Here is a 72,089-nt window from a genome sequence, read left to right as displayed (position 1 = left end):
TTTTGGGGTTTTTGGGCCAGAGTTCCCGTTTTGAGTTTATAGTTCCCGTTTCAAAGTTTACATTGTTTTCTATGGTAGACCATTGGAGCATTTCACTATGGTATATTATTGTTTATAGAGGAGTAGACAAGTTGTTCATACAAAAGCCTTCCTAAAGATGAGAAGGCTTATACTTCCAATTTCTGCATAAGAGCGGAAACTTATATGATAATATTCCTATATTCTATCATAAGGTGTGTAGTTAAAATCTCCATAGTATTCATGGGATGCATAGCTATAACAATCATCAGATCAGAATGTTTGGAAGAGATCAGGAGACCCATATCTACAATTAAGTTTATGTATCAAAGACATTACATAAGAGAGACTCCAATACTTGCTAATATTGCTTGTCATAGTATGAAAAAGCTGGCTTACCTCTGTACTATATCTGTAAAGATCTTAGAATGAGATCCAGACATATTAATGTGAAAATTTCTGTGCATATTAGATATAAAAGATTTGAGTTTGTGGTTATCAAAGCTATAGATTGAGAACTACATGGATTTCTTGATAGGATGGTTGGTTCGATTTGTATATCAGCATTGCTAGGTTCTTTGTGGTGGTAGTGTGAGATAAATTGGGAATTGCTACTCGTTTCATACTTCAAGAGGGAAATGAATTTCCCAATGATGGTGGTGATGAAGGAACACAACAAAAGCACAGAGAATAACATAGCTGATTGAATAAAAAAATCAATTGTGTAAATACAAATAGCACACCCTACAAAGTGATGTCTTCTTGAATATTGATCAATATGTATGATTTTCCTTTCATAGTTCTTGTGTTTTGATTCTTTATGAATAGGAATTGATTCATTCAACTAAAATTGGTATTGTTGATTTTGATGGTACTTCTGTCCTCTAGCTTGATGATTGGGCGTTGTGCCGAATTTACAAGAAAAATGGTCATTCTCAGAGAGTACAAGGGGTAGAACGAGATGAATCACCAAGTGCAGATGAAGTGATGGCTTCTTTCCCTGATATTGATCAGCGAAACAAACTGCAACTGCCCAAAATTGCCTCTTTTAGTGGGTTGTTGGAGAGTGACGATCCTTTCATAGATGGTTTTTTAAACGATGAAGCCATGCATGGCAATGGAAACAGCAATAGACTACCTCAAGTCCAGTCCTCCATCCTCTCTCACAACAATTTCAGCAATAACAATGACAACAATAGCGATTTCCGATATGAAGTTGCCCCAAAACAAGAAGAGTTAGCAGTGGAGAATGACAACAAATTCAATTCTCTCAAGAGGACCCTCTCCTTAGCATATGGGGATGATGAAACCAACCCTGCAAAGAGATTCAACAACATGCAGAACAACTACAACTACAACGTCAACAATAATGTTTCAGCCTTGCTTAATTCAATGCAGCCCAATCAAACTTTCCAACAACAGAACTTCCTAAGCGCATTGAATGACAGTCAACAGAATTTCAGACTTCCCTACATTCAGAACATGCATTGGACCACCTAAGCAACTGCTCATCACAGAGATTTTGAATTCTTTTCAACATAACTAAGATTGGTATACGTCAAAATTTTCTTGATACTAACTCAAAATAGATTGTTCTTTCTACAACTGATTTGTATAATAGTTTCTATGGTATACATGAAAATTGTCATAATTTTTGCATGGAATGAACAGTAGCAGCTTGCTATATTCTGTGTATAGCAATAGGTATATACAATCAGTGTATCAGGTGCAAAGAAACTGTCTATGGCTTCAGGCCTTTATTCGTCAGACTATTGTATAGTATTTGGTTCTCATTGGTTGGCCACAGGAATCCACAATATGGTACAACAAGTTTTATTGGACGTATACTAATATAAACAGTGTACCTTTTTATGTTTTTGGCGACGATAATCCTTGACTGTTCATGGTTCCAATTGGATTTATGGTTTAGCCAAGGTTACACCATTTTGGGTTTCGTAATATACTCGCTAATCCTAGAATGTTCATGGTTCCACTTGGATTATGGTTTAGCCAAGGTTTCACCACAATCCAAGAGATTTTGGCTTTTGTAATATAGTCAACATTAGAGAAAATACAAACGACCCGGAATATCAGAGAAAATACAAATGACCCAAATCCATCAAAACCTTGAAAGTTTGTTCATGAACTCTCCGAATCTGGTATAAAACGTGTACTGTATTTGAAACTTCAATTTGCCATTAAATTAATGGGACATGAATTCCCACAAAGGAGTTCAAAAAGGTGAAATTAAGTTGAGCTTTCAACTTGTCATTCAATTGATGGACACTGAATATTAAATATAAGATAAATATATAGGAGTAGCATATGAGTGTCAGTTTTATAAAGAAGATTCTTTTTATTATTAATAAAAATATAGATAGTTTCATTTTAAAGGGCTATAAATATGAGTTATAAATACAAGACAAAACCTGATAAATAGCAATTTAGCAATTTCTTTTTAATTGAGTGACTCAAATTCATGTTTCTTTAGGTTGAAGGTAAAGCCACTAAAGTGGAAAAATTTGTGATGCAGGGATTGTGATAAGAAATTTAATATTCCAAGAAGAGGAGGTAGTAGTAGATTCTAAATAAATTAGCAATGCAACAACATAAATGTTTGCAACAAATTTAGAGAGATCCACCTTAATGCACACACTACATGGATAATGGATTTCTGGGCTTTATGCCTTACGGCGTTTCCTTTGCAACATCTAGTGCAAATGCTAGTTTATAATTCTTTTAAACATTTGTAATATCTTAAATTCACTTTTAATAATTTACTTTTCATTCCATATATGATATTAAATTTTTAGAAATGTAACATTAACATAATTTTATTTCTCAATATTTATTTCAAGATTTAAAATCTAGAAGGTGACATGTGAACAATTTATAATCATATGTGAAAATAGATACTGAAATAGAAAACCCTTGACTACTTGTGTTTCCATCATTAATAAATACCAAGCTTATTTAATAAAAAGGACCTGCTTACATTAAATAATTATCAATACTATTATATATACGCATGATGAAAGGATACATATATTTAAACTGATGGACCGTTCCGATCGAAATTGGTCCAGCGAGTTACCTTTAATGGAAAGCTATAAATATTTGATTCATTCTCATGGAAATTGCTTGAAACACTTAAATAGCGTTATAAATATTCAATGAAATGACAAAGCGTAAATAAAGAGAAAATCGATGAAAACGATTTCTTGAGAGTCGAAGCTTTTATACCGCTGATCTTTAGAAACGTTAGAGCTTGAGATCAGTTAAGGAACATCTATTCTAAGAAACTGTTACTCATAATGGCTTCTGGAAACAGATCAAGATTGAGACCATCCTCCAACGTAAAGAAATGCCAACTAAATCCACAAAATGCGATCTTATGTAGCCAGTCTGGATTATGTACCCAGTCTGGATATAAACGTGATGACTCACATGTTTCTGGATCAGGAAGGGGCATTTCATGCAGTATATTGTCAGTGTGAAGAATGGCCTGCAAATGTTTCAATGCAAGAAGATAATCAGTTTTATGTTTCTTGATCGCGTTAAAACTATCGCACAATATGATAATCTTGTTCAAATTGCCACTCGTCCAGTTTGATAACAACACGTTGTCAACGACAGCAGTTTGGCAGTGAGGAATGAAAAATAAGGTGGGCCTCTCCACTGTCCGTTTCCCATATTCATTAACGGAAAGAAAAGTGCAGTTGAAGGCATTGCTAGCGTTTTGCTGCACAGGAGACACCCAGGGATCGTACACCACGATATCACTCACCCATTGGAATCTGTCTCTTAATAAAATAGCATCAATAACGTAGACATTGTCTACGGAATTAACAACTGGTATAGAAAATTTGTGTCATCCTTCCGCAATATCTTCCTTGATTACACCTATTTTCTTACCATGGGGACCGGCCCTAAACCGCACTATATGAGAAACCAGAGGAGGCTGATCTCCTTTCCGCCTTAGTCTGAATTTTTACACCAGATATCCCGCTCGTCCTTTTCCTAACCAGGAATGCTCTACATTGTAGAGCCCATCATACCTATACCCACAAGGCAATTCCTCGCAAGATCGGATTAATCTAAGGGGTTGTTTTTTCCTCCAGCTATTCCGTAGGGCTGCATTAGCAGGAGTGAGAAGCTGATGATAAACCTATTTCTGTTTCTTTCTCTGGCTATCATTCCTCCCACCATGGCCTGCGTATGTTATTACATCTCCATTGTCAATATTGTCCTCATAACCACCGGAAGCAACAACGCTGGTAGCAGCACCGCGTGACCTCTTACTTCCGGTGGTTATGAGGACAATATTGACAATGGAGATGTAATAACATACGCAGGCCATGGTGGGAGGAATGATAACCAGAGAAAGAAACAGAAATAGGTTTATCATCAACTTCTCACTCTTGCTAATGCAGCCCTACGGAATAGCTGGAGGAAAAAACAACCCCTTAGATTAATCCGATCTTGCGAGGAATTGCCTTGTGGGTATAGGTATGATGGGCTCTACAATGTAGAGCATTCCTGGTTAGGAAAAGGACGAGCGGGATATCTGGTGTAAAAATTCAGACTAAGGCGGAAAGGAGATCAGCCTCATCTGGTTTCTCATATAGTGCGGTTTAGGGCCGGTCCCCATGGTAAGAAAATAGGTGTAATCAACGAAGATATTGCGGAAGGATGACACAAATTTTCTATACCAGTTGTTAATTCCGTAGACAATGTCTACGTTATTGATGATTTCGAATAGCGTGACATATTTCCATTTCTGGGTCCAGCTGTCCCACACCATAGAAAACGAGTTGTAATTGCGGACGCTGTGGGTCTGTGCCTATCACCCTTTCTATTTGTGTAACCAGTTCTGGGTGTCGCATCTGTTGCATAAAATCTCGAAAGAACGAAGAGTTCTCTAACTTTTCCATAGCCCATTGTACCTTATCGACTATTTTTTGAACTCTTTTATTATCTTCTCCATTAGACGCAGAGGGATTCTCCATAATTACTAATCCAATCTTAGACACTAACCAGTGAAACCATGAGATAATTGAATAAAACACAAGACTTACAAGTCTCGAACATAATAGAATAATTTGATAAATCTGGTGATACATTCTATTTACAGAATATACATATTAATACAATTGTATCCATGGCTCTTATACAATTTTATACAATCTCGTATGACAAGACGTCTCTTAGACTTCTATAACGGTTAGCCTTCCTTGAAACGTTTAGCTTTCTGACTCCCAAAAAAACTTCAAATTTATTTTAATCAATTTTTAATTTATTTTAATCGAACTCTTACATATTTTTGTCTATGTATTACTTAATTTTTTATTTTTTTTAAATATTATGGCTTATTTTTTTTTTTTCAATATTTAGATGAATGACTCTCAAAGTCTGTCTAATTATTTATAAATAATCATCTTCAAAAGTAAGATAATATTTTACTGTAATTTTTAGGCATACATAAATAATGAAGAGGAGATGTGAAAGATAATTGTGTGATGCATTATTGATCCGAAGTCAGTTTCATCTAAAGAGAGTGTGTCACATCACTCTTACTAACTCGACATAAATTTTATTGATCCCATATCATTGTCACAAGAGAGTCTCTCAAACCACTCATACTGATCCTAGATTAGTTTCATTGATCCCAAATCAATGTCACAAGAGAGTGTCTCAAACCACTCATACTAATCCTAGATCAGTTACATTGATCCCAGATCAATGTCACAAGAGAGTGTCTGAGACCACTCATACTGATCCCAGATTAGTTTCATTGATCCCAGATCAATGGAGGTCATCCTAGCATAGGAATTACGGTAGATACAATGATGTGTCCATCAATAGTACTACTATAGTCCCTATCCTCATTTCCCTGCTCATCGATCAGATGAGAGGTACTTCCCATGAGTCCTAGACTAGATGGTAGGATGCCTCTATAGGAGAACTAATCATCTTGTCCACAGGAGAACAAATCATCCTGTCAGTGGATACCATAGAGAACTAATCATCCTGGCCCACAGGATAACTAATAATCCTTTTCCACAATCACCACGGAGAAAAAATCATCCCGGCCCACAGGAGAACTAATCATCCTATTCCATAGTTTCCATGAAGAACAAATCATCCTAGCCCACACGAGAACTAATCCTCCTGTTCCACAGTTGCCACAGGAGAACTAATCATCCTAGCCCACAGAAGAACTAATCATCTTGTTCATAGTGCACCACCAGGGGAGGGTAAGTCGCCCTGTGGTCGTACGTTACAAAGTCACAGATTTGACATTTCCCAGGGCTTTAACAAAATGTCTGCAACCTGTACATCAGTATCAATGTGATGGAGTCCCCTTGCTCATCGACTTACCATATCACAGGTAAGGCAGTATCTGATGTCTATCTACTGGAGCAATCATCGAATATGGGATTCCTTAATAATCGAATCCCCCCTCTAGTTTTCATAGAGAGTGACAGTCATATTCGTCATGTGTACAAACATCTCACATAAGAGCTTCTGCAACCATGTAGCTTCACACGAGATCATACTCGTAGCTATGTATTCTGTCTCAGCAATGCTTATATAAACCGACTTCTCATTCCTGCTCATCCATGATATCAAAGCAGAATCCAAAGAGAGCCAACACTGAGAAGTTCTCTAGTGATCCTCCACATTGCATGCCTAGTTAGCATTCGAATAATCATGCGGTTTCATATCTCTAGTAGTGTATCTCAATCCATGAGAGATTGTGCCTTGAAGATATATCAGAAGATTCTTGGCACCAATCTGGTGAGGCTCAACCAAATATGAGCTCACCATGTTGACTGCAAAACATATGTTCCGACAGAAGTTCACCAAGAACATCAACGTGAATGAGTTTATGAAAGTCAGAAGCATTTCCTAAATCTATTCCGACATCACTACCATATAACTTCTGAAAGTTAAGATTCTCGAGGTAGTCACAGGCTTGTAGTTTATCATTGCACATCCGGAATCCAACTCCCTTTTACTTTTGCAAATGAGAGGGTCTACACCTGTCAGAAATATGTCGTCCTCATAAGGTGTCGATATGAGAGTTCTATCATCCACAACCTTTTGGTAGTGGTTTGGATCGGTTTCACTCCTATTGAATCTCAGCTTCATCAGACAGCTATTAATCCTCTCATACTACACCTAGGCTATTTTTCTTCAAGCCATAGAGGGCTTTCTTCCACCTGTCTACACGAGATTCCCGATCATGAATCTCAAAATCCGTGAGTTGTTCTAAGCCTGTGGACCTGCTGCATGAGGGGAATGGTCCCCTTATAAGATTTCCTTTAGTACATCTTAGACATGTACCTTCATGCTCTACTTGCATTCAAACATCCATATCACCATTTGAATCACATCAGATAGGGACCCATAGGTAGACCTCCGGTGTTATAGATGTGATATGTCAATTGACATGATCCCCAATGGACCATCCTGCAACTTGATACAAATTGCCAACCCTAAACCAATGAGGAAAAGAATCTTTGAAAATTATATTTTTTAACACCTACCTTTCCATCGATGAATGCCACCTTGAAACCTCTGACTTCCTCTTCCGAGATGGACACAAGGTTCTTCTTACGATCAGGTACATAAAAGATATTCTGTAAATGAATCGATTTGCCCTTATTCAATTGAGAGTTAACATTCCCTACACCCTTTCCAAGATAGCTGGCACCGGCTCCAAGTATAATCCCATGATTGTTTCCATCTCTACCAAATTAGAGAGTGCACTCATCTCTCTGATGAAGTGCCTTGAAGCACTACAATCTATAAGCTAGATTCCCAAAGAATCTGAAGGAGAGGGCCAATACAAGATAACTCTTCTTTATCTTATCAAAAACAACATTTGATTCTTCATACCCGGGGTTCCTTGATTTCTATGAAGAGTCGGCCATTTCCTTGATGACCTAGATTACATGTCATTCCTTTGATCATTGAATATGTCCCTGGAATGATTATTATCATCATCAAGTGACGTTTCCCTGCCATTCAGACACTCCTTCGCATAATGGCTAAACTATTTATCTGCCTTTCCTTCCATCCTAAGATCTAGTCTTCCAATGAAGTGATCTTTAGGTAGGCCATACTCTATTATGCCATTCTGATAATATTCTCTGCTTCAACTTCACACTTGGTGAATTTGAAGAGGGATGAGGAATCCACTGATCCTTTCATCCTTTCCCAACTTTCTTCGGTGATTTCTCTTTTACTCTTGCTTGGGCATTGTCTTCACCTCAGCTCTGATACCATGTTAATTTTAAGTATGTTCTATGCTTAGAGAAAATTATTTCAATTTTCACAATCAGCTCCATGCCTTTTCTAGAGTAGCAATCACATCAACATTAAAGTAAACTGCAAATAGAACCTAAACATAAATTGCAGAAAACAATCCAAGACAAGAGGGCACAAGATGTGGTGCTAGCGAAGGACAAACCCCAATGTGGGGAAACCCTTGATCAATCCTTCTTAATAGTTCAGCACAGAGAAAGAGAGATAGTACATTTACAACATAAGCCAACACTTTGACTTATCTAGATAAGAGCATAGATCATCTCCAAGATGATGATACATGAGACCAATTGAAAACATGTTGCTTCAATAATTCTCTAAGGTGACTCCACCTATCATTGTGTTACATTTCGTCATCATGTTGCACCTCACCACACTGCACCATGTTGCACCCATCATCACTATGTTGCATCTCATCATGCTTCATTAGTCATGACTATACCCATTACTGTACTACATTATGTGCCATTGTTGCACCATGTTGCCATCCTGACCTATGTGTTCACTGCACCTTGCTTGCTTGTTGTCCCTAGCAAGCTTGTTGTCCTTAGCATGCTTGCTGTTGCATGCTAGTTTTCCCTTGCATGCTAGCTGTAACATTGCATGCTTGGTGTATTTTTTGCTAAGACGATACAGATATCCCAATGTTAGTTAGTTGTCCCTTGCATGTTGCTCTCCTTTGGAGATAGATGCTTCTACTGTTTTGGCATTTCTTAGTAGTTTTGGCAATTCCAATGGTTCGCGACAGTTTCGGTTGTTCCCCACACTCCCAGTAGTCCCAACAGTTCCAGCAGTCCCAACAGTGCCAACATTTCTGGCTTTTCCAGCTTTTCTGGCATTTCTAGCTTTTCTGGCTTTTCTGGTAGTTTTGGCTTTACTGGCTTTTCCAGCAATTCAGTCTTTTCCAGCAGTTCTGGCTTTTGCAGCAGTTTCAACTTTTGCGACTTTCCTAGCATTTCTGGCCTTTCTATCAGTTTTGGCTTTTCTATTTTTTCAAGCTTTTCCAGCTTTTCCGGCAATTCTGGCTTTTCTGACTTTTCGAGATTTTCTAGCTTTTCCAACTGTTCTAGACTTTCTAGATTTTCCAGTAGTTCCGACTTTTCTAGATTTTCCAGTAGTTCCGACTTTTTTGGCTTTTCCATCTTTTCCAGCTTTTCCAGTAGTTCCGACATTTCCAGCTTTTCCGGCAGTTCTGGCTTTTCTGGTAGTTCTGGCTTTTTCAGCAATTCTGAATCTTCCAGAAGTTCCAACTTTTCTGGATTTTCCTCCTTTTCGAACAATTCTAGCAGTTCTGGCTTTTCTGGCAGTTTCAGTAGTTCTGGATTTTCGGGTAGTTCCGGCTTTTCTGGCAGTTCCAACTTTCTATCCTCTAGATCAGGGCAATATTAATCCGTAGGATCTCTCCTCCTACTAAAACCCAAAGACAAGTTGAGAGAGGAAGAGATCCCAAGTGTGTTGAAATTACTTGAAGGCCACCTCTATTTATACTAAAACGTTGAGCACATGTGGGTTTTATTTGGTTGCTAGCCTACCTTGATGAATTGTTTTATAATCCAAGTAAATTCATAACTCCATGAATACTTATCAGAATCGGATGATTTGCAGATCAATCTTACACCTCTCAATGATAGGGATCCAAGAAAAATATCATATGCCATAAATAAGATGACCCACATGGAATTTGGCCTTAGTTGCCAATTTTAACATATAATCTTTGTCACAATGAGACATTGGACCGCAACTAGCAATAATTAAACATTTTTTATCATGGTTAGCTTTGATAGTGGGAAAATATGTGTTACAATGTGACATTGGACCATGGGTCACCTTGATTGACCATGATTGACCATGGTTGAACATGATTTTAAACCCAAGGGGTTTATATTAAATCCTAAGATTACTATTATAAACACTATGAATAATATTATACCCTAGGAATATGAACCCTTAGATTAATGAACCAAAGGGAGTAATATTAAACCAAAGGGATTATTATTATAAACCCAAGGTATAAAAACCTTATGATAAATATTATAAACCCTAAAATAAACATTGTTGACCATGGCTAATTTTCATATTGATAGAATCTTTTTCAGAATGCAACATTGGAATATAGTTGACAATGGTTGGCTATGGTTGATTTTCGTATTGGCACAACCTTTGTCACAATGTGACATTGGACCATGCTTCGCCATGATTGAATTTCATATTGACACAATAGTCACAATGCTACGTTGGACCAAGGTTGACCATGGTTAATTTTCATATTGAGACAATCTATCAAAATGCAATGTTGGACCGTGGTTGACAATGGATGGCCATGGTTGTCACAATGTGATGATGAACAAGAGAAAATAATTACCACGATCTAACCATTGTTAATAACCATGCTTGACAATGGTTTTCCATGATTATCCATGGTTAACATTGGTTGATTTTCATACCTAGACAATCTCTGTCACAAAGCAACATTGGACCATGGTTCACCATGGTTGATTTTCATATTGAGAAAATTGTTGTCACAATGTGATGTTGGGCCATTGTTGATAATGGTTAACCATGATTGGCGATAATTGACCATGGTTCACCATGTTTGACCAATGTTAACCATCATTGTTCCATGCTTTGTTATGGTTGACTATAGTTGACCATGCTTGAACATGCTTGACAACGGTTGATTTTTTCTTTTTGTAAGCTTGGCATGAATACATCTTCATATGTCCAATATATCACCCCGATTATTGTGGCAAAATATTGCACTTGCAACATAAGTGCAGTAGGAGGCAAGGAGAGCTCCCTAGAGACAGCCTATTGGTTGATTGTAGACCAGTCCCTAGGACATCTTAAATAGAGGAGTTCTTGTAAGGTTATATGTGAGTGGTTTGTGGCACTCCAATTATTATGTAAAAGGTAATAGGAGGGGCTTGGTTCAATTATCTTTTAAAGTGGTAGATTCAAACCAACTCATGGGTCCAAATGTTTGGGGTATATGGGGCAATCTCAAAGACAAATGGTTTCTTCTTCTCGTGGTTGACACATAGAAATGAGAAATCCTAAAAATGAAGTTGTAAGAATGATGGATAGGAGGAAAGGAAGGAGGAAAATAGATGCAATGGGATATTACAAACATAATCCTAAACAACATTATTTTAGTAGAAGTGGAATCCGATGGATAGGGCTATAAACAACACAGGATCCTAAATCATGGTTTTCCAATAGAAATATGAAAGAGGGAGGAGATGGAGTGATAGAAACAACGAAGAACTTATTGAGGTTTCAAGCCTATGAAGTGGGTACCTCTATCCCCAAGTAGTGTGAGAAAGGATGTGGTTATACATGTACTACAGGCTATTATAAAACCATGTAAATTTGTAATATACACAGGCACTATTCTCTATTTAGTAAACAGAGTAAATCCATGAACCAAGGAGAAATCAACAATCTCATTACACTATTTTAGTGAAGGAAAAATAACTTATGAAATGAGGTTATAGAAGGGAAAACTTACTGCACATTAGTCATGTTAAGAATCAATATGAAAATAACATTTAACTCAAAGGGTCCAATAACTATTCCATATGCTTACCAATGATATTAGTGAAGCCCCCATGAATAAGAAAATTAGAACCAAAATGGCATCATAGAGTTCAACACTTGCATGTGAGAAATTATGGGACGTTTGTTATAGATTACGTCCCCCTATTTATATGAAGAGGGGGGAGAGCAGTAGTTACAATCAAAATATCTCAAAGAATAGGGCTCCAGCAACCATACTAGACCAGTTGTGTCATCGTATGTGAGGCTCTACTACAACCTACCTAAAGATTACAATAGGGATCAAATCCCTTTCTTGGCAAAATATAGAAATAAATGCATATAGAAAGAAAATCAAGAGAGGAAAGAGGAGGTGTCCCCTTGCTGCTTCAATGGAGGCCTTGAATTAAGCCATGTCCCTACTCTCATCAGGCTTCTTTTAGCTATTTGAGGTGCTTTACTTCCTCCTTGCCTGACTTCTATCAATTCCTTTTAAACTCTTTTAGCGTGGGCTTATGGAGGTGTATTGCAGGATGAGTCCTTCCATGAATTCACACATACCTTCATTAACCATCGCAGTTGTTGACCCATCCATCTTTAAAGCTCTGCACAGTCCTTTCAATGCTTTGGTTGCCTTATTATGTAGAGAAAAATTTTGTGGTTATAGGCCTTTCATGTTTAAAACAAATGAACAGGCAAGCACTTTTGATTTGCTCCTAGGCCCCCTTTATTTATAGCTCCTTTTATGAATTTCCTTATATGACCGAGGGCTGGAACCAAAGACCCATGTGCTTGGCACTATAGCTCTCAATAGCTCAATGGGGGGGACTTTTTCTTTATATCATAGAAGGCCATCATTGGAAGATTTCCCAGACCCAAAATATTTATAGATTGCAGCTCATAATATATTGCATCTGGGGCCTTTCCATGTCGCAGTAACAATCGCTGATAAGCCTGGAATCAGGAACCGCCAATCGCTGATTGCCGATAAACATTCTGACATCATCATTGCAACATCACTGCTGATGTCATACTGCCATGTCATTCTATGAGTGGTGACATGTGGCACTCGGAAAGTGCTCGAAAGGACCCCTAAAAACACTAAAAATGAGTGACAGGTGTCCACCTACCATGTCATCATTTGTACGTGCCAAGTCAATGTCGACGATGACTACCATGTCAGTTTGGTGGACCAATTAGAGGTCACCACGTGGCCCCATGGAGGAGAGAGAAGAAAGTTGGTCGAGCCTTGGTTTTGTAGGGGACTCATTTGTATTTGGTTTTCTCAACCCCCCGATGATGCACAACTTTATCGCACTATCGACGATTTTGCATGTCTTTTTAAGTTGAAACCCCGTCGATCACCGATCGTTGATTCCACATGGAGGAGAGAGAAGGAAGGCGGTCCGCCTTGGTTTTGCAGGAATTTCCTTCGTTAAATTTTTTTAGCCCTACCCCAATGACATAGTGTTATATCGCAGAACAACCTGTGCAAAAATATTGTAAACCATGGATAATCCTTAAGCATGTGCCCTGGGACGCTACTAATCGCCGATAGAAGTTGTGCCTAGACCTGCCAACTACCGATATGCGATATCAGCAATCAGCAGATCACTGATTTTCATTTCGCCACTGATCCTTACCCACCAGCAAGCAGAATTTATGATTTCGATAAGCCTCTCAGTTCCCGATTGCAATTTACCTAGACACTTAGTAATTTTCTTGGTTTGGTGTGCTTTTCCAAGGTAGAATTCAAAATGCCTTAACTTTTTATCCAGGATTCCATTTTTGGTCTTCCATATACCCTTGGAAATCTCTTTCCAAGCACTACATAATGGATAGAGACCAATTAAGATCTAATAGCATTTGTGGCTTAAAACATAGCATCAAACTTCACTTCTTTTATGTATTTGAGGTAATTGAAGATTGATAAAGGAGTGAGTGACAACATTGGCTCCTACTGGGGACAGTGCCATGCTAGAAAGGTGTTGAGAGCCTGTAGACTAGCATGCTTCACTATTGGGCATGGAGTCAGTAATAAATGAATCATTTTAATCAATAAAATCTCCATGGGACTTTCCTCCTCAATCTAAAATGGAGAAATACAAAATCTAACAACTGGAAAGTAAATGCTAGGTGGTGAGATTATTTACATACTCTCCTATTTATGCACATGGCTCAATTCACCTAAGTGATTTCAACCCTCTAATGGATTCAGGCCAGCATTAGATTATTGGGCCTTATGCCTTCACATTGCTAAAAAATAAATATTAAAATAGGCATGCACCATAAAAAATCTTCAAACAGGGAACCTCATAAATGCTTTTGAAATAACCTTTGTTGATGACTTAAGAATGGGCTCACGTACATAGCCGCAGGGTCATGGAGTAGATAATGAACGATTGCAACAACCTCTTATTCACATAGGGTCTGCTGGATGATGCCTTTTGGTCATGGCAGCCACAAACATTATCGAGCTCTTCAACATTGGCCTTTTCAAGAAAAGCATGGTGCTGGGAGATTTTTCTCCCCTTGCTCGCAAGAAGATCCTTCTAAAATTTCACGACCATCTCGTCCTCTTTTGAATAATTTGAATAAGAAATTAGAGGAGGGTATTGGTCTTTCTCTCCATGTGAAGGGTGTGCATTGTGAATTGGATCCTCTTTTTTGACCTCTTGGTCAACCTCCTCATCCTACACAGCTTCCCCTAACTAGAAGCATTGTGGATGAACATCACTTGACTCTCCAGCCATGTCATATTCATCACAATAAGGAGAAACATCCAGTTCGATCGAATCAGATAGCTGAGCGTTTGTTGGCACCATATTGATAATTATTTCTTCACTTTCTAGCTTAGTGGGTGATGCTTCTTGATGCAAGTAGATGTTTTCTTGGAGTGGATCTTCACAAATATCTTCAGCAAGGTCTTCAACCTTGTAAATATAATCATCATTAAAATGTGTGCATCAAACTTCAAAAAGAAAATTTGGTGGATATAGACTCTATGGTAGTGGTTGAATGCTATAAGAAAACTTTTTAGGGAAGGTGTGCTGCCATGAGGCATTGTTCCATACCAAACTCTAGCACCACCCTCTAAATAATACATGAATAACTTCATTTGTACATCTTCAAGGAAGATTCCTTGTTGTATCATGCATTCATGAAACTCTTCAAGGTGTTGATCAAGCCTTCTCTTTGTATGCCCACTCAAGCTAGGAAAATAACTATCCCACTCATGAAATAAAGGGACATGATCGGGAGAAACATTAATAGAATAAATATCGAGTGGGGAAAATTTGTTGATGAGGAATACACGAAGGCTCATCTTGAAAACCTTCCTTTATAAGTGATTTCGGTTTCAAAAGAAGGGATAATTTTGGGTTGTTGTAGCATCTAAGTGGGTATGACGCTGCTTGAAAGCCACGATGATCAAATAGAGATATGGACAGTGGAGTCTCTAGGATGTTTACAATAAAATTGACAGTGGAGTCACCAAGATGAGAGATATTCAACCCAATCTTACCTTTCTCTCTTAATAGAGGAAATGCGAAACCGTGTTATACTCAGGGAAAAATATTCTAATCAGTTCCTTAGCAACAACACTAGAAAGACGTTGTGGCTAAATCTCGCACCTGTAGCACAAGTGCAACAAGTGGTAAGGAAAGCTCCCTAGAGACAACCTATGGGTTGACTGTAGACCATTGCCTAGGATAGCTTAAATAAAGGAGTTCTTGGAAGGTTATATGTGAGGGGTTTGCGACCCTCCAATTGTCACATAAAAGATAATAGGAGGGGCTTGCTTCTCTTAGCTCTCAAAGAGGTAGATTCAAATGAACTCATGGATCCAAATGTTAGGGGTATATGGGTAAATATCAAAGAGATATGGTTTCTTCTTCTGGCGGCTGACACATAAATAATTTATCTTAAATATGCAGTCGTAGGAACAATGGAGAGGAGGAGAGGATAGAGGGAAATAGATACGTAGGACTGTAACAAACAAAATCCTAAATAACAGTGTTCCAGCAAAAGTGGAATCTGATGGATAGGGATATAAACAACACAAAACCATAAACCATGCTTTTCCAATAGAAATATGAAAGATGGAGTAGATGGATTGATACAAACATCAGAGAACTTATTGAGGTTTCAAGCCGATGATGTGGATACCTCTATCAACAAATAGTGCGATAAATCTTGTTCTCATATAGGTACTGTAGGCTATTATAAAGCCAAGTAAATTTGTAAAACACACAGACACTATTCTTTATTTAGCATCCAGGGAAAATCCATGAACCAAGGAGAAACCAATAATCTAAGTACACTATTTTAGAGAAGGAAACACAACTTATGAAATGAGGTTACAGAAGGGAAAACTTATTGCACATTAATCATGTTAGGAATCAACAGGAAAAGACCATTTAACTCAAAGGGTCAAATAGCTAGTCCATACACCAAGAAATCATATCAATGAAACCCCCATGAACAAGAAAATTAGACCCAAAATGGCATCACAGAGTTTAGCCCTTACGGGTGAGAAATTTTGGAACCTTTGTTATATTTTTCTTCCCCCTATTTATAAGAAGAGGGGGGAGAGCAAGAGTTACAATCAAAATATCTCAGAGTACAGGGCTCCAATTGCCATACTAGACTAGTTGTGTTAGCCTCTATCAGGTTCTGCTACCACCTACATAAAGATTACAATAGTGATAAAGTCCATTTCCTGGAAAAATACACAAATAAATGCACAAAGAAAGAAAATTAAGAGAGGAAATAGGAGTTGACCCCTTGCTGCTTCAATGGAGGCATTGAATTGAGTCACGTCCCTATTGTCATCAGGCTTCTTTCGGCTATTTGAGGCGATTCACTGCTGTGTTGGCCGACTTTTGTCAATTCCTTTTAAATTCTTTCTGCGATGGCTTATGGAGGCATCTTGCACACTAAGTCCTTCCATGAATGTGTCCATACCATGATTAACCACCCAAGCTTCTGACCCATTCCTCTTTTAAATCTCTGCGTAGTCCTTTCACTTCTCTGGTTGCCTTATGTTGTAGCAAAGAATTGTGTGGTCACAGGCCCTTAATGTTTAAAAAAAATGATCAAGCGACCACTTTTGAGTTTCTCCTATGCCCCCTTTATTTATATCCCCTTTTATGAATTTCCTTATACGATAGGGGGGCTGGAACCAAATGCCCATATGTTTGGTGCTAAAGCTCTCAACAACTGCGTGGGAGGGCTTTTTTCTTCATATCACAGAATTCATTCATAAGCAGATTTCTCGGACCGAAATCTTTTATATCGCAGCTCATAATATATCACATCTGGGGCCTTTCCATAACACAATAGAAATTGTCGATAAGCTCGAAATCAAGAACTACCGATTGCTAATCATTGCTAAACATGCTGACATCATCACTACGACACATCACCATGTGAATGGTGACACATGGCACCAAAAAACAACCCAATAAGACCCCTAAAAATGAAAAAAATGAGTGACACGTGTCCACCCGTCACATCATCATCCATACGTGCCACATCACTACTGACATCAAATTCCATGTCAGCTCAGTGGACTAATTAGAGAGTGCCACATGGGCCCCTAGAGGAGAGAGAAAAATGTGGGTTAGGCCTTGGTTTTGCAAGGGATTCCTTTTTATTTGGTCCCCCCCGGTGATTCACCACTTTATCGCACTATCAGTGGTTTTGCAGGTCTTTTTAACTTGAAACCCCACCGATCACCGATCGTCAATGCCATGTGGAGGAGAGAGAAGGAGGGTGCTCTACCTTGGTTTTGCAGGCATTTCCTTCATTAAATTGTTTTAGCCCTACCATGGCGATATAGTGTTATATCACAGATCAACCCCTTCAAAAATATTGTGAACCTTGAATAATCCTTAAGCAAGTGCCCTGGGACCCTACTGATAGCCTATCACCATTAAAACTCGTGCCCAAACACACGAATTGTCAATATGTGATATTGATGATCGACAAATCACTTCTTTCCATTCTGCCACTACTCGTTACCCACGGGCAAGCCCTATTTGCGACTGCGATAGACCTCCTATGTCTTGATTGTGATTTACCTCAAAACTTACTCATTTTCTTGGTTTGCTGGGCTTTTTAAGGGTAGACATGAGAATGACTTAAGTTCTACTCCACGAGTCCATTTTTGGACTTCTAAATACAGTTGGAAATCTCTTTCCGAGCACTACAAAATGGAGAGGGACCAATTAAGCTCTAATAGAATCTGCAGCTAAACAATTGGCATCAAAATTCACTTGTTTTGTGTATTTGAGGCAATTGAATTCTAATAAAGCAGTGAGTGACAACACCAATTATGGTGGGGGTTTGAATGAGTGACCTCACATCAAGGAGTGTCTTAACAGATCATATGATCACCATCTATCGAAGACCCCGTGGACGATCGTGATCGATTTTCATATTGAGAAAATCCTATGATAAACCGTAAGATAAATATTATAAACCAAGGTATGTAAACCCTATAATAAATACTATAAACAATAAAATAAACATGGTTGGCCATGGTTGATTTTCATATTGTATAATCTTTGTCACAATGTGACATTGGACCATACTTGACCAAGGTTGATTTACATATCGAGACAATCTTCGTCACAATGTGGCATTTGACCATTGTTGACCATGATTATCAAGATAAGGGGTTTATATTAAACCCTAGGAGTAATATTATAAATCCTATGAATAATATTATACCCTTGGAATATGAACCCTTAGATTAATAATCCCAAGGGATTGATATTATAAACCCAAGGGATTAATATTAAAAACCCAATGGGTTATAAACCCAAAGGATTAATATGATAAACCCAAGGTACACCCTATGATAAATACTATAAGCCCTAAAATAAATGTGGTTGACCATGGTTTACCACAACTGATTTTGAGACAATCATTATCACAATGTGAGCATCTAAGATCAAACAGAACAAAGTTGAAGGGTGTGTGTCTGGGGTGTGGGTTAGGTCATTAATGGATGACAAGAAGTCGTACTATGAAGCAGTCCGGCAAGCATCTTTATATACGTTTTATGAGAACGGGTTAGTTCGCTGTTTCAGGATTGATGGAGATCGTGGCGGGTATAGTTTAGCGGTAAAAGTGTGATTCGTTACATTATCAACTCGAATAATGTAAGGATCTTTTACATGGATCTTTGATCCATCTAAAGCTCTATTTCCAGATAGGTTCAAAACCTCCCCTATGATTTTGGTCTCAAAAGAGGCTTCGCTACCCTTTTGGTTGAGGGTCTCTCATGATGCTCATCCCCACAGATACTGGATGAAATCACGATAATATGAATCCCAGGGAAATATAACATTAAGCCACGAGTGAGTGATCTAGCCACTGACCCACCAACGCACCTATTAAAATGCTAAACCTTCCGGAATTGACACTCATAATCTGTGCACTTAGTAATCCATGGAGCTTTATGAACGTTGTGAAATCGAAATGAAATTAGGAATGGACATGGCATGGAAGCTGAATTGGATACGTATGTGTGCATGATCTATTATTGAAACCAACACTGCAATTGAAATTGAATTCGATACTTGGCCAATGATAAATCAAAATAAAAAAATGGATAATATTTCTCTTAATGGTTGACCAAGAAGTGGATAAATAAATCATATTTAAATTTTGAGAAGATATTTTTAGGTTTGAAAGTGAGAACTTTTCAAATACTTTTGATATCATCATTTGTAACATGTATTAGACGAAGAATATTCTTGAAATCAAACCTTGTCCACTCATTTGTTTAAAAATCATAATTCCTCAAGCCCAATTCCAATATAGACCACAACTTTTTCATTTTTATATTTCACTCTTTTATATTATGATTTTCATTAAATTATCTTATACCTTATCTTTATAATCATTTATTTTATTTTATGCATTTTATTCTTCTCATTTTACTATTTATTTTGATTATATGTTAATACATATTTTAAACCTTAAATTTATTAACACAAATATTCTTCTAAATTCTAAGATATTAAAATTAATTAATTATATTAATGTACATCATGAAATTACTAAGGTAAATTATAAATATAGAATGATATAACAAGGTACTAAATAAATCACATTTGCAATGATATTATTTCTGAAGAGATAGATATATACCTCAAACAGATCGAACTAAAAGATAATATAATTAACTAAAAAAAATGACAGTGAAAAATAAATTATCAATATTTTATAATTATTTTAAAACGTTTGCAATATCTTAAATTTTCACTTTTAATAATTTATTTTTCATTCCATATATTATATTAACTTTTTAGAAATGTAACATTAATATAATTTTATTTCTCAATATTTATTTCAAGATTTAAAATCTATAATCCCGCTTCTATTGGTCGTGTGAATGTTAATAGTATATAAAAAATTATGAAGGTGACATGTGACCAATTTATAATCATATTTTTAATATTTAATAATAATTTTAAATTTATAAAAATATATCCAAATTATTGTAATTTTTTAGTTAAAATTTAATATAAATCTCATAAAATCACATTATAATAAAAGTAATTAAATATTAAAAAAATATATATATTCAATAATGTTCAACTTATTATAATGCTTTTTTCCAGCATTAATAGTTGTACTCTGAAGACAATAGTTTTAGGCTAAATAAAAATTCATATAAATGCTCAAGTATTTACCAGAATTCACTTTTCAAAAATACAATTAACATTTTTATCAACATACTAACTATATATATAATTGTTGGATAACTTATCGCATATAACCCATAATTTTTTAACAATAATGGTTATAAGCATCAAATAAAAGAAAGACAATTCTAGCTTGCTTCAACTTTGTTCAAAACTCACCATTAAATTACTCAAATGTTGTTAACTAAGTTTATTAGAAAAAGGTTACTATCACTTTACTGGAAATATAGCTGAGAGAATATAAACTAAGTTTATTAGAAAAAGGTTACTATCACTTTACTGGAAATATAGCTGAGAGAATATAAACTAAGTTTATTAGAAAAAGGTTACTATCACTTTACTGGAAATATAGCTGAGAGAATATAAACGCATTCTGGTTGTCTTGAACTTTGTTGAAACCCACCGTTTATTGAAATTATTAGTGTGTTGTTAACCGAAATCTATTAGAAAATTTAATAATCACTATACGCATGACGAAAGGATATATGTATATATATTTATGCTGATGGCCAGTTAGTTGCGATCGAAATTGATCCAGTGAGTTACGTTTAATTCGTTCTCATGGAAATTGCTTGACACGCTTAAATAGCGTTATAAATATTTAATGCAATGACAAAGTGTTACAAAAGTTTTATACCGCTGATGTTCTTTACAAAAGTTAAGGAACATCTATTCTAAGAGGCTGTTACTCAAAATGACACTTCTGGAAAGAGATTAAGATTGAGAACTTCCCTGGAACCATCCAGGGAATGCCATCTGGATAGAGACTTGATGGCTCACACGTTTCTGCTTATGGAAGAGATATTTCATGCAGTATATCGTCACTGTGAAGAATGGCATGCAAATGTTTCAATGTTTCATGCAGTATATCCCTGAGCCGTAAAACTGTGGCACAATATGATAATCTTGTTCAAATCGCTACTCGTCCAGTTTGCTTTCCAACTCCAAAAAAACCATAAAATTTATTTTAATCGAACTTTCAATTTATTTTAATCTAATTCTTACTTGTTCTTGACTATGTATTAATTAAAAATTTGGTTTTTTAACTATTATGGCTTATTTAATTTTTTCCCATATTTAGAGCGATGACTCTTCAAATGAGTCTAATTATCTATAAATAATCATAAAAGTAAAACTATATTTCATATTTTAAAACTTTAGTTTCTCATATTATTTTAGTGTTAACAATTTTGATACTATATGATCATTTTTTAATTCAAAACTCTTAACAATGCATCTTCAACATTTTAATTATTTTTCATTTTTTTAAGTATATTTATTTTGAAAAATCGAATCATTTTAATTATTTTTCATTTTTTTAAGTATATTTATTTTGAAAAATCGAATTATCAAATTTATTTGATACATGTTTTTATTTTTTATTTTTGATATTTTTTTACCATTTTTGAAAATCACATTCAAAAACTATTTAAATTTTTTAGAATATTTTTTATATTAATTAGTTATAATTTACAAAAACATAAAGTTTCTTTCTATATGTATATTCTTCATTTTATTTTACAATATATATTGATAAATATTAAAATTATCATTGTTTTACTAGTAAGTTACTAGTGTTACACGCATGTATCTTTTTTAAAATTAAAATAATTTATAAGGGGTTAGACGTTTTTTATCATTATAAGAAGATTTTATGGAAAATAACTGTGTTTGTAAATTTAGTTTGTCCATGTAGACACTTCACATATTGGACAAACTAAATTCTCAAACACAATTCGTCTCAAAAAAAAATAACCTCATAAAATATTTCTACGTTTCTCAATTGTATATATTAATCATGGATTTGAAATACATACTTGTAAACTTACATTAAGCTATAAACTTATTCTTCCATGATTACTTCTATTCTTTGAGAATTTATTGTTGTGCCTCCATCATATTCACTTTAACACAACCAATTTTCACCTCTTTTAATTGCTTCTAGCTTGGTTGCATTCTATTATGTTTTAAACTGTGCAAATTATGCTCTAGATTTGTAGTTTTTCTTAACCTTAAATTAAAAAAAAAAAGTAGATAAGTGCTAAAAATTAGATATAAAGCAAAGTAAAGTAAAATATGCTAACTAAACTCTTTTATTAATGATATTCATAATAAAAAATAATATTCTCTTTCCTCTTAAGATGGAGAATCATTTTATTAACCAAAATTCAAGATACTTCCTACTTCTTTAAATAGATACTGAAATAGAAAAAACTTGACTGTTTCCATCATTAATAAATACCACCCATTTAATGAAGCTTATTTAATAAAAAGGACCTGCTTACATTAAATAATTATCCAATACTATCATATATATATACGCATGATGAAAGGATACATATATTTAAACTGATGGACCGTTCCGATCGAAATTGGTCCAGCGAGTTACCTTTAATGGAGAGCTATAAATATTTGATTCATTCTCATGGAAATTGCTTGAAACACTTAAATAGCGTTATAAGTATTCAATGCAATGACAAAGCGTGAATAAAGACAAAATCGATGAAAACGATTTCTTGAGAGTCGAAGCTTTTATACCGCTGATCTTTAGAAACGTTAGAGCTTGAGATCAGTTAAGGAACATCTATTCTAATAAACTGTTACTCATAGATCAAGATTGAGACCATCCTCCAACGTAAAGAAATGCCAACTAAATCCACAAAATGCGATTTCTGGATTATGTACCCAGTCTGGATATAAACGTGATGACTCACATGTTTCTGGATCTGGAAGGGGCATTTCATGCAGTATATTGTCAGTGTGAAGAATGGCCCGCAAATGTTTCAATGCAAGAAGATAATCAGTTTCCAGATGTTTCAATGCAAGAAGATAATCAGTTTCTGGATCTGGAAGGGGCATTTCATGCAGTATATTGTCAGTGTGAAGAATGGCCTGCAAATGTTTCAATGCAAGAAGATAATCAGTTTTATGTTTCTTGATCGCGTTAAAACTATCGCACAATATGATAATCTTGTTCAAATTGCCACTCGTCCAGTTTGATAACAACACGTTGTCAACGAGAGCAGTTTGGCAGTGAGGAATGAAAAATAAGGTGGGCCTCTCCACTGTCCGTTTCCCATATTCATTAACAGCAGTGCAGTTGAAGGCATTGCTAGCTTTTTGCTGCACAGGAGACACCCAGGGATCGTACACCACGATATCACTCACCCATTGGAATCTGTCTCTTAATAAAATAGCAAATGCTAATTGCGCGTGACATATTTCCATTTCTGTTGGAATGTTAATTCCAACTGCAGCAGGTGTGCAGACGTGGACCGTGACAGCAATGGCAGGGCAGTGATCAGCCAAATCCGCCATCGACTCAGCAAGCACGAACGACGGCAGCCAGAAAACGTTAAGCTACCCTCCTGGAACTTCTCGGACCAGCTTTCCGATGAAGGAATAATCCGGCAAGGAGCTCCGAGAAAATTTGGAGCCGACACGTGGTTCAGCCCTGACGTAACGCAACGTCATTTTCTCGGGCGTTAAAGTTGGGCAGCAAACTGGGTTCCGATATCAACCATCGCCGTCCGATCAGCCTGACTGTCCTCCGCCGTTCATCAATGAAGCTGCTCCCCGCCTGCATCAAATCAATTTTTTTGCGTAAAGTAAAAGTCAAGTTTTGGTTGACCGCCGAGAATGGAGGAGTTAATGTTTTTAATGCTTTACGTAATTTTTGGTGGCCCTCTTAAATGGTTATGGGCACATACGTTATATATATTCTTTTATATGTTTTTTTATATATGCTAGGTAAGCGAGTGTGTAGTTTTGTGCATTGAGCATACGCACTATGCATTTTGTATGTTTTAATATATAACAATGTATTGTGGCAGCGTTAGGGTAGTTGGTGTGTGAGTTTTTTTTGTGATGCTCATTGAGGCTGCGTACTGTATGCACAAGAGAGAGCAAGGGAAAAGAATGTAATGGAGTAGTGGCCGCGCAGAGCTCCAGCAAGTTTTGTGTGGTATTGTATTGAATGCACAGCAGTGCATAAATGAAAAATGAGGGGAGCGCACATGAAGCTGGTGAAAACATTGCACAGTAGTGCATAGATTTTATTAATGAAATTGGATTTGCATTGAGATGCAAAAAGAAAAAGAACGCATAAGTTTTTTTATGTAATGTGAAAATCCAGGAATGTAAAAAAAAGGATTTCACTCAGATGTAAATGTAAAAATATTTTACAGCAGTATGTGTAAAATAGTTTTACACCAGCAAATGTAAAAATGGGTTTTACTGCAGTAAACCCAGCACAATAATTTCTCAGGTCAAAACAGAGTTTTGATGGGTGAATGTAAGTTTTGGTAAATCCCTCTCAGCAAAGAGGATGAATGTTGTTTGAGGCTTTATATTTTAATCAATAGAAATGTTTTTTATGGCTGTGTAATACTCTGTTATGAGTCATTTTGTTTTAAGAGGTTCCCTGTGCAAAAGGTCCTGTGAACAGTGGCAACAAAGCATTGGCTCTGTGGTGTCTGTGTGTTTGAATGTTTGGTTTTTGGTATTTTCCCCATTGAAAAATACCCAACAGTGGTATCAGAGCTAGTCCAGGCTCCTTGATGGTGACAGAGCTGGTTCAGGCTCTTTAAAAGTGTCAAGGAAGCTGAAGGAAAGACTTTTGTTGCAGCAGCAGTAAAGCTTCTCCAGCAGTGTGAAGTTTCAGCCAAAGGATTCAGGTATTTCTCAAGTTTTTGTGTTACTGTTGAAGAAACAGTCAGTGATTTAAAGAAAACACAGTCAAGTATTTAAAGCCTAGATAAGAATGGCAAGGTCAAAGAAGAAAGCCTCCAAGCCTGTTAAAAATGTGTCTCCCCCCTCTACTAAACTAGAAGGCAATCTATTTGAAAGCATTGTATTTGAGGTTCCAAAGTTTGATGGAAACTTTGATGTATGGGAAATAAGGATGAGGGCTTTCCTAATGTTTGAAGGGATTGAAGTCTGGGAGTCAGTGATTGATGACAGCCAGAAGGATAAAGAATCCATGGAGTATGATGCACAAGCAACAAAGACTATCTTGGATGGACTCCCTGATTCTGTGAAGAGGAATCTAGGAAAATACACATCAGCAAAGGATATATGGGACAGACTGCATGACCTTCATGCAAAGGGAGCACTGACCATGACAATGAGTCAAGAAGAACCCATCATAGAAGCTGAGAATGAAAAGCTTGAACTTATCAAGCTTCAAGTAAGAGAAAGGGATGAAGAGCTTGCTAAGCTTAAGAATGAGCTTGATCAATGCAAGAGGAAACATCATGAAGAAGTCATATCCATGACAAATCAGCTGAATGAAGCAAAGAAGCAGGCAGATGCCTTGACAAGTCAACTTGAAGAAAGACACAAGAGAGTGAACAAGCTTGTGGAAGAGATTGGACAGTACAAGGTAGAGGTCTCCTCCCTTAAGTCCGAACTACAAGAAGCAAAGAAGCAAGCACAAGGAGTTGAAAAGAAAATGAAGAGCAGTCAAACAAAAGATGAAGAAATCTCCAAAATGAAGACAGAGATTATCTCCTTCAAAATAGTAGCAGCTGAAGCTACTCATAGTAAGGAAGAAACTGAGGGACAACTAGCAAGGAAAAACAATGTATGTGAAAAGTTAGAAGAAAAGATTGTCCTCCTCAGGAAGAAGGTTGAAGGGATGAACAAAATAATGAAGAGCTCTCAAGCTTTGGATGACATGCTCAGCTATCACAGATCTCCATTTGATAAATCAGGACTTGGGTATGTAGCTGAACCCTCAAACAAGGATGAGGATGCTTTAAGCAAAGGAGATGTGAAGAAGCCAGAAAGAGATGGTGATGCTCCTAGTTCCAGCAAAGGCAAGGAGAAAAATGAAGGCAGCAATAGAAGAAATCCTCCACCAAGTAGAAAATCAGCTCCAAGAAGAAATGTAGCTGATGTCAAAGAGGCAAGATGCAATGGTTATCATCAAAGGATCTCAAGGCAGCAAGACGTCAGAAGTACATCAAGAAAACCTCCATCTTCCAGGTACCAAAGTTCATTTTTTGGTTATTGTTATGCTTGTTCAAACTTTGGTCATATGGCAAAAGAATGTAGAGCATTTCATGGAGATAGATGTTGTGGTCCCCGACAATCTACAAGAAATAATTCCACAAGAAGAAATCATGAATTCTTATTCATGAATAAAGTTGAATGCTTCAAGTGTCATAACATTGGGCACATGGCATGTGACTGTAACTTAACATGGGCTCTTACACAAGCTAGACCCATGCAAAAGAAGAAAGTTACACAAGTATGGAGAAGGAAGGTAATACAATCTGAAAACCCCTTGAACTCCCCAGTGGATCTAAATTTGTTTTGAGAAGAGTCTGCCAAAAGAATACAAGCATACATTAAAGGGGAGCTTGTAATTTTTGTTGCTGAACTATATTAACAGTCATTTGTTGATGGAGGATGTATTGCAGCGCAACAGTTGCAAATGAAATTTTTGTTAATCCCTCTGAAAGGTAATATGCAGCAGTGATGAAATCAGCAATGTTTTTGCTTTGTTTTTATGCAATATGCACAGAAATGCATAAAGAAGAAAAGATGGCAGCGCTGAAATGTAAAGAGCAGCAGCGAGATAAGAGAAAAATGCAAAGCATGGAGACCCTCACAGCAGTGGGAAGATAGAACACAAAACAGCAGTTTGAAATTTTTTTTATGGAGCACATGGATTAGAATGAACAGTAGTTTGAATTTTTTTTTTGTGGTGCACATGCATTGAAATGCATAGCAATGGAATGTAGTTTCCTTTTATGTAGTATGAGAGAATATACTCACAGCAGAGTGAGTATAATACACAGCAGATTGAAATGTTTTCTATTGGGAATGAAAATGCAAAGCAGTGAGAAGAAAATGAGAAGAAGGCAAAACGCAGCAGAACGTAAATGCCCAGTGGCTGAGAATGCAATGAAATTCTTTCACACAGCAGTAAAAAAAATGTAATGTTTTTTTTATGCAATGCATCATGCAAAGAAATGCATAAAGAAAAACAGGGACAGCAGATTTTTAATGCACACTGGATGTATAAGAATGTGTGTGGCAGCAGAAAGCCAAAGGAATTGCACAGTAGTGCATTGTGTAAAAAAAAATGAAGACTAAGATTGTGTGAAGCAAGGGTGCATAAGCAAAGGCAGCAGCCTGTATTTTTTTTGTGAAGAATGAAGTGCCAAGAGTATGGGCACACAACAGTATGATAAAACAAAAGGCAGCCACAGTGCAAATTGCAGAGGCAACGCAGCAGCAAATAAAACCCAGGGATGACAGTCTATGGTTATGGGTATGGATAGCAGAGAATATGCAGCAGCATAAAAGAACATTGTAGTGAGTTTGCACACACAGCAGTGCAATGGTTGTTTGTTTTGGAACTGCATTTGCAGCAGTCATTTGGTGAAACCCTCTGTTGAGAGGAAGATGCTTTTTAGCATTGTTTGGTAAATCCTTGTGTCAAGAGGAAGATGTTTTTATAACAGGTGAATCCCTCTATCAAGAGGAAGGTGCTCTTCAGGACATTGTAATGGTGAATCCCTCTGTCATGAGGAAGGTGCTCTTAAGCACAGTCACATGGTGAATCCCTCTGTCATGAGGAAGGTGCTCTTAAGCACAGTTTCAGGTTAATCCCTCTATTAAGAGGAAGACAACTTTGTTTGTTTATGAACTGCATCAGAAGCAGTTGGTGAATCCCTCTATGTGAGGAAGATGTCTTTGTAACAGCAGTTGGTGAATCCCTCGATGTGAGGAAGTGTTTGGGTAAGATTGAATGTCCAACAGTTGAAATTAAAGGGGAGTGTTGAAATCTAATTTCAACGCAGACCACCAGAAACCGTGAACCAAGCCAGAAACCGTTCACCGGATTTTCTCGGAGCGATTTGCCGACGAAGGAATAATCCGGGAAGGAGCTCCGATACAATTTGGAGCTGACACGTGGTTCAGCCCTGACGTAACACAACGTCATTTTCTCGGGCGTTAAAGTTGGGCAGCAAACAGGTTTCCGATATTGTTGACCTCCGTCGGATTTACTCCATCGCTCTCCACCGTTGATGAACTAAAGCTGCATACGAGGTGCATTAAAGGCTTGCGTGGATTAAACTTTTGGTTGACCGCCGTAGGTGAAAGAGTTAATGTTGGTACAAGATTTTGGTGGCCCGTTTTAATATGAGTATGGGCACATTACAATATTTTTTTATATAGCACGTAAGTTCCTTTTTAGGAAAAGGTATGGTGCATTTAAAACATAGGTATGGGCACGTTTTAATAGAAGCCTATGACTTTTACGGCATGTATTAAAAATAAAAAAAATCGTATGTAATATGTTTTTTTTACTGTTGACTTTTATGTATTGCACACGGGAGGAAAACTGCATGCGTATTCACAGCAGTGAAAAACGATGATGGCGCAGTAAAAGGTGAAACACACAGCAGTGTGTAAAAAGATAGAACCAGGTGATGTAATTTCTGGAATAGCAAAAACCATGTGTGGTTTTGCACAAGCAGTGCATAAAGAAAATGGTGAAGCCTAAGTTGTTTTTACACCAGTGAATGTAAATTTTGTTTTACAGCAGTAAGCTCATGTAAACTTTTGTTACAGCAGTAAGTTGTTTTTCACAGCAGTGAATATGAAAATGATTTTACAGTGGTAAATCTTTGTATCAGGTTTTAATGAATAGAAAGTTTTTTTTGTGGTGAAATACTCTGTCTCTCAGTGAAATTTCTTTTAAGTCTTCTGTGTGCACAAAAGATCTTGGAGCAAAAGAAATAGAGCATTGTCTCTGTGTGTTTGTTTATTTGGTTTTTGGTATTTTCCCCATTCAAAAATACCCAACAATTTCTGGGTCCAGCTGTCCCACACCATAGAAAACGAGTTGTAATTGCGGACGCTGTGGGTCTGTGCCTATCACCCTTTCTATTTGTGTAACCAGTTCTGGGTGTCGCATCTGTTGCATAAAATCTCGAAAGAACGAAGAATTCTCTAACTTTTCCACAGCCAATTGTACCTTATCGACTATTTTTTGAACTCTTTTATTATCTTCTCCATCAGACGCAGAGGGATTCTCCATAATTACTAATCCAATCTTAGACACTAACCAGTGAAACCATGAGATAATTGAATAAAACACAAGACTTACAACTCTCGAACATAATAGAATAATTTGATAAATCTGGTGATACATTCTATTTATAGAATATACATATTAATACAATTGTATCCATGGCTCTTATACAATTTCCTATGACAAGACGTCTCTTAGACTTCTATAACGGTTAGCCTTCCTTGAAACGTTTAGCTTTCTGACTCCCAAAAAAAACTTCAAATTTATTTTAATCAAATTTTAATTACGCGGTAAGGCGTTCCTCTTTGAAACGAACTCACCTAACTTCTACAGTGTACAGTTTTGCAACGTTCGACGATTAAAACAATATTGGGCTTTAGATCACCACCGACTCCTCCTACTTAATCGTAAACCGACTCAGTATTCCTTTGCTTTTCAACTTCTTCTTCAACCGTCCGAGTTCTTTTTCTTCACCAATAAATTCAACCAAACCAGCTCCTTCGTTAGATCACCACCGACTTCAACAGGCGATTCAGCCGTCCTTGCAACCAGCTCCTCTGGCTTTTTAATTTCTTCGAGGTTTCTACTAATTCTTCAACTGAAGAGGCTTTTTAATTTCTTGGAGGTTTCCACTGTTTTCTGAAGACTGCAGAATCGAAGATACTCATGCACAGGTTTGCAGATTTTATGTCAGGACTCTGCGCGCTGCCAATTAAGCTTCCTGGCACTACTTACACGAAGTGTTTGAAGATCACACCCGCAACCCAAACCAGTTCGAAAAGGAAGTTAAATAATGTACAAAATCTATAAATCATTTGAAAAATCAAAACTATATTTACAGTTCTGATTTCATTTATATCTAACATGTTCCTATTGAAATAAGAAATAGTATTTGAAAAATCAAACCTATATTTATAGTTCTGATTTCATTTATTTCTATCATGTTACTACTGAAATAGGAAATACAATTTAGTTGCAAGTAAATAAATATCTATTTGGCCATCACTATATTATGAATATCTAACAATATTTATAGTTATCTAAAAAATTTGCAGTTTTAATACTTCAAGTAATATTGCAGGGCCGAGATCATGTGACCAAGACTCTAACAAATATTATTTCTGAGAGAAAAGGGCTGGGAAGAAGGTCTGTCAACACGGACTTCCTGGATAAAGTGCTGGAGTATCAAGCAGATCATGACGACGAGGAGTTTAGCGATCTTGTCATCGTCGATTTCCTCTTTGCACTTCTCTTGGCAGGATATGATACCACTTCCATCAGATCATGTGACCAAGACTCTAACAAATATTATTTCTGAGAGAAAAAGGCTGGGAATAAGGTCTGTCAACACGGACTTCCTGGATAAAGTGCTGGAGTATCAAGCAGGTCGTATGATACCACTTCCATCGCAATGACCATGGATGTTCAGTATCTCACAAAGAATCCCAAAGCTCTTCAACAACTGATGGTAAGTTCCAAATTTTGTTTCAGTCTCATCAGTCTGGTCTATTATTATTGCAAATATCATAATAGTGTGGATATAATTCAATGATAGATGTGCAGACCTAAGCTAATATGGACTGATAAAAAAAATTGAAGCATAATTTTCTTGTGTAGAAGGCTTGTGTAGAACCTTGCCTTCAAAATTCAATATGTTTTAACTATTTCGCTACAGAAATAACAACTGGGACTATAGTAAGTGGTTTCTTGAGCAACATTTTGGGGTTTATCCTGCTATAATATTTTCTTCTTGTGTTTGAGATTTATAAGGTCAGTTCATGGTATAATATTTGCTACTGTTGTCAAAAAATTCCTCCTTGAAGAAAGCAGAAAATGTGATTACGGATTAGTTGGTATCTTATGTCTCTTGAATGAATGAATGGGCTAGATAAAACTGTGTTTTGAGACCTATGCATTTCTGATATGATTGAACCACATGGTTCAGTTTACATCTATGGGAAATCAATGAATTTCTTTCAGAAACAATGTTCAGAACTTAAGAGACCAATATTTGGGATCTAAAATTCAAAATTTGATTGTAGGAAGATGTGGGTGGATTAACCTCTCAAGACCAACCTTTCTAAAAGAGGTATTTAAAATCTTAGGCTATTTATAATTTGTGGGGGAATTTACCTATATTTTGCAACTATATGAATTACAGTGGCTAGATAGTGTCTACATTCTGCTGTCTCTATATATCGCTATTGCGTACCTACTTCCTTGCCTTGAACTATGATTAAGACCTTTTAGGATTCCTTTTACTTTTAACTTCTCCTGTAAGATCTTCCAGGGCTAACCATATGAAGGGTTGGTCTTTCACGATCTTTCCCTAAAGAGGGATAACGAAGTCTTTGTAAATGGGGTATATCATATGAAACCCGTATCTATCTTTTAATGACTTTTGAATGAAATTTCATTATATGGATATGCCATTGTAATAATATCTTCTAATATCACATAGATAACAATCATAACTTTGAGAGTTACTTCAATTGGTTTAACCATCCGACATAAATAGTAAATACAACTACACACTAGAAAGAACGAACCATCCCACATAAATACAACTACAAACTAGAAAGAACCTACAAAATATGACACTGACATTGTTAGTGATGCCAGTATCAAAGAGAAATGAGGTGTTGATCTATTAATTGTTGTTTAATTGCTATTCAGGTTTAAGTTAGATTTATGGTACTTGGAACATCTTAAATTGGTAAGTGAATGAGTACTTAATTCAAAATTAAGGTTTGACACTGATATCTCTGTTGGACCTCACAACAAAAGAGCACAAGTTTTTATATAAGTTACGTTGAGCTGCTAGTGTAATGTTTTCTTTTCCAAATAAAGAGTTAAGATGGATTTATCCTGAATGGAACTTCGTTAGTAAACGGATACTTCTAAAATTCAAATTTGAGATTGATGAAGACCTATTGGACTACTTTGCCTAGGAATGAATTATTACTTCGAGATTGTGCAAATTTCTTGTACTTGAATCTTCTACAATTGCTGAGATGAGCATATTCTTGATTTCTTTTTATGGTTGATATATCCAAGTCCAGTTAAGGTAACTTAAATTTTCTCTGCAGAGCGATATTAAACTCTAGAAGGCGAGGAATCATTCTGCTGGGAGACATTTTTTGAAATTGAGAAGATGAAGGTTTGATTTTCATAAACATTGATATTTGTTTTGTTTAGCATGTAAGAGTAAGAGGCCAGATGTAAGAAGTGATTATTATATCAGAATAGTTGAAAAGCATTAAGGAACAGAGCATCACGTAATAGCATTAAGGAACAGAGCATCACGTAATAGCATTAAGGAACAGAGCATCACGTAATTCTTCACTAAATCTCTTCTGTTGAAAACTTGTTTGCAGGTTTTGAGATTGGAAATCTTCATTGATCCCTCTGCTAAAGCTTGCACAACCTATTCTCTATTATAGTTACTAATCCCTTTTCAGATCACGGGAAGCATTCTTTGACATTTATGTTAGGTTTAAATGGGTGGTGTGAGTCTACCCCTGTGTAAACCTGAGGACCAAAGTGCTGTGCAGATTGGAGGTGTCTGCATCAGAACATAAAGGCATACTTTTCTTATAGAAGAACACTGTTAAAAATTCCATATGTGAGCATAATGCATACTTCGCAAATGCAAAATATGAATATATCTTGTTGTGATATGCTTTGTACACACTAGCTTGAGCACTCTAGTATTGTTCACAACAAATGAGAAGATCCACTGATCTCCATTGTCCTTCATAAAATACACTACTTATTGAATAACAATGAACTTAAAAATGCTTATGAAGGTTATAAATTTTCAACATAAACACATCAAAATAGTCACTAAATACACCACAATGGCAACCCCAACGACACAGAGATGTTTGACCCTGGCCGAAAACAACCATCCATACATTGCAATCAAGATAGCTAATAAATAGAATTAATACAATTATACCAATCGATGTGATGAAGTATATTCCATGAAATTGCAATGTTTGAGATAACTGCGTTAAGGAACAGAGCATCACGTAATAGCATTAAGGAACAGAGCATCACGTAATACTTCACTAAATCTCTTCTTTTGAAAACTTGTTTGTAGGTTTTGAGATTGGAAATATTCATTGATCCCTCTGCTAAAGCTTGCACAACCTATTCTCTGTTATAGTTACTAACCCCTTTTCAGATCACGGGAAGCATTCTTTGACATTTATGTTAGGTTTAAATGGGTGGTGTAAGTCTACCCCTGTGGAAACCTGAGGACCAAAGTGCTGTGCAGATTGGAGGTGTCTGCATCAGAACATAAAGGCATACTTTTCTTGTAGAAGAACACTATTAAAAATTCCATATGTGAGCATAATGCATACTTTGCAAATGCAAAATATGAATATATCTTGCTGTGATATGCTTTGTACACACTAGCTTGAGCACTCTAGTATTGTTCACAGCAAATGAGAAGATCCACTGATCTCCATTGTCCTTCACAAAATACACTACTTATTGAATAACAATGAACTTAAAAATGCTTATGAAGGTTATAAATTTTCAACATAAACACATCAAAATAGTCACTAAATACACCACAATGGCAACCCCAACGACACAGAGATGTTTGACCCTGGCCGAAAACAACAATGACATTATTGTCCAGATAGGGTACCAACCCTTCATACCATTCTTTCACGAAAAAGGATGAGAATGAAGAATGTAGCTATTTCTTAGCTGCTATAAAGTAAAGGTGATTTGACTATACCATGGGTGAATAGTATATTAAGAAACAAGTTAACTTCCAATTGAAAATTTATGCAGAAAACTACAATTTCTCTCTAATATTTAGAGATAAAAATAGAATCGAATAAAAATAATTAGGTTATATCCTGCACTAGTACCTCCAAAACATATTCCTATTTTGCACTCTCACAAGATCCGACAGGGTATTCCAAAGCAATTTCTTTCTGCTCTGCAATCCCTTGTTCAACTAGGCATCAAAAGGAGGTTCTTTCACACCATTCCCTCCCTCTGTTAGAAACCTCTCTTGCAGATAAAACAACAGCAATTTCTGCAGAGCAGAGATCTCTCTAACCTTGCCTTCCAACTCACCTACTCTAGTTTCAAGCTCTCCTGCTCTTTGGGCCTCCCATTGTATAATGTATAGCTTTGGGAAGTTCCTTGTCATCAATCTCATTGTGACTAACAAGGAAATTCCAGGTGTAGGGAATGGGTCCAATATCATTGTCATCAAGCCAATTTTGATGTGTTTATGTTGAAAATTTATAACCTTCATAAGCATTTTTAAGTTCACTGTTATTCAATAAGTAGTGTATTTTGTGAAGGACAATGGAGATTAGTGGATCTTCTCATTTGCTGTGAACAATACTAGAGTGCTCAAGCTAGTGTGTACAAAGCATATCACAACAAGATATATTCATATTTTGCATGTGCGAAGTATGCATTATGCTCACATATGGAATTTTTAACAGTGTTCTTCTACGAGAAAAGTATGCCTTTATGTTTTGATGCAGACACCTCCAATCTGCATAGCACTCTGGTCCTCAGGTTTCCATAGGGGTAGACTTACACCACCCATTTAAACCTAACATAAATGTCAAAGAACGCTTCCCGTGATCTGAAAAGGGGTTAGTAACTATAATAGAGAATAGGTTGTGCAAGCTTTAGCAGAGGGATCAAATGAAGATTTCCAATCTCAAAACCTGCAAACAAGTTTACAGCAGAAGAGATTTAGTGAAGAATTACGTGATGCTCTGTTCCTGCAAACAATTGCGGTATTTATGAATGAAAACCACTAAAATATTCAGGTTGGGGATGAATAATCTACAGGGGACAACACCAATCTTTAGATTGCCGAAAAGCTAGAAAAGTTGTCTTTATTCCATTATCTCTAATCTTTGATACAAAGAAAAGTCCCTAGATAACTAGCATACCAGCCCTACAATTGCTTCCCTTGGCGTATGGCTCATCTAAGCACATTCTTTATCCCCATATGACAATTATAAGCACTGGATATACATCTATACCAAACCAGACTCCCGTTTAATGAGCTTAAAAAAGGCCAGTGGATTGTGACAGATCTCATTGATGGTATGTCCTTCTGGAATTTCCACAGTTGAGTTGTAGAAGTCGCCTGCCCAGCCTGCCCACCTTTTGTCCACGTTTCCTTGTTAGCACCTATTCCCTGGTTAGTTTTTCTTTCTTCACATCATGTAGTGCGGTTTCTTTCCACTAATCATTCTGTTGAGTTGTAAGGAATCTTAAAAGACAACCATGACTGCAGTTGAGGTTAGCCTAGCTAAACTGTAACTTTACATTAGATTATGCTTATTATCATATTCATTTTAAGTCCATTTCAATATCTGTTTGCCCAATACAGCACATGGTCAGTGCTGCCTTGTCCTGCACTCTTCAAATGTAGAACTGCTCGAGGAAGGTTAAGAGAGAGGGCAATCACATCACTGAGGATCATGAAATGAGACGAAGAGAAACAATATTATTAAGAGGGTGACGCAAAAGCAAATTGGATATGGAAGTATATGAAGATATAACTAAGACTTTCACACTTAACTTCCAATTCCTATTACCATTTACTTGCCTAATAACATTTCATTCCATGTTCTCTCTTTGACACATGCTAATGTATTACATAAACAATTTACATAATGTGACCATTGCTATAACGCCATAACACTGTGACACCACCCTTGATGGTCACAACAATGACAAACATAGCTAAAAACATCCCTTCCCAGGTTCTATCGAAGAATGGTTGTTTAAAATTAAAAACCGATTGCTGAGACCATGAATACAGTCCCACACCAAAGAAATGTAAAGATTCCTAAACCACTTTTCCTAAAAATAAAGAATAAAAAAATAGCAGATTAGTTTCCAGCAGTTATAGTAACCTAAAAGACTTTGATGAATCAAATTTAGTAGTATAAATCAAACCCTTACATGAGTGCTGGGAAAAGCAGATGTTCGAAGCGTTTCCTGTACTTCACTTGACAAATTCTTTTTCAGCTTGCTCAAGATGAATGCAACTTGATCAGGAGTTGCAACAATAGAAGTTATTCGATACCCATTGTCCCAACGTCTGTGAATACCTTCACTTGGATAGAGAAAATCAAGCTCAACAGCTTTACTTGGATTTCAACTCAATAAGGAAACAGAAGTGTTGGTTGCTTCTGCCATGAACCTATTAGGCAGGCCTTTATCTTCAACATGTTCCTAGCAATTACCATCATGGTTCTATTATTTCATTTAGGCACCCCATTTTATTGAGGCATATATGGAAGAGTCGGCTACTTTTTATGCCTTGGTGCTTTGGTGATCTTTAAAAAATATCTTGAAACATATTCCACTATCCCCTGTCCTCGGACTCTTCATCTTTTTGTCACTGAACTTTTCAGCTTGCATGGCAAATGCAACCTGAACTTCTGTGAAGAATAAAAATAATGCTATCTAATTTTTCAGAACAAAAAGATCACCTAATTTGAAAACCCTTCATTCCTTCACATAACCATACCCCATTGATTTCCAGCAGTTGCCATTGATGTCACATAAAATCCCTCTTTCGATTTCCTACTAATCCATTTAAATGGAAAAAAATCGCTCACTTTATATGATTGTTGTTTATAGAGTGTACCTAAGAAAAACCGTGCATCATCAGATCACTACAAGGAAGTTTATTAAACACTCAAAAGCCTCAGCGTCAAGAGTATTTACCAGAAGCACAAACATTATCGATATTACTCCAACAGTCTAGAGTAACAATCAATACCCCAACTGCAACAACATAGGTTCCTTTATTTTAGGAACTACTATGGCTAAATCAAACTCCAACAAACATTTATGCTACTGTTTCTTCAACTGAAAGGGGCTTTTTAATTTCTTCGAGGTTTCCACTGTTTTTTGAAGAGGAGGTTCAGGTATGCTTGGACCTTGGTTAACTTTGTGAAGCGGAGTCTAGGGCGATCAGATTCTACGAGATACCCTAGCCTTTTCGGGTTATCCTTCTCTTTTTTAAAATATTCAACAGGTGATCAATTCCTCATCAGGGTTTGTTTTGGTTTCCCCTTAATTCTCTGTTTCTCTTTCTTACAAAAGAATTTATAAGAATCTGAGACATACTCATCAGGGTCTGTTTTCGTTTGTATATCTTACGGTTTATTTCAGAAGGCTTGTGTAGATCCTTGCCCTCAAAATTTAATATGTTTTAACTATTTCGCTACAGAAATAACAACTGGAACTACAGTAAGTGGTTTCTTGAGCAACATTCTGGGGTTTATCCTGCTATAATATTTGCCTCTTGTGTTTGAGATTTATAATGTCAGTTCATGGTATAATATTTGCTATTGTTGTCTGAAGATTTGAGGGCGAACTAATCTTTGTAATAACCATATAATTGTTTTTTTCATACGCAGCATATAGCAGGAGCAGTTAGAGATCCAGTAGCATAACCACTAGAATCAACGCAAGCATAACTTCTGTTAGATCGATAGCAGTTTCATGAAATAGTTTTGGTTTCTGATGTTACATAGACACTTTTTTTTGGTTCAACTATTCTGTAATGGTCCCCTGCATAAGGGGGTTGGGTTTTTAGGTCAGGTCTCTGTATCATAGGGTTTGTTCTGCGACTGCCATACTTGTCATTAATGTTGTGTAATGGGTTTTTGCATGTTCTGTTTCGAATCGATACTTCTGTAACATTGGGCTGGTTCTGCTGTTTGAGCACTAAATGCGTTCACATAAGGCACATGTCAAAGCATGTCAATGCTCTCGTACACGCAATTGGCCAATTAGTTACCTAACGGTAGATAGGTCGGTGCTGTTTTGTGTTCTAATTTAGGCTAGACCAATGGTTTTTTGATAGTTGAGAGTAGGTTTACATGTGCAAAGATTGGAATTGAAAATAAAATTATGTTCAATAGTTAAAACTATGTAATCATCTTTTATTCATCCAGAGGGAAACGGGGTTATTGGATGGTCCAGTGATAGTGATAATGTTGATAATGGCTCCCTTAAATCAAATTCAACAACAAATTTCATTCACCGTTGTTCTCTGCATATTCAATTTTGAAATGTTCCAACACTATCTTATTCTTTAATTCCTGGCTCCAGAAAATTCTCATGAATTCTCCAAACTTATATCATTTGTACCAAGTTGGATGCTATTCATCAACCAGGGACGCTGCAGGGGCAATGAAGGCATCCTCCGAGGGACCATAAAACGTAAGAATTGATATACGTGCAGCAGATGCATTCGTTACTACTCGATGTTCCACACTTCTGAATCTACCATTGCTCACAACCTGACAAATTATTAGCATTAATAATAACATTGTCAAATTCCCATTGCTCACAACCTGATAAATTATTAGCATTAGCATTAGCATTAACAATAACATTGTCAAATTTTCAGGAGGAAATAAAGTATTGGATCTCTCTTGCTAGTTTTAAATACCTGCAGTTGATCTCCCATATTAACCACGAAAGCGTTGGGTATGGGTTCTACAACAACCCACTTTCCATTTCTGAGTACTTGCAGACCACTGACCTCGCCTTGCATTAAAATAGTGATGCCACGTGCATCTGAATGGTGTGGTGTGCCAAGAGTAATATCCGGTTTCAGGCATGGAGGATAGTACATTATATCCATGAGTTGGGTGTGTTTTCCGAAGATTCTATCCAAGTAACTGGAATCGAGCCCTAGAGCTTCAGAAATGGCAGCCAGTAGCCTTAAAATCAGAGCTCTCACCTTCATAGCTTAGTTGCCTGCGATCTCTCTGTATAAAAGCATATGCAAGATAAGTACTTGTTGTTGTTGCAATATCGTTCCTCCAGAGTTTGGACTTCTTTTAGTTACCCTCTATTGAATCTGGCATGCTCGGTCTTCCACGGGCATTTCGAAGAATTCTTTGGCAATTTCCATCATGCTTTTCATGGTTCCTTCTGGTACGCCATGGTTCACTATCTGCACTCACTTAGATCAACCAGAAGATATGTGGCCATAAAAAAGAATAGTACATACCCTCAGATATGAAACTTGAACCAGTCACTAGATCTTATTAACACATCAGACTGACATTAAAAATATAGATTAAATAATCCTACAACTCTGAAAGTAATAGCTTCAAAAACTTCAGGAATAGAAAACTGATAAGAAATATTCTAGAATATCCATGGCAAGATTAATTTGTAACATAGGGCCTTTTTGGTGTGCGTAGAGGAGAATCCAGAGATATTAAAAGAAAAGCACTGGCAAGAGAAGGGGGATTAAAGTATGATGTACCTGGAAAAAGCCATCTTCCACGCATGCATGGCAGATTTCTTCAACTACCCTTGTTCTGTTGGGGCCATCCAGGTCTTGGAGATCCACCACCGGAATGCTCTCAGAGTAAGACACCTCAGACAGGTGGGGGCATTCACTGGGAGGCAGGATATATCTATCTTGAACTTGAAGATGATTTATTCCATTGGACAACAACTTTTCGACAGCATTCACATCCTGGGTCAGGACTTCTTCCATTGTAGACGGCGTATTTCTTTCTCGAGTGCTGTAAAATTGGCAGTGGCACCTACCTATTGCTGTGAAAAACTAAGCTTCGACTCGCACACCAGAAATAGGATATCGGATGATGGGGAAAAGAAGAGTGAACATTTAAGTGCGTGCATGTAGATCTCTGCAAATGAATTGAAAAGACATCCCCATGTTAAAGTTTTCAATATACACTATACAATTTTACTACTATTTTTTACTATCTTTCTTTTAATTTTCAGAATCGAAAGAGAGGATGAATTGCGTTTAATAAATAGCAAAAGAATTTAAAAGAAGAATTATAAATTCTGATTATGTCGTTCAAATTCACGGCAAGAGCCAATTGGCATCGTTTTCAATTTTCTGAATGTGCTACGCATGGCTGTAGCGGTGCACAAGTTAGCCCAAGCAGTGAAGATTTCACAAGAGTTGCAGGCTTTGAAAGACAAGTCAGAGTGGAAAATGAGAATCCTTACAAGGTCTGGGCCATCCCCATAATGTACAAAGTTCGAATTTTAGGCTATATCAATGGTTTTGTTAGGGTTTTTGAGGGGTTTCGGTGGATTTTATTTTTGTTTATTTGCTTCTTTGGGTTTCTTCAAAGACCATGTAATAATCCTGTTGATGGTAGAGCTATATGTTGGTAACTGTCCCTGGGCTTGGTATTTGATGTTCTGTAAACTTGTCTGCTTTTCGATCTGGATCTTTGTTGCTCTCGATGAGCTCTCTGTTGATCTCTGTAATTGCAATCTGAATATGCACTATACGGTTTTACTATCTCATTGTTATGGTTTCTTCCGTAAGTGTTTTTAAAAATGACACGTTTCACGAAATAGTTTTGGTTTCTAGTGTCACATAGACACTTTTTTTTTGTTCAACTATTCTGTAACGGTCCCCTGCATAAGGGGGTTGGGTTTTTACGTCAGGTCTCTGTATCGTAGGGTTTGTTCTGCGACTGTCGTACTTGTCATTAATGTTGTGTAACGGGTTTCTGCATGTTCTGTTTCGAATTGATACTTTGGTAACATTGGGCTGGTTCTACTGTTTGAGCACTAAATGCCTTCACATAAGGCACATGTCAAAGCATGTCAATGCTCTCGTACATGCAACTGGCCAATTAGTTTCCTAGCGGTAGATAGGTCGGTGCTGTTTTGTGTTGTAATTTAGGCTAGACCAGTGGTTTTTTGATGGTTGAGAGTAGGTTTAAATGTGCAAAGATTGGAACTGAAAATAAAATATGTTCAATAGTTAAAACTATGTAATCATCTTTTATTCATCCAAAGGGCAACGGGGTTATTGGATGGTCGAGTGATAGTGATAATGTTGATAATGGCTTCCTTAAATCAAATTCAACAACAAATTTCATTCACCGTTGTTCTCTGTATATTCGATTTTGAAATGGTCCAACACTGTCTTATTCTTTAATTCCTGGCTCCAGAAAATTCTCATGAATTCTCCAAACTTATATCCTTTGTACTGAGCCGGATGTTGTTCATCAACCAGGGACGCTGCAGGGGCAATGAAGGCATCATCCGAGGGGCCATAAAACGTAGGAATTGATATACGTGCAGCAGATGCATTTGTTACTGCTCGATGTTCCACACTTCTGAATCTACCATTGCTCACAACCTGACAAATTATTAGCATTAATAATAACATTGTCAAATTCCCATTGTTCACAACCTGATAAATTATTAGCATTAGCATTAGCATTAACAATAACATTGTCAAATTTTTAGGAGGAAATAAAGTATTGGATCTGCTCTTGCTCTTGTTAAATACCTGTAGTTGATCTCCCATATTAACAACGAAAGCGTTGGGTATGGGTTCTACAACAACCCACTTTCCATTTCTGAGTACTTGCAGACCACTGACCTCGCCTTGCATTAAAACAGTGATGCCACGCGCATCTGAATGGCGTGGTGTGCCAAGAGTAATATCCGGTTTCGGACATGGAGGATAGTACATTATATCCATGAGTTGGGTGTGTTTTCCGAAGATTCTGTCCAAGTAACTAGAATCGAGCCCTAGAGCTTCAGAAATGGCAGCCAGCAGCCTTAAAATCAGAGCTCTCACCTTCATAGCGTAGTTGCCTGCGATCTCTCTGTATAAAAGCATATGCAAGATAAGTACTTCTTGTTGTTGCAATATCATTCCTCCAGAGTTTGGACTTCTTTTATTTACCCTCTATTGAATCTGGCATGCTCGGTCTTCCATGGGCATTTCGAAGAATTCTTTGGCAATTTCCATCATGCTTTTCATGGTTCCTTCTGGTACGCCATGTTTCACTATCTGCACTCACTTAGATCAACCAGAAGATATGTGGCCATAAAAAAGAATAGTACATACCCTCAGATATGAAACTTGAACCAGTCAGTAGATCTTATTAACACATAAGACTGACATTAAAAATATAGATTAAAAAATCCTACAACTCTGAAAGTAATAGCCTTAAAAACTTCAGGAATAGAAAACTGATAAGAAATATTCTAGAATATCCATGGCAAGCTTAATTTGTAACATAGGGCCTTTTTTGTGTGCGTAGAGGATAATCCAGAGATATTAAAAGAAAAGCACTGGAAAGAGAAGGGGGATCGAAGTATGATGTACCTGGAAAAATCCATCTTCCTCGCACGCATGGCGGATTTCTTCAACTACCCTTGTTCTGTTGGGGCCATCTAGGTCCTGGAGATCCACCACCGGAATGCTCTCAGAGTAAGACACCTCAGACAGGTGGGGGCGTTCACTGGGAGGCAGGATATATTTATCTTGAACTTGAAGATGATTTATTCCATTGGACAGCAGCTTTTCGACAGCATTCACATCCTGTGTCAGGACTTCTTCCATTGTAGATGGCATATTTCTTTCTCGAGTGCTGTAAAATTGGCAGTGGCACCTACCTATTGCTGTGCAAAACTAAACTTCGATTCGCACACCAGAAATAGGATATTGGATGATGGGCAAAAGAAGAGTGAACATTTAAGTGCGTGAATGTAGATCTCTGCAAATGAATTGAAAAGACATCCCCATGTTAAAGTTTTCAATATACACTATACAGTTTTACTACTATTTTTTACTCTCTTTCTTTTAATTTTCAGAATCGAAAGAGAGGATGTATTACATTTAATGAATAGAAAAAGAATTTAAAAGAAGAATTATAAATTCTGGTTATGTTGTTCAAATTCACAGCAAGAGCACTTTGGCATCATTTTCGATTTTCTGAATGTGCTATGCATGGCTATCGCGGTGCACAAGTTAGCCCAAGAAGTGAAGATTTCACAAGAGTTGTAGGCTTTGGAAGACAAGTCAGAGTGGAAAATGAGAATCCTTACAAGGTCTGGGCCATCCCCATAATGTACAAAGTTCTGAATTTTAGGCTATATCAATGGTTTTGTTAGGGTTTTTGAGGGGTTTCGGTGGATTTTATTTTTGTTTATTTTCTTCTTTGGATTTCTTCAAAGACCATGTAATAATCCTATTGATGGTAGAGCTATATGCTATTAACTGTCCCTGGGCTTGGTATTTGATGTTCTGTAAACTAGTCTGCTTTTTTATCTGGATCTCTGTTGCTCTCGATGAGCTCTCTGTTGATCTCTTTAATTGCAATCTGAATATGCACTATACGGTTTTACTATCTCATCGTTATGGTTTCTTCCGTAAGTGTTTTTAAAAATGACAAGTTTCACGAAATAGTTTTGGTTTCTGATGTCACATAGACACTTTTTTTTGGTTCAACTATTCTGTAATGGTCCCCTGCATAAGGGGGTTGGGTTTTTATGTCAGGTCTGTGTATCATAGTGTTTGTTCTGCACTACCATACTTGTCATCAATGTTGTGTAATTGGTTTTTGCATGTTCTATTTCGAATCGATACTTCTGTAACATTGGGCTAGTTCTGCTATTTGAGCACTAAATACGTTCACATAAGGCACATGTCAAAGCATGTCAATGCTCTCGTACACACAATTGGCCAATTAGTTGCCTAACGGTAGATAGGTCGGTGCTGTTTTGTGTTGTAATTTAGGCTAGACAAGTGGTTTTTTGATGGTTGAGAGTAGGTTTAAATGTGCAAAGATTGGAATTGAAAATAAAATTATGTTCAATAGTTAAAACTATGTAATCATCTTTTATTCATCTAGAGGGCAACGATTTTATTGGATGGTCCAGTGATAGTGATAATGTTGATAATGGCTCCCTTAAATCAAATTCAACAACAAATTTCATTCACCGTTGTTCTCTGCATATTCGATTTTGAAATGGTCCAACATTGTCTTATTCTTTAATTCCTGGCTCCAGAAAATTCTCATGAATTCTCCAAACTTATATCCTTTGTACCGAGCCGGATGTTGTTCATCAACCAAGGACGCTGTAGGGGCAATGAAGGCGACGCATGGTCGATTTCTTCAACTACACTTGTTCTGTTAGGTCCATCCAGGTCCTGGAGATCCACCACCGGAATGCTCTCAGAGTAAGACACCTCAGACAGGTGGGCGCGTTCACTGGGAGGCAGGATATATTTATCTTCAACTTGAAGATGATTTATTCCATTGGACAATAGCTTTTCGACAACATTCACATCCTGGGTCAGGACATCTTCCATTGTAGATGGCATATTTCTTTCTCGAGTGCTGTAAAATTGGCAGTGGCACCTACCTATTGCAGTGCAAAACTAAGCTTCAATTCGCACACCAGAAATAGGATATCGGATGATGGGCAAAAGAAGAGTGAACATTTAAGTGCGTGCATGCAAATCTCTGCAAATGAATTGAAAAGACATCCCCATGTTAAAGTTTTCAATATACACTATACAGTTTTACTACTATTTTTTACTCTTTCTTTTAATTTTCAGAATCGAAAGAGAGGATGAATTACGTTTAATAAATAGCAAAAGAATTTAAAAGAAGAATTATAAATTCTGGTTATGTTGTTCAAATTCACGGAAAGAGCCAATTGGAATCATTTTCGATTTTCTAAATGTGCTATGCATGGCTGTAGCGGTGCACAAGTTAGCCCAAGCAGTGAAGCTTTCACAAGAGTTGTAGGCTTTGGAAGACAAGTCAGAGTGGAAAATGAGAATCCTTACAAGGTCTGGGCCATCCCCATAATGTACAAAGTTCGGAATTTTAGGCTATATCTGTGGTTTTGTTAGGGTTTTTGAGGGGTTTCAGTGGATTTTATTTTTGTTTATTTGTTTCTTTGGATTTCTTCAAAGACGATGTAATAATCCTGTTGATGGTAGAGCTATATGCCGGTAACTGTCCCTGGGCTTGGTATTTGATGTTCTGTAAACTAGTCTGCTTTTTGGGCTTGGTATTCGATGTTCTGTAAACTAGTCTGCTTTTTGATCTGGATCTCTGTTGCTCTCGATTAGCTCTCTGTTGATCTCTTTAATTGCAATCTGAATATGCACTATACGGTTTTACTATCTCATCGTTATGGTTTCTTCCATAAGTGTTTTTAAAAATGACACGTTTCACGAAATAGTTTTGGTTTCTGATGTCACATAGACACTTTTTTTGGTTCAACTATTATGTAATGGTCCCCTACATAAGGGGGTTGGGTTTTTATGTCAGGTCTCTGTATCATCGGGTTTGTTCTGTGACTTCCATACTTGTCATTAATGTTGTGTAATGGGTTTCTGCATGTTCTGTTTTGAATCGATACTTCTGTAACGTTGGGTTGGTTCTGTTGTTTGAGCACTAAATGCGTTCACTTGGCCAATTAGTTGCCTAACGGTAGATAGGTCGGTGTTGTTTTGTGTTGTAATTTAGGCTAGACTAGTGGTTTTTTTTATGGTTGAGAGTAGGTTTAAATGTGCAAAGATTGGAACTTTAGGCTATCTAAGCGGTTTTGTGATTAGACCCATCTCCAGTATCTCATGGAAACTCAAGCTCAAGCCTCAGCAAGCAACCATCAAGAGCATTCTGAGTCTTTCTCCACCCCCAGTTAAAATGCCACTCAGTTCCTGCTACGTTAGCTCTTTTAAGTCATTCTCTTTCCTCTCCATTTTCAATTACAAGCCCACCTTCAATCGCATAAAACATTCATACTCTGCCAGTGAATGTACACCCGATTCAATAACCCACAACTTCAACACCTTTTAGATCACCTTCAAAAACCTGGGTATATCTCAGTTGATATATGCACAACACAAAAACAACATTCTCAAGGATGTGGGTAAGCAAACTCTGTCAATGGCATCCATGCTCTTGTTCACTTCTCTGATTCAGCAAGTCCAGTTGACACCATCTTTAGCAATTACCCAAATCCTGAACTCAGACTTTCAATCCAACATGGCCTCAACAGAGCCAGAGGCATACAAACATTAAGACCTTAAATTATTTACAAAATGTAGGCCACCATTATACCATTTAATGGGAGAATAATGAGTACCCATCAACATCATTACCATAGGTTTCTCCCCATAAAATGGTTTTGGGGTCAATGTCAATAGTGAAAATATCATCTACATAATAATCAACATTTTTTATATCCGCTTCTCATGGGATTGAATTTGAAGAGCCACACTTGATTCTTTAAGACAATTTAAGTACATATAGGTTATAGTTTTAATGTTATAGTTAATGTGTTAGGTATTAAAGTTTATGTCTTGTAACATTTTAGGAGTTACAATGTGTTTATGATGAGAGTGTACTAAGGGTCATAATTTTTAGAATTCATTGTGTTAAAAATCATATTGCACTATGGTTTACTTAATAATAGAGTTATTCCCTTAAGGATTATAAGGTAATAAATGCCATTTTTTTTTAATGCTAATAGTGGTTAGAAGTTGCATTTTGGAAGGGTTTGCAATTCTCCAAGAGTGATCAAAGTATATTATGGTTTATATGGGATATGGGACATATAAGTATTTTGACTTTCATAATGGTTTTTGGTTAAGACACATTGTATTTGATATTATAGTGACCATAGTGGTGAAAGGTTACATTAATAAAGGGGAAAAATTAGTGGGGTTAATATATAGTGCAATATATATGAATATCTAATAATAAATTCATTATAAGTATTTTTATTCTTCATGAAAGTATTATTTTGTTGTATTTGCATTCTTCAATTTATGCCTTACGGCGTTTCCTTTGCAACATCTGGTGCAAATGCTAGTTTATTTTAATCGAACTCTTACATATTTTTGTCTATGTATTAGTTAATTTTTTTTTATTTTTTTTTAATATTATGGCTTATTTATTTTTTTTTCAATATTTAGATGAATGATTCTCGAAGAAGTCGGTCTAATTATCTATAAATAATCATCTTCAAAAGTAAGATAATATTTTATTGTAATTTTTAGACATACATAAATAATGGAGAGGAGATGTGAAAGATAATTGTGCGATGCATTATTATTATTCACATGATGTATATTTATAATACAGCTTACATGGCCATTGGATTTTATATTCCAAGGTATTTTGGACTCCCTTTGAATGCTCATATTTCACACCAACTGTTAGAGAATTAACTGTCCAACATTACCCCCATAATTCGAAGGGCTATGTATGAGTCCAAGAAGAGAGTTGGAATAGAAAATGTGCAAAAATATGCATGGAAGCACTAGGCTTGATGTGCTTTGTGACATGATGACATAAGGGGGTGGTTTAAGAATGAACAACAATAGTGGAATGCTTAATGCAATTCTAAGAACTCTTCCAAACCTCGTGAGAAGTTGAAACCTTCTGCTAGAGGAAGTATGCATAATGATTAGGAGAGGGAGACCTTCAACTTGGAAAAGGGATCTCTACAACCTATGGAATGCAAATAGCAAGAAGTTGAAGCCTTCTACTAGAGGAAGTGTCAGCAATCCTTTGAAGAGTGAGAAGCTCAACCTAAAAAGGGAGGTATCAACCCCGCATCGATGGTTTAAGGTTGGCCAGCAACATAACGTATGCTCATGGTCATCTCTGTGTCGAACTACAATTATGAATATGGTATGGCAGGTTTTGGTTAAGGCATGCTTGATGATGCTTTGAAACTTGTAGATGACCATACGAGGTGAGAAGATGGAGAAAACTCAACTGCAACACTATTCAATACTCTGGAACAAGCTTTGACATATGACTTAAATATCTTCTTGGATGTTGAACCACATTGCCAAGAAGCAATCCATCGAAGATGAATATATGTTCTCGCAAGAGGCTTGTTTTTAAGCATCTATTTGAAGAATGATTGGTTCTATGATAGTCATCACATGGATAAAGATCAAAACATTGATCTTTCATATGGCCAACTCTGTCACAATGTTGGCATTTAACATTCTGTTGTTGCTGCTATGGAAGAGGAGCAGAATCTGGAACAACTGAAGGTGAATTGTCATGAAGAAATCTAACACTCTGAAATTTGATGGGCTTTGAGTAATCTGGAATATGAAAGGATGCCTCCTTATCATATCCAATACTTGTTTTGTGCTTGCTGTTGACAAGAAGTGCAAACTGAATTTTCACACATGTAATCAAATCTGCTTTTGAAATGAGCACTTGATCTGAATCAACATGAACATTATTGACTTGATGACTTTCTCACTGCTGATAGGATCTTGTTTAAAAGTTAGATAGGAGATTGTTCTGAATAATAAAAAAATTCAAAATGATGCTTTTTCTGTTGTAGCTCATCTCTCTGTAACTGTTATTCAAGTTGTAAAAAATATATATTCTCTTGTGCATTTGGAAAACAGGTTTGAATATCAGAAAGAGTGTCCTTGCTGACTTTAACTATGCTTTCAATAGTAGATACAATTAGATTTCTCAATAACTCTAATAATTTTTAAATTTGAGACATAACAAGTGCACCGAATCAATAATCAATGTACAATAGTTCTTAAGGAAGACTATACAAATGACTAAAGAATCACAACTTTATTTTTCTACGTACATATACTTCTCTCTTAGTGTTGATTTATCCCAATTTAATGGAAGCCTAAAAATATCTATGAATGTAGTCACAGATAATGTTCCTTGTGTATCGTAGGCCGCAAAGATAAGAAGCCAATGGCTACAACAACAACGATGTTAGTAACTCAACTCCCCATGATGAATGACTATTGTGCACAGTATTTGTCCCTTCTATATTTATTCTCACAGTGATTGAAGTAATAGACGAGATCCACTTTGAATAGACGCTCGCAACACCGACTTTGACTGGAGACCTTCTCGCATGAAATGGATGTGCTCTCTCATTAGAGTGTGTTGATATTTATGATTGGGAATTACGAAGACGGGGGGTGAATCAGTGATTCAAAATTCTTTATTTTTTCTCAACTTAATCTTCTTCTTATGAAGTTAATGGCTTATGTTTATGCTCTGTTGAGAAATGGCAACAAGAAATTCCAGTTTAATTTGTCCTTGAATTAAACTGTGAATTAAATTCGAATTCTATTCTCATAACAACTTAAAAATAGTTAATTAAGTTTATTAAACTTAGATAACTTAGGAAATTTAACTTGGAAGTATGTTTATCCTCATGTGTATGTTCTCCCTACTTCATAGGTGTCTAGTGTGATTTAATTGTGAATTGTAAAATAGAAGGCTCAGTTTCATGAGTCAGTTCAGCTAAATTAGTTATCAAACTAATTGAAAGACCTAATAGTGAGTTAAGAGTGAGTGGTGTCACTAATGAACTCCACGAGTGCTACTCTAGTTAAATGAATATTTACTCATCACAAACTCATGCATGTCAATTCCGAGAAAGACCCGGTTGAGACTAGAGTGCATGGACACTTTTGCTATTTGTTTTAGATTTTTCTGAGTTACACTGATAGTGCATGCATTCATGAACTGGCGCTTCAGGGATTGCATAGTTTTTAGAGGCTTTATTTCCCTTTAAATACAAGCTATCCTCCATGGAAATTATGCATTAGAATAGAGACTTGGAGAGCTTTTGAAGATGCTAAGATTTGGCCTTGAGCTTTCTACGCTGGTAGCAGCACCGCGTGACCTGTTGCTTCCGGTGGTTATGAGGACAATATTGACAATGGAGATGTAATAACATACGCAGGCCATGGTGGGAGGAATGATAACCAGAGAAAGAAACAGAAATAGGTTTATGATCAGCTTCTCACTCCTGCTAATGCAGCCCTACGGAATAGCTGGAGGAAAAAACAACCCGTTAGATTAATCCGATCTTGCGAGGAATTGCCTTGTGGGTATAGGTATGATGGGCTCTACAATGTAGAGCATTCCTGGTTAGGAAAAGGACGAGCGGGATATCTGGTGTAAAAATTCAGACTAAGGCGGAAAGGAGATCAGCCTCCTCTGGTTTCTCATATAGTGCGGTTTAGGGCCGGTCCCCATGGTAAGAAAATAGGTGTAATCAAGGAAGATATTGCGGAAGGATGACACAAATTTTCTATACCAGTTGTTAATTCCGTAGACAATGTCTACGTTATTGATGATTTCGAATAGCGTGACATATTTCCATTTCTGGGTCCAGCTGTCCCACACAATAGAAAAAGAGTTGTAATTGCGGACGCTGTGGGTCTGTGCCAATCACCCTTTCTATTTGTGTAACCAGTTCTGGGTGTCGCATCTGTTGCATAAAATCTCGAAAGAACGAAGAGTTCTCTAACTTTTCCATAGCCAATTGTACCTTATCGACTATTTTTTGAACTCTTTTATTATCTTCTCCATCAGACGCAGAGGGATTCTCCATAATTACTAATCCAATCTTAGACACTAACCAGTGAAACCATGAGATAATTGAATAAAACACAAGACTTACAACTCTCGAACATAATAGAATAATTTGATAAATCTGGTGATACATTCTATTTACAAAATATACATATTAATACAATTGTATCCATGGCTCTTATACAATTTTATACAATTTCGTATGACAAGACGTCTCTTAGACTTCTATAACGGTTAGCCTTCCTTGAAACGTTTAGCTTTCCGACTCCCAAAAAAACTTCAAATTTATTTTAATCAAATTTTAATTTATTTTAATCGAACTCTTACATATTTTTGTCTATGTATTAGTTAATTTTTTTTTATTTTTTTTAAATATTATGGCTTATTTTTTTTTTTTTCAATATTTAGATGAATGATTCTCAAAGTCTGTCTAATTATCTATAAATAATCATCTTCAAAAGTAAGATAATATTTTACTGTAATTTTTAGGCATACATAAATAATGAAGAGGAGATGTGAAAGATAATTGTGTGATGCATTATTATTATTCACATGATGTATATTTATAATACAATTTACATGTCAATTGGGTTTTATATTCCAAGGTTTTTTGGATTCCCTTTGAATGCTCATATTTCACACCAATTGTTAGAGGATTAGGTGTCCAACATTACCCCCATAATTCGAAGGGCTATGTATGATTCCAAGAAGAGAGTTGGAATACAAAATGTGCAAAAATATGCATGGAAGCACTAGGCTTGATGTGCTTTGTGACATGATGACATAAGGGGGTGGTTTAAGAATGAACAATAACAGTGGAATGCTTAATGCAATTCTCAAAACTCTTCCAAACCTCACAAGAAGTTGAAACCTTCTGCTATAGGAAGTGTGCATAATGATTAGGAGAGTGAGACCTTCAACTTGGAAAAGGGATCTCTACAACCTATGCAATGCAAATAGCAAGAAGTTGAAGTCTTCTACTAGAGGAAGTGTCACCAATCCTTTGAAGAGTGAGAAGGTCAACCTAAAAAGGGAGGTATCAACCCCGCATAGATGGTTTAAGGTTGGCCAGCAACATAAGGTATGCTCATGGTCATCTCTGTCTCGAACTAGATGGTTTAAGGTTGGCCAGCAACATAAGGTATGCTCATGGTCATCTCTGTCTCGAACTACAACTATGAATATTGTATGGCAGGTTTTGGTTAAGGCGTGCTTGATGATGCTTTGAAACTTGTAGATGACCATACGAGGTGAGAAGATGGAGAAAACTCAACTGCAACACTATTCAATACTCTAGAACAAGCTTTGACATATGACTGAAATATCTTCTTGTATGTTGAACCACATTGCCAAGAAGCAAACCATCCAAGATGAATATATGTTCTCACAAGAGGCTTGTTTTTGAAGCATCTATTTGAAGAATGATTGGTTCTATGATAGTCGTCACATGGATAAAGATCAAAACATTGATCTATCATATGGCCAACTCTGTCACAATGTTGGCATTTAACATTCTGTTGTTGCTACTATGGAAGAGGAGCAGAATCTGGAACAACTAAAGGTGAATTGTCATGAAGAAATCTAACACTCTGAAATTTGATGGGCTTTGAGTAATCTGGAATATGAAAGGATGCCTCCTTATAATATCCAATACTTGTTTTGTTCTTGTTGTTGACAAGAATTGCAAACTGAATTTCCACACATGTAATCAAATCTGCTTTTGAAATGAGCACTTGATCTCAATCAACATGAACATTATTGACTTGATGACTTTCTTGCTGCTGATAGGATCTTTTTTAAAAGTTAGATAGGAGATTGTTATGAATAATAACAAATTCAAAATGATGCTTTTTCTGTTTTAGCTCATCTCTCTGTAACTGTTATTCAAGTTGTAAAAAATATATATTCTCTTGTGCATTTGGAAAACAGGTTTGAATATCAAAAAGAGTGTCCTTGCTGACTTTAACTATGCTTTCAACGGTAGATATAATTAGATTTCTCAATAAATCTAATAATTTTTAAATTTGAGACATAACAAGTGCACCGAGTCAATAATCAATGTACAATAGTTCTTAAGGAAGACTATACAAATGACTAAAGAATCACAACTTTATTTTTCTACTTACATATACTTCTCTCTTAGCGTTGATTTATCCCAATTTAATGGAATCCTAAAAATATCTATTAATGCAATCACAGATAATGTTCCTTATGTATCGTAGGCCGCAAAGATAAGAAGCCAATGGCTACAACAACAACGATGTTAGTAACTCAACTCCCCATGATGAATGACTATTGTGCACAATATTTGTCCCTTCTATATTTATTCTCACAGTGACTGAAGTAATAGACGAGATCCACTCTGAATAGACGCTCACAACACCGACTTTGACTGGAGACCTTCTCGCATGAAATGGATGTGCTCTCTCATTAGAGTGTGTTGATATTTATGATTGGGAATTACAAAGACGGGGGGTGAATGAGTGATTCAAAATTCTTTATTTTTTCTTAACTTAATCTTCTTATGAAGTTAATGGCTTATGTTTATGCTATGTTGAGAAATGGCAACAAGAAATTCCAGTTTAATTTGTCCTTGAATTAATCTCTGAATTAAATTTGAATTCTATTCTCATAACAACTTAAAAATAGTTAATTAAGTTTATTAAACTTAGATAACTTGGGAAATTTAACTTGGAAGTATGTTTATCCTCATGTGTATGTTCTCCCTACTTTGTAGGTGTCTAGTGTGATTTAATTGTGAATTGTAAAATAGAAGGCTCAGTTTCATGAGTCAGTTCAGCTAAATTAGTTATCAAACTAATTGAAAGACCTAATAGTGAGTTAAGAGTGAGTGGTGTCCTAATCTAGTTAAATGAATATTTACTCATCAAAAACTCATGCATGTCAATTCCGAGAAAGACCCGGTTGAGACTAGAGTGAAGGGACACTTTTGCTATTTGTTTTAGATTTTTCTGAGTTACACTGATAGTGCATGCATTCATGAACTGACCCTTGAGGGATTGCATAGTTTTTAGAGGCTTTATTTCCCTTTAAATACAAGCTATCCTCCATGGAAATTATGCATTAGAATAGAGACTTGGAGAGCTTTTGAAGAGGCTAAGATTTGGCCTTGAGCTTTCTTATGAATTGGAGATTGAATTTGTTGAGTGTTGGGATTGTTCTAGAGAGAACAAGCATTTTAATTTCATCTCGATTTTACGGATTAGTACAAAAAATATAGTGGGGTTTTGAGCTATGGCTTTCCCTGGATATTTATTGTGTTATGTGCCTTTGATTCTCTTCCTTTAGTGATTATTGTTTTCTCGGTGTTTATGGGCTTCCGCTGTAAAGAGTAGAAGTAGATTCTTGCCTCTTGCTTTAGAAAATTGCATTAGCTTGTGATTCTACAGGATTTTCTACATGGTATCGGAGCTGAGAAAAATATACTAGAGGAGATTCCGAAGTTTTGAGTTTCTGGATTACAGGTGAAAGTCTAATTTGCAATACATACTTCAGGATCAACACATGGCGTTCCATGGGTTGAGGCTTGAGTATGCGTGTGAAGGAAACTCGAATTTCATAGCTTGGAGGGACAGGATGGAGGGTGTGCTAGAGGACAATGGCTTAAAGGAATTTGTTGAACAAGCAATTCCAAAGCTAGCAGCTACTGATGCACAAAACTTATCCGAGTGGAAGAAGTGTGTGGCAAAGGCAAGGCAGATAATCCTTGAAGGAGTTCGAGATCATATTGTCTCGAGTCTCCATGGAAAGGAAACCTCAAATGCTATGTGGAAAACGTTGACAGACTTGTATCAGAATAGTGGTGATCAAAGGAAGTTGGCACTGAAGGATAAACTTCGTAAAATCAAGATGGAGAAAAGAGAGACGATTCCGAAATACTTGACCAAGTTCAGTCAATGTCAGGATGAACTTGGAAGTGTTGGAACCACAGTTGCTGAGGAGGATATGGTGAACATTGATCTTCTTGGACTCCCAAATAGTTGGCATAGTTACCAAGACTCTATTAATGGTCGGGAGAAGCTGTTAGATTTCGAATGACTATGGTCAGATTTGATGCAGGATGAGATCAGGAGGAACATGTGGGATAGCTCTTTATCAAAGGCTAATGATGAAGAGAATTGTGCCTTAGCGATTAAGGAAAGGAAGGGGAAAGGTAAAATTTCACATTCCAAATTAGATTCTTATCATGGAGGTAAGAACAAGGACATGATGAAAGTTAAATCATTCCATTGTCACAATATGGGTCACTTTGCTACAAATTGTCCATTGCACAAGTCCAAGGAGAAGTCCTCTAGAGGAGCGGCGGGTGAGGCTTTAGCCTCCCTATTCGAATTGGATTTTTTCCTCATTGCATGCATGTTGTCTTCAATGATTGGAAGTGTTTGGTACTTAAACAGTGGATCTTATTTCCACATGACTCCCGACTAAGAGTTATTTAGTGAACTGGAGGAGAAAGATCTCAAGATGCATATCGAGATGGGTGATGTCAGTAAGTATAGTGTTACTGGTGTGGACACTATTACTTTTTGGAGGGAGCATGCGGCTCCACTCACCTTGAAGAATGTTGCGCATGTACCCGGACTGACGAAGAACTTGGTATCTGTTTCCATGCTTGAGGATAGTGGCTTTGATGTGATATTTTTGAAAGGAAAGGCATTCCTTCGACACATAGCCACAGGTCAAGTAAAGAAGATAGGGATTCGAGTTCATAATCTCTATAATATAGAGGTAGAGGATTATGTTGCTTTGAGTTCAAAAGAGGAAAAGATGTTGAGCCGAGACGTTGGTGAGTTATGGCACAGACGATTCGGCCACTTGCATCATAGGGCTTTGAAGATATTACAACAAATCTCTACTAGTCTTCCAAGAGGCAAGCTTGAGCAAGTTGATACATGCAAGTGTTGTACTTTGGTAAAATAGACCAAGTCTTCACAGTCGAGCAAAGTCTATTATGGAGAGGGTCCATTTAGATGTGTGTGGACCATTCTCGACAGCATCCATGTCCAAACACAAGTATTATGTTATATTTGTTGATGACTATTCTTGTAAATGATGGGTATTTTTTATGTAGAAAAAGGATCAAACTTTCACAAATTTTTATGAGTTCAAAGCATTGGTAGAGAAAGAGTCTATCAAGAAGGTTAAAGCTCTACGGAGTGATAACAACAGTGAGTATGTCTCCAATGAGTTTAAGAAATTTTGTGCAGCGAAATGGATTAAACAAGAGTTGACAGCACCCCATAACCCTCAACAAAATGGGGTTTCCGAGAGGAAGAACGAGAGCATAGTAGGGGGATGAAAGGAAATGTTGCATGATTAGGGCCTACCACTACACTTGTGGGCCAAGGCATGCAACACATCAGTTTATGTTCAGAACCGTATCCCACAACAGATACTTGAGATGAAGACACCAGAGGAGGCTTATTGCGGTAGGAGGCCAGATGTTGGTCACTTCAGGATTTTTGGGTCATCGGTTTATTTCCATGTGACCAAAGATGCACGGAAGAAGCTTGAGCCAATATTAGATTTGGGGATCTTTGTAGGGTACACTGATACACCCCACAACTATCGAGTGTATATGTCGACCAATTGGATGACAGTAGTTTAGAGGGATATCAGGTTCGATGAGGAGAAGCCCATGCGAGTATCCCTTGAGACGGAGCTTGAGCTACATGTGAATGAGGATATTTTAGCTCCTAAGGTTGAGGGGCCTCAGTTTGATGTTGAGAAGCCACATGTAGAGGTTCAGAAAGTGGATACATCCACTCAAGCAGAGTCTTCTAGAGAGGGAAGAAAGTGCACTAGAGAGGTTGACAGATTGTTGGATGATGCACCGGAGAATGTGGGAGCACCCTCTTCTCAGCGCAGAAAGAGGGGGTGACTAGAGAGGTACACTGGATACATGGAACTTATGGGTGCATGTGTTGTGACAAAGCCATCTTCCATTCAAGAAGCAGTGCAACAATCGGTTTGGGTTGATGTGATGGTGGAGGAGCATGAATCCATAGTTTGAAACAGTGTTTGGGATGTGGTCTTGAGACTGGACGACAAGTTAGTTGTGATATCCCGTTGTATTTACAAGCTAAAGCAAGCTGAAATTGGTAGCGTGGAGAAGAATAAGGCCAGATTAGTGGCTCGTGGATTTTCATCGGTAGAGGGGATTAACTATGATGAGAAGTTTTGTTTTGGTGTAAGGTACTCACCAATCAGATCTTTTTTTGCACTATCAACACAGATGGGTTGGAATATCCATAAGATGGATCTAAAGACTGCCTTCCTTAATGGCATGATTGAGGAATAGGTGTACATAGAAAATGGTGAAGGTTTTGAAACCTTGGACTATGAGTCGCATGTGTGTCGACTCAAGAGAGCGTTGTATGAGCTGAAAAAATCACCTCGTGTTTGGTACACCAGGATAGATAGCTGCTTCATTGGGTTGGGCTTCATGAAGAGTGAAGCAGATGTGAACCTGTATCACATAGTGGTGGAAGGTAAGTTGTTGATCATTGTACTTTATGTAGATGATATTTTAATGGTAGGCAATGAGAATCTCATAAAATATTGCAAGGAGGACCTTGCAAGAGAGTTTGAGATGAAGGACATGGGGCTCATGCATTACTTTCTTCGCATGGAGGAATGATAGGGAGATGGGGAGTTTTTTGTATCTCAGTGAAAGCATGCCAACAAGATACTCAGGAGATTCCGCATTGAGAGTAGTAAACCCATGGCGACACCTCTAGTTGGTAACTGGAGGAAGGAGGATGCTACTTCAGGGGAAGTAGTGGAAGCTATTGTTTACACACATATTGTGTGTTCACTCATGTACTTGGTGAACACATGACCGATATGTGCTATGTAGTTAACCAACTTAGTCAAACGATGGTTAGGCCTACCAAGCTATATTTCAAGGCGACAAAGCATCTATTGTGATAACCTAGAGGCACTACTCATTTTGGGTTATGGTATAGATAGACAGAGGTAGTGAAGATTCAAGGCTTCACCAATGCAGAATGGGCAGGGAGTTCATCTGACAGGAAGAGAACATCAGGAGGGATCTTTAGTATTGGGTCAATGATAGTTTCTTGGTACAATAGGAAACAAAGATTGGTTGCACTCATTTTAGGAGAGGTAGAGTACATGGTTTCAAGTCATGAAGCATGTGAGTCTATCTGGATGAGGAAGATCCTAGCTGGTTTGTTTTGGCAGAAGATGGATCCGACAGTGATTTGTTGTGATAATCAAAGTTGTATCAAATTCTCTGAAAATCCAGTCTTTCATGATCAGTCCAAGCATATTGATATCTGGTATCATCATCTCAGTGATTATGTATTGAGGTGGATCATGTTGTTAGATTACATTCCCACAGAGGAGTAAGATGCTGACATCTTGACAAAGGCATTGTCAATATGTAAATTCGAGTTTCACAGAGATAGGATCGGGGTAGTTGATAATCCCTTCCTTGGTGAGAGGGAGTGTTGAGAAATCGCAACAAGAAATTCCAGTTTAATTTGACCTTGAATTAAACTGTGAATTAAATTTGAATTCTATTCTCATAGAAACTTAAAAATAGTTAATTAAGTTTATTAAACTTACTTAACTTAGGATAATCGAGCTAGAAGTCTTTTTTTCGTCATGTGTATGTTCTCCCTACTTTGTAGGAGTCTAGTGTGAGTTAATTATGAGTTGTAAAATAGAAGACATCGTTTCATGAGTTAGTTCAGCTAAATTAGTTCTCAAACTAATTGAGAGACCTAATAGTGAGTTAACACTCAGTGGTGTCACTAATGAACTCCACTAGTGCTACTCTAGTTAACTTAATATTTACTTATCAGAATCTCCTGCATGTCAATTCCGAGAAACACCCAGTTGAGACTCGAGTGCAGGGACAATGTACTATTTGTTTTAGCTTTTTTTGAGTTTCCCTGATAATGCATGCATTCATGAACTGACCCTTCAGGGATTGCCCATTTTTTAGAGGCTTTATTCCCCTTTAAATACAAGCTATCCTCCATAGGAATTACGCATTAGAATAGAGACTTGGAGAGCTTATGAAGAGGCTAACGTTTGGCCTTGAGCTTGCTTATGAATTGGAGATTGAATTTGTTGAGTGCTCGGATTTTTCTAGAGAGAACAACCATTTTCATTTCATCTTGATTTTCTAGATTAATACAAAACAAATAGTGGGGTTTTGAGATGTCGCTTTCCCTAGATATTTATTGTGTTATGTGCCTTTGATTCTCTTCCTCTATTGATTATTGTTTTCTCGATTTTTATGGGGTTCTGCTGTAAAGAGTAGAAGTATATTCTTGTCTCTTGCTTTAGCACATTGCATTAGCTTGTGAATCTACAGGATTTTCTGCATGGTATCGGAGCTGAGAATAGTATACTAGAGGATATTTCGAATTTTCATGTTTCTGGGTTACAAGTGAAAGTTGAATTTGCAATACATACTACAGGATCAGCTCATGGCGTTCCATCGGTTGAGGCTTGAGTATGCCTGTGAAGGCAACTCAAATTTCATATCTTGGAGGGATAGGATGGAGGTTGTGTTAGAGGACAATGGCTTAAACGAATTTGTTGAACAAGCAATTCCAAAGCCAGCAGGTACTGATGCACAGAACTTGGCCGAGTGGAAGAAGTGTGTGGCAAAGGCAAGGTGGATAATCCTTGAAGGAGTTTGAAATCATATTGTCTCGAGTCTCCATGGAAAGGAAACCTTGCATGCTATGTGGAAAACATTGACAGAATTGTATTAGAATAGAAGTGATCAATGAAAGTTCGCACTGAAGGATAAAATTCATAAAATCAAGATGGAGAAAGGCGAGACAATTCTGAAATACTTGACCAAGTTCACTCAATGTCGGGATGAACTTGGAAGTGTTGGAGCCACGGTTGGCGAGGAAGGTATGGTGAACCTTGCTCTTCTTGGACTCCCAAAGAGTTGGCATAGTTATCAATACTCTGTTAATGGTCGAGAGAAGCTGCAAGATTTCGAATGACTATGGTCAAATTTGATGCAGGACGCGATCAGGAGGAACACAAGGGACAACTCTTCTTCAGACACTGATGATGAAGAGAACTGTGCCTTAGTGATTAAGGAAAGCAAGGGGAAAGGTAAAATTCCCATTCCAAATCTGATTCTTATCATGTAGGTAAGAAGAAGGACATGATGAAAGTTAAATGCTTTTATTGTCACAATATGGGTCACTTTATTACAAATTGCCCATTGCACAAGTCCAAGGAGAAGTCCTCAGGAGGAACGGTGGATGAGGCTTTGGCCTCCCAATTCGGATGGACTTTTCCCTCATTGCATGCATGGTGTCTTGAATGATGTGAAATGTCTGGTACTTAGACAGTGGATCTTCTTTCCACATGACTCAAGATTAAGAGTTATTTAGTGAACTGGAGGAGAAAGATCTCAAGATACATATCGAGATGGGTGATGTTGGTAAGTATAGTGTTACTGGTGTGGGAACTATTACTTTTTAGAGGGAGCATATGGCTCCACTCACCTTGAAGAATGTTATGCATGTACCCAGACTAATGAAGAACTTGGTATCCATTACCATGATTTTGCATAGAGGCTTTGATGTGATCTTTTCGAAATGAAAGGAGTTTCTTCAACACATAACCATGGGTCAAGTAATGAAGATAGGGGTTCGAGTTCAAAATCTCTATAAGATAGAGGTAAAGAATTGTGCTCCTTTGAGTTCAAAAGAGGAAAATATGTTGAGCCAAGACGTCGGCGAGTTGTGGCACATGCGGTTGGACCACTTGCATCATGGGGCTTTGAAGATATTCCAGCAAATCTCTACCAGTCTTGCCAAAGGTACGCCTGAGCAAGTTGATACATGCAAGGGTTGTACTTTGGGAAAATACACCAAGTATTCCTTTGGAGACACAGAGAGTTGAGTAGAGCCTATTATGGAGAGAGTCCACTTAGATGTGTGTAGACCATTCTTGGCAGCATCCACGACCAAACACAGGTATTATGTTATATTTGTTGATGACTATTCTTGTAAATGTTGAGTATTTTTTATGCAGAAAAACGATCAAACTTTCACAAAGTTTTGTGAGTTCAAAGAATTGGTAGAGAAAGAGTCTGTCAAGAAGGGTAAAGCTCTACGAAGTGATAATAGTGGTGAGTATGTCTCCCATGAGTTTAAGAACATCTGTGTAGTGGAAGGGATTAAATGAGCGTTGACAGCACCCTATAACCCTTAACAAAATGGGGTTGTGGAGAGGAAAAATAGGAGCATAGTAGAGGTAGAAAAGGAAATGTTGCAGGATCAGTGCCTACCACTACACTTGTGGTCTGAGGCATGCAAAACAACGGTTTATGCTCAGAACCGTAGCCCACATCGAATACTTGAGATGAATACACCAGAGGATGCTGATTCCAATAAGAGGCCAGATGTTGGTCACTTTGGGATTTTTGGGTCATTGGTCTATTGCCGTGTGACCAAAGATGCACGAAAGAAGCTTGAGCCAATAACAAAGTTGGGGATCTTTGTGGGGTACACTGATACACCCCACAACTATCATGTGTACATGCCGACCAGTTGGATGACAGTGGTTCGTAGGGATATCAACTTCGATGAGGAGAAGGCCATGCGAGTATCCCTTAAGAGGGAGCTTGAGCTACATGTGAATGAGGAAATTTTACCTCCTAAGTTTGAGGGGCCTCAAATTGACGTTGAGCAGCCACATGTAGAGGTTCATAGAGTGGAGACATCCACTCATGTGTAGTCTTCCAGAGAGGGAAGAAAGTGCACTAGAGAGGCTGAAAGTTTGTTGAATAATCCACGAGAGAATGTGGGAGCACCCTCTTCTCAGTGCAGACAAAGGAGGTCACTAGAGAGGTACACTGGATACATGGCACTTGTGGGTGCACGTGTTGTTACAAATCCATCTTCCATTCAGGAAGCAATGTAGCAGTTGGTTTTGGTTGATGCGATGGTGGAGGAGTACGAATCCATAGTTCAAAATCGTGTTTAGGATGTGGTCCCAAGACTAGAGCACAAGTCAGTTGTGAGCTCCCGTTAGGTTTACAATGTAAAGAAAGCTGCAAATGGTAGTGTGGAGAAGAATAAGGCCATATCAGTGGCCCGTGGATTTTCACAGGTAGAGGGGATTGACTATGATGACACCTTTTCTTCTGTTGCAAGGTACTCATCAATTAGATCTATTTTGGCACTATCAGCACATATTGGTTGGAAGATCCATCAGATGGACGTGAAGACTTCCTTCCTCAATGGCATGATTGAGAAAGAGGTGTGCATAGAGAAACTGTCACACGGAATAAGTCGATCTTGCGGACAAGATAGACCTTCCTAGAATCTAAAGAAGACCTAATGTCAAGCAAACCAACCAGACAATATCTTTCTCTAAATATGCTTTTATAAACAATGGCAAACAAGTGTTTTTAGGGCCTACCTTAGGTCCAACGCAAGTTTGTGGATGCCCTTGCTCCTTCGATCCAAATGAGCTCCTTTGTCACGGATCTGCAAACACAAACAAGGCAAACAAATTAAATAGCACCTTAAAATCCAATATCGTAAAACATATTTAACATGAAAGTCAAAGAGTCCATGAAACAAATAACATGAGATACTTGTTGAGAAAAATGAGTTTGATTGTATTAATTCAAAAGAAGAAGAACTTTACAACCTGTGCCTTGACGCTGTACAACATGGAAAATTTTAGGGGCTAATGTTCGCCCAGTGGGCTAATTTTCCATGATTTTTCCAAAAAATGATTCGCCAATTTCCAATTTTTATAAAAGATGATTCGCCCAAATTTTAGAATATAAAATTATTTTATCTTAAAAATCGCCAACATTATATAGAGACTATATATAAAATCCTTATAAATTTGAATAATTTTGCAAATATATCATTAAAAAATTTATAGTTTGCATATTAGGGATTAGTGAGATTCGCCAATGTTTTTAAACTTCAAGAAAATTTTCCATCCTTAAAATTTTCCTTGCTGTACAAGCTCCTCCCAGGGTCTAGAAAGAAGTCTCCTCTACTTTGACAAGTTTCACTCTCTTCCCAATGAAGCCAAAAAGGTATGTGATCTCTCCTCTTAAGCTTAACTAGGAAGTATTAATTTCACCAGCATTTACCCTAAAAAATGCTCAGCTTCTAACCTCTCCAGCAACCAGCCCAATGCCTGAATTTATAGTGCAATGGAGGGAAGTTACTAGGTCCTCCTTCAAAGGGATAAAGCCCTCCCTCAAAGGGATAGCTCCTCTCATCAAGGGATTAGCTCCTTCTCTTTTGGGATGCATGAACCACCTCAGAGCGAACAATCCACGTCAAAATTCCTTCTAGAATCCTATAGAATTAACCCAAAGTGAGTTTTTTAAGATAAAACTTGCGCCTTTTGACTTTCACAGGGGTCTGCACCCACACCTTTAGGGACAGAGCAGGCAGGTCCACAGTTTTTGTAAACAGAAGGTGCGGGACCGCAGGTGACAGTGAGAGAAAGTGCGGAACCAGAGTTTCATTGATTTTTAATGTCTTTCTCTCATTTTCAAAGCTTGACTTGAAGAGCTGAGGTCTGAGACTTGCTTAGGAGGATAGTTCAAGTGATGATAGACCCATACTGACTGCAAATAATCATGGTGACGATATTTTTGTGTAACAGATTGCCCCCTAAAGTGCGAAGTCTGTAGTAGATGAGGATTTCATTTATCATTTAGGAAGAGTGAAGTACTTTATCATTTCAAGGATCATCTTATGGAGAGCCCAGTTGGAACCTATAAAAACATTCAATGCAAGATATATATATGAGATCATATCATCGCTGAGGTAGGCATTCCCATACTCAGATCAAAACTAACTAAAAAACTAACTACTGCTCTGATACAAGAATGATCTTGTAAAAATCACAAGTATGGACTCATGTGGGCACAGTATGGACGCAACCATCCATTTATGAATAGTCCATTATATAATGAATACAAAATTCCTCGCAGCCTGGATTGTGGAAACTAGATCCAAGGTCTTCATTTCTACTTCCCAAAACAGTACGATTCTATCCATGCGAATGAATGTGTTGATGTCAAACATGGTAGAAACCACTTGATTACCAGTCAATGATGCAAACTATTAACAAGTGTGAGAGAAACCACCAGTGATGTCAATGGCTCTCAAAGTACCCAGTGCAATCCATGAGATGTGAATAAATGTGTTGGTGTCGAACATGTCACGGAATCCTTTGATCGAAGGTCAATGATGCAACCTATCGTCAAAGGCGAGAAACCTGCCATTGAGGCATGCATATCTCAAGGTACTGACGATTTCTAGATCATCTTTCTAGATAATGAGCTGAAGTCGATAGAAAGAGATCCGTCGCAGGCAAGCCCACAACAAGAAATCATAGATCAAGTTGAAGAAATTTAGTTGCAAGGACTGACTCAGGGATGGTCAAGATGGATGACAGATATTTTGCAGATGAATGGCTTATTGGTAGTGACCCTTGAACACATAACGACATGACAGATGGTTTGGTGACAATTGACCCAAAGTTAATATCCAGAAACCGACTGAAGACTTTCAATGTGGTTTGATCAAATATTAGGCAAAGAATTTCCCAACCTAGGTGAATAAAAGTGTCGTGTTCAAGAGCGGTTACAAAGTATGACAAACAGGCTAATTTTTCTCTCTTTTCCCCCACCATTTCTGGCAAGTACCTCTGTATTTTTGACAAGCTTGAGGAGGATAACATTTGCTTGATTATAAGCTCATCCTTCAGATGAGTCCAACTTAGCTTAAAATCAAACCCTAAGAAGGAGTGGTTCGTTCCTATTTGTAATTGAATAGGTCCTTTACTGTGAAATTTTAACGAGTCCAGTATAGGAGAAACTCGGCATCTTTCAATTTTAGAGAGTCTGAAAAACTTAAGAAAACTCCAGGGTTGACCTTTTTCATAAATTTGTGTCTCCCAAGCCCGAAAAAGTATAAAATAATACTTGAAAGAACTGCTTGATCTTTTACGACCAAGGAGTACTTTTCGTCATTAGTGCCCTTGATCCAAAAAAGTAAGAAAGTGATCAACGACATGTCATTTTATAACCAATATCGAATTTGAAAGAACAAAAATCCAGCAATCTTTTCATGTTTTTACGGTTAGAAAAGAGTTGTAAGTGGACCGTCTTTTAATTCTGTTTTAACGAGTTTAAAAGAAAAACTCGGCAATCTTTTCATGTTTCAGGAATCAGAAAAGAGCTTAAAGGTGACTCTAAATGTTTTTTCGTCGAAAATGATAGATTTCTCCTGAATAATCCGTTATCCTGCACAAAAACACAAACATTACTCATACCTGTTTGAAATGGATAAAAATGTCGCAAAAATACCTTCCCAAAGTGAAACATAAACAAATTTGCAATTTATTTACTCAAAAAACTTATAAAAAGGGCCTTCTTCAATTCATTTTACCGTTTGAGTTTTGGGTGAGAAAATAGTGCTTTTGTCCAAAAAACTTCCCGTGAAGATTGCGGAAAATCCAACCGTCAGAATCCAACACCATCTTCTCAAGGTAATCCACACCATCTTACTCTTCATTTTTGACCATTTCAATTTTTATTTTAGTCATTCATTTCATTTTTTGGGAGGGTTTTTAGGCTTAAAATCCGCGCGCGGGGGCCCGCAGGTTTACCACTACTGGCCTGCGGACCCCGACTTTTTCTCCATTGGGAAAAAGCCAGGGGTCCGCACCTTCCATGTAGATAAGGTGTGGTCCCATGCACTGTGTCTAACCCGGAGGGTGCGGTCCCCGTCGCAAGGGTTTTTAACCCAAAAATTCTCAAAATTGGACCAAACAAAATAATTTCTAGCATTTTAATTTATCTTTATACTTGATGCAGAGAGTACATCATGCTAGATTGGCATGAACGAGAGCATGAGGACGTGGATGCTGCCACATGGAATCATCAGCCTTCACTTGATGCTTTGAGGGCGTGCGGCTTGTACAAATTCTGGGCCATTCCTGGCATGAGGGCTCAGGTGGATTTCTTACAGTGGTTGGTTGATAGATGGAGCATACAGGACTAGTGCTTTTTCATTGGTGGCCACCATCTCGAAATCGAGCCGACGGACACATATTTCTTGATTGGTTTGCCTAAGAGAGGCGAAGACTTGACTCTGTTTGGGGCTAGGCCAGGTGGCCAGTCTGTCGATAGCCTCCGGCTAGAGTTCTGCAACAGCCAGGCTAGAGACAAAGGGATAGACATAAAGACCATATCCCATCCTGAACTCATGGTGATTGCATTTACTATCACCAGACTTTGCAGGGCTGCCGCATTACATATTTCCACCGGATCCCAGATGCGTATGGCAGTTGATTGCTTTCGGGGCACCATCTTCAACTGGTGCGATGCTGTGTTGGCAAATCTAAAAGGCCAACTGACTAGGTCCAAAAACAGACATCTAAAGACCTTTGGTTATGGGGCTTTGGTTGTGAGTTTTTGCCTGGAGAGGGTTCCCATTTTGATCCCGCAACACCTTACTGTTGGAGCTGGGCTTCCTCGAGAGCCCAAACTGATGTGATGGGTCGCAGTTATGGCCCGTCATCAGGACAAGAGGACAGAGGTTGCTCAATTCAAACCTGAGTATTTCCAATGGCTGGAAAACTAGGTCTTTTCTATTCAGGACTTCCCTTACGCTGGGGTAGATTTTCGTGGTGACCCAGACATGGATCTTCAACTAGGAGAGCAGTGGGATGACTCAGGTAAAATCATTTTCAACATTTTTCCTATTTTAATTTGTTTTATTATTTTTCCATCGTCTCAAAATTGATAGCAAAAGTTTCAAATGCAGATGTGGGTCCACAGTGACGAGCCGCTCTCCGGCCTTACGAGAGGAAACAACCAGTTGCAGCCACACCAGCCCCACAGGACGAATCAGCAGAGGTTTTGGCCGAGTTGGAGGGTCATCTCGAGCGCTTGACAGGAGATATTCCGGAGACCACTATGGATGACATTCCTCGTCGACTTCAGTGCTATGTGATTGGGGTCCCGGGACCTTTTAGGAGGTTCCTTTGCAAGGTGGCCCGTGCAGTGGTTTCTTATCGAGATCATCACCAATGATAGGATGATCGCCTATTGTGGGCACATATGACATTTTTGTTTTTTGTACTTATCATTTTTGTTGATCATAAGGTGTTTTTCAACCTATGATCGAGGACGATGTATTTTTTGACAAACTCCTATATATATATCACTATTACCGGCTTATCTTGTAATTCATGTTATGGAATGGTTTTAAATTTACATGTATGATTATTGCAAATGTCTATTTAACATTCGAGAAGCAATTTCATCTGCTAATGTATTTAAAGATCTTGGAATATGCTGATATTCAATATAGTCAAATTCACGTTCCAAGAGATGCACTCTCAAAAATAATCTTAATAACACTGGATTTCTAATGGCATACACTCTATTAAGCTGTAATACAATGAGTTAAGAATCTAACCTCACTATCAAACACTGAATCCCAAATGGAATAGATTCAGATAATAACTCAATCATTGCACTATACTCGGCAATGTTGTTCGTTGTTTGACCGAGGCTTACCCCATGCATAGATACTAACTCGTCAGAGGGCGAATAGATAACCCAAGCTGCGGAAGAAATGTTTCGTGTATTATGACAAGCACCATCAACGAAACTTATGTATGTTTGGAGAGGCATCGACATCTGCAATATCAAGAGTAAAACGAAGATAAGCAGAAATAATGACGAAAAAACGCTCTCTAAGCTAAGCACACTGTTTAAACTAAAACACACCAGCTAGAAAGAAAAACTATCCTAACTAAGAATCTTCATACCCATTCTTTAAGCATAATACCTCTTCAGGTAAAGACTATTTCTGGGTTTACCCAAAGAGTCCCCGTCAAAGTCTACCAATTCATAGGCCCCTTTTGCTAGCTTTCGCTTGACAAAATAAGGACCATGCCACATAGGAACGAATTTTCCAACACCTAATTTATCATTAGCTTGATCGTAAACTAAGACTAGATCTCCTTCTGAAAAATTTCGAGGGGTCACATTTCGATCATACTGAGCTTTCATGCGTTTTGCGTGAGTCTCGATTGCCAATGCAACATCACGTCGATTCTCATCTAATTGAGCCAAGTATAAAAAATGCTTTTCCTGTTTGGAAGTGGCTGGAAGTAACTCGATGGCCATTTGCAGTGACAAGATTTCGCATTGAATGGGTAGCACAGCTTCCAAACCATATGTTAGTCTCTTATACCAATATGGTTTCATTTTTCATGATTGACAGTGTAAGTTCCAAAAATGTTCATCTTTGATGGTACAAAGGTTCCATATTTTGTGAAAGAAATAGACAGTTAAACAATGTAAAGAGGGTATGCCTTAAAAGAATAATTAAAAGGCAAGAAAATGAATTGGTCAGAAATAATAATTGAAATGAACCCCAGAGAAAGACCAGGAAAGTGGCCAACCGAAATGCCACTGCTATCTTGATGGATGGCCCAACAGTTCAAGCTGGGCCATCCCATGTTTTAAATTGCCTGCTCTAGACTAGAGAATGAATACCTGCTCAAACAGTTCAAGCTTGGCAGATGAGTAGCTAGATAGAGAAAGGAAGGAGCCCAGTTACTTAATCTGGGCCCTTGGAAGACATAAGGGTAGATTTAGATAGGAGGGAAGCAAAAGGAAAAGAGGATTATCATGGTTTGCAAGGGTAAGTGCACCCATCCAAAAGAACAAAAAATGTTAGGTCTATTAGGCAGGGTAGGAAGTTGGAGGTTGCAGAAGTAAGATTTGATCACATGATATGATTGAAAATCTTATCTTATCTCACCAATAGAAGAAGGGCAAGAACAATGGTCCATATGGAAAACTATCAAACCGTCTCTAACTTCCCTCATTCCCTTCAAAAGGTTTCTTACTACCATCTCCTTGAGGACTTTATGATCTGCCTAAATAGTCCTCCTTGCATTTCTCTCTTGACAAAGTCAAGACAAGTTGTGACCTTCTTCTTCAAAAAGAAGCCACATTTCTTGTGTAAAGCTCTCACTTCATACTTCATCTATCTCTGCTTTCCCACTTCACCTCACATACCCATATTAACTTCTAACCCTATTATATAGCTCCCTAGTACATCCCCACCCCTATTTCTTACAAAAAATATAGAAAATTCGCAAAAATATATTAAATATCCCCCCCACCTTACCATTATAGCTAAGTAACATTGTCATGGGAGACATTAATCCATCTGGGACTATAGTCAACCCTTCTACGTCCTTACCCCGAAATTAATCTAACCCCTGGTTAAGATTAATAGCCTATACCTAAAATCCCATTCACCTAAACCCTTGCAAAAATTGCCCCCTCAAGTTAAAACCCAATGTTTTTAATGGTAGAATGTTTAAATACTTTTTTACACATTGCGGCGCCATGTCCTGCGTTATTTTCAACCCCAAAAACCCACCAAAACTAAGGTTTTAAACCCGCGCCATAAAATATCATTTAAATAATGGGCGGGTCCCGCTCCCAAACCTGCACGCCGCACCACAGGCCCCGCTAGCCGTTGATCTCCCACCGCGCCCGATCCAATGGTGGGCGGGTGATATGAGCTGCCAACATGTCGAGCTTTAACGTCTGGGGGATGGCCAGTTTTTCTGCCATACCCCCGCCATGTGTCGGCAGCTCGGGGTGTTCGGAGGCCTCCCCCCCGAAACCGCTTATCCCCAAAGGCGGTGCGGGGAAACCAGAAACTGCCTTCCGTAAACCGGCTTCCCCCCAGTACGTCACTGCTCTCATCACTATGACATCATGCCCAGGCCCCCGCCATTATGCCACGTCGCCCGCCATGCTGTCTTTGCACCCCCGCGTTGTGCCGCCGTGTCCCGCCACGCTGTCATCCCAGTCAGCATCCACGTCACCCGTCTGTACCCGGGGCTCGCTGATGACATCATGTTAACGTCATCACGGGAAAGTGCCAAAAGCAAGTATCCGCCAAATTTATCGTTAAAAAGGCCGAAAGTGACCGTTTTTTGTCATTTTCACTATACAAACGTGGTTGTGCTGTTCTGCTCGTCACCACCAACTACCTCCGGATTCCAAAATTCGCTACATTGGAAGCCATCACTTGAAAATTCGACGATAGTCTTCGTCCTCCAAATCAATTCGACCACCCTCAGCGTTGGTTAATCCAGGTATTTGCCAAATTCAACCCGTTCGCCCGTGTTCTTCCTGTTCTCTGCAAATTTTTCCACTAAACTACCTACAAAACTCCTTAATCTAATGCTACTGTCCTATAAATGTTGGCCTAAATAATCTAAGGCACCCCCTGTTTAAGATAGCCGAGCACTATACATAATTTTACTGTCACAGAATCGTTTTCGGGCTTGAATTTTCCATATACTCTCACACCTGCCTGGCATTGTTCCCTTTTGCCGTGTTTCGATTCAAGCTCTCAGTACATTAAGCTGCAAACCTTTACTCCTCTGCATTTACCCTTAGTGTCTCTAAATTATGAGATTTCACCAGAAGAAGCCAAAGCTCAAATCAAACTCTTCAAGTTGTTCTTTTCAAAAGGAAACTTTGGCTCCAACTACACTCATTATGCCACTCCTCTTCAAATCCTCATAAGCTATAATCTTCAGCCTGTTATACTCAAAAACTTCATTCTAAAGATAACACCTGAAAGTTCTACAATGGCTACACCATCAGCTCTCAGTGTCACTCCTATGAATCCACCAAACAAGGAGCTTGAAGCCATGCCTCTTGCTGATAGAGATTACCTGATCCAAGATCTTTTCGGTGACAGAAACCACTTACAAACCTTCTGCCAGTTGAGAAACAACTATCTAAGCAACAATGACACATATGCTATATGGGATTCCAATTTGCCTTATTATTTCCTCCCATCTGTCAATATCTTTCCAGAGCTCATCCACTTATGTGCTGAGAACTATGATCCAACTCAGAGAACTGTTAAGTCTCCATCTGGGAGCATACGTTTTCACATTATTCTTAAATCCATCAACCAAATGCTCAATTTCAAGTAGACTCAGCTGTTGTTTCCCTTCTCCATGAACTATTTGCTGGATGCAGGCGCCAAACTCTCCAGTGTTGACATTGAAAAGATCACCAAGACATTCATGAGGGCAGACCGCCAGCCTACAGGGCCACCTCCTTTGTTATATGTCCATTTCAATGAGGTAGGCAGACTCCTAGTTGATATGATCTCCAATGTGCTGGGCTTCAAAACCAGTGAGCACATTGATGAGACAGTGTTGGTATTATTAGCTACATATAGTCCAAGCCTGCCCCCTGCTTACAAATATAACTTTGCCAAGTTTATAGCCAATGAAATACATGACCAGCTATTGAAAGTGGATAGGGAGGGAGTATTTAAATATTCATCATATATCTACCACTTATTCATGTATTATCAGTCTGAATTCTTCCAATACCCCATCAAGAAATTGGATTCTAGGGGTGAAAAGAGGTCTTTCATCTTCTGGTCATCAGTTTTCCAAAAGTTCAAGACTCTCCATATTCTTACTGTGAGTTTTTTGACCAATTTGTTTACCCAGTCTCTTGCCTCTTAATGAGATCCCCTCCTCCGAGACTGTCATTTGAGATTCAGAAAACCTTGCAGCTGTCCAAGAGTTATAAAATAGGTGATTGGTACATATATCAAAACCATACAGTCATCTGAATCTATGGCTGTGAGCTCTGTCCTTACAGGCTCCCAAGGTATGTACCGATGAGATTGTTCACCTTGGAATACTATAGCCAACTCATTAGTCTGACCTCACCCACTTTCATAGTGCCAAAAAGAAAGCCCACCCCAAATTTAAAGACCATATGGGCCCCTTCATCATGAATAATAAAGAAGGTTGGCAAGAGGCTGATCAAATTCTCAGGGATAAATATAAACTAAAGAGGAGCTTCTAGTGGGTCCCTTATGACCCAGAAGGCTTCATCAATGCTAGAAGAGTCAAATATAGGCTGCTAGGTTATGATCACTGTAAATATCCACAAATTGAGCAGTATGCCAACCAAGATGAATGGTTGCAAGGCACATTAGTTGAGGAATTAACTCAAGAAGAAAAAATGGAGAAAAATGTGAAGGATTTAGAAAAAACTCTTGACTTAGATTCTATGCAGTAGGTAACTTACAAACAGCCACATCAAATTGGAGAAAGTACATCCACTGCTGCAAC

At 37.6% G+C, this 72,089-nt stretch overlaps 4 pseudogenes; all 4 read right to left on the bottom strand.

Annotated features, from left to right (window-relative positions):
• Positions 1 to 38,843: 38,843 nt before the first annotated feature.
• Positions 38,844 to 39,436, bottom strand: LOC149234343 (protein DMR6-LIKE OXYGENASE 1 pseudogene; annotated as a pseudogene).
• Positions 39,437 to 39,541: 105 nt separating this feature from the next.
• LOC149234342 (protein DMR6-LIKE OXYGENASE 1 pseudogene) lies at positions 39,542 to 40,201 on the bottom strand (annotated as a pseudogene).
• Positions 40,202 to 41,572: 1,371 nt separating this feature from the next.
• On the bottom strand, positions 41,573 to 42,292 carry LOC149234341 (protein DMR6-LIKE OXYGENASE 1 pseudogene; annotated as a pseudogene).
• A 105-nt stretch (positions 42,293 to 42,397) lies between these two features.
• LOC149234340 (protein DMR6-LIKE OXYGENASE 1 pseudogene) lies at positions 42,398 to 43,057 on the bottom strand (annotated as a pseudogene).
• Positions 43,058 to 72,089: the final 29,032 nt, after the last annotated feature.

The sequence above is a fragment of the Pinus tabuliformis genome, chromosome 8 (genome assembly GCF_031772625.1).
Source record: "Pinus tabuliformis cultivar Carrire ecotype Pingquan chromosome 8, CPIR1, whole genome shotgun sequence".
NCBI lineage: Eukaryota > Viridiplantae > Streptophyta > Pinopsida > Pinales > Pinaceae > Pinus > Pinus tabuliformis.
Note: the sequence above shows the minus strand (reverse complement) of the source record. Positions and strands in the feature narration are given on the sequence as shown.